The following is a 72089-nucleotide window of genomic DNA, read 5'->3' as shown; positions in this document are numbered from 1 at the left end:
ATTGCTAAATTTGTTGAGCCGTAAGTTGAACGAAGACAATGAGGATTCCTACAGAGACAACCACGACAGGTTAATCTTTCCTGGGTAGTCGAGTTCTACTCTAATTTCTACCTGCCAACCCTGCAGTCTGTCTATGTCCGTCAGAAACAAGTCCCCATTACAGAAGAGGCCATTCAGCGTGCTTTAGATCTTCCCCCTACTCCAGAAGGACTGGACGCATTTCAAGAGGCCGCACTCAAGTGCCAGATGTACCAATTTGACTGGGACGCTGTTCTCAGAGTTATCGCACTACCTGGCAGCAGTTGGATCTACGGATACCATCGATCCCGTCCAAAGGGAATATCGGCTTCCGCACTTACCCTAGAGGCTCGCGTGTGGGCATAGATTATGTCCCATTACGTCTTTCCGAGCACCCATGAGTCCTCCTTCACTGCAGACATGGCCGTTCTACTATGGTGCATCCTTACTGGCCAGCCTCTGAACCTACCAAGACACATCCGAAATGCTATGGGACACGTACAAATTGCGGGCAACTTACCTTTTCCCGCCTTGGTCTCAGATCTCGTCTTAGCAGCTGGAGTCTCCTACAGAGCTGGTGACACCAAAGCCATGCTCCCACGGGATGATCAGTACGTCCCCAATGGAAAATATATCAGACCTCCAGCAACCACTACAAGCCAGCCTACTGAACCGGCTGAACACATTCCACCTTCAACACCACAAGCACCTACAACAACTCAACTACTCCATCAGATACTTGAAAGGTTGGATCAGCAGGAACACAAAGCAAAGCTAAGAGAGTGTCGTAACAAGCGCCGATTCACATACCTCAAGGAGCTACTTAAGGGAAAATACCAAGACTCAGACACCCCAGACTCCACTTCCTTTACCAGCACAGGGATCCATGACGGTCCCGACTATGGAGATACTGCTACCAGCCCACCTTTGTTCCTGACAGATGGCACTGAGGACGGTGCAAAGCCTTAAGTGTGGGGAGGTCGGTCAGTACCTGACTTCCGGAGGTAATTTCTCTTCCTTAACACCAATAAAATAGGATATTTAGTTAGTTTTTCTTTGTAGAATAGGATAAATTGCATAGTAATAGGTTAGTTGCATGCATGTTCTACTTGATTGAAAAGATAATAAGTTTCTTCTAAGACTCTATTTTTAGAAAAAAATTTCACTAATTTTAATCAAAAACTTTTATGTTAAATTTGCCTGAAGTTTTATTTGGAACATGGTTTTTGAGCCGAAAAACACACAACCTGTGAGATTTTGAGCCTAGATACATGGTTACATTATTTAACCATAATTATTTTATTCTTGTGTGTTTACTTCTCTATGATTGTAATCTATATTTTGTTTCATCCAATATGTCCAATGTTTAATATATTTATATGCTTGCATATGATTGAGGCCATTATTTGTTTAGCTCACTTATCCAAATTAAGCCCACCCTTTCAATTACCTTTGTTAGCCACTTTGAGCCTTTAAATCCCATTTATTCTGTATTTTACTACATCACTAGCCTTAAGCAGATAAACAATTGTATATCCCAATTGAATCTTTAGTTAGCTTAAGATAGAATTGTGTGTTAATTGAGTATGGGAAGATTGTGGGAACAAAAGATAATAAGAGAATGTGTCATAATAATATAATGGGAATTTGGGTACCTACTCATGTGAAACTATAAAAGAAAAAATTAAAATTCTATATGCATTGATAAGCTATGTTTATTTTCATTTAAAAAAATCCAAAAATATTCAATAAATAAATAAGGGGACAAAATTACCCCAATGCTAAGTTAAAATTCAAGGATCAATGCATATACGATTGAATAAAATTAAAATAAAAGTTGATACATGAGTGTGGAATGTGAAAAGGAAAATTTGGGTAGCTAGGTGTGAAATTTAAGTTATAAAGAATATATATGTGTGTTAGGTGAAAGCTTGGGTTAATTAAAGATTCAATTTATAAGCTTACTTAACCATATATATATACCCTTACCCTTACCTTGACCCCATTACAACCTTGAAAAGACCTCATGATGTTTGCATTGGTACATCAAATGTTGTTGATTGGTTAGGTGAAGAACAAAAATTAGAAAGCATGATTAGAGAAGGATAGAGTGATTACCCTATACACTAGAGAGACTAGAGCATACATACATCATCAGTGAGGGTTCAGTGCTTAAATTCTATGTTCCCTGCTTTCATGAGCTACCTTCTTGTACTTTTATCTGTTGTTACTGTATAAGAATTGAATTAGTGGAATTTGATTTGTGATTGTCTTGAAGAGCTTATTTACTTTTAACCAAGCGGACAAGAATCATATAGTTGCATTCACATATATAGGATGCATTGCATTGCATGAGTTTTACATGTTCCCACTCATTTATTTTATCTCCTTCAACTAAGCATGAGGACATGCTAATATTTAAGTGTGGGGAGGTTGATAAACCATTATTTTATGGTCTATATTGTGTTTAATTGTGTGGTTTTATCAGATCTTTACCCACTTATTCATTAAATTAGCATGTATTTACGATTCCTTCCCAAAATTACTCCATGGTTGAAAACTTGCTTCCTAGAGATTTTTAACTATGTATTTTAAATTCTCCTATATTCCATTCGATGCCATGATCTGTGTGTCAAGCGTTTCAGGCTTTATAGGGCATGAATGACTTAGAGATTGGAAAGGAGGCTTGCAAAAATGGAAGGAACACAAGAAATTGAGGAGATGATCAGCGAGAAGCGACGCGGACGCATGGCTTACGTGACCGCACGAGACAGAGGAAATTGCAGTGATGCACTCGCGTGCCTGACGCAAACGCATGGATTGGAAACTGCATAAGTGACGCGAATGCGTGGACGACGCGCACGCGTGGCAAGGCAAAATGCTGGTTGACACGAACGCATGGATGACGCGATTGCGTGACGTGCACGATCTGCAGAATCTGCAAAATTTGCTGTGGGCAATTTTAGGCTCTGTTTTGACCCAATTTTCGGCCCAGAAAAGTAGATTAGAGCCAGGGAACATGCAGAGACCAAAAACAACATTCATTCTGCATAATTTTAGTTTTAGATCTGATTTTACTCCTCCTCTAGGTTTTCTCTCTACACATTCATAGTTCTTAGGATTTTAATTTTATTGCTTTTTGGATTGGGATATTGAGAAGAGTTGTTACCTCCGTCAAGACTTCATCATTCTAGTTTGTTTCCTTACTAGTCACTTACTCTTCCATATCCTTAATTTATTCAAAGTTACTATTGGATTATTTTTAGAATTTATTACTATAAGAACTATTTTTATTTTTAATTGATCCTTTTGATTATTATTCATCATGTCTTTCTTCATTCCCTTTTCTTATTTTGCGAAGTTTACATTCATAATGAGCGGGTAGTTCCATAACTTGATTGGGAGTTGATTGAAAGGAGGACCTTGAGTTGGAATGCTCAAGAGTAAAATTATAGTTGGGTTTAGCATTGGGTCGCCCTCTAATCACTGACACTAGTCCTTCCCAAGGGAGAGGATTAGAACTTGTGAATAGAAACTGACTTCCAACTTGCTTAACTTTCCTTTATCTGGTAAAGGATAACTGAGCAGGCAACCTTCAATTATCACTTTGATCTTGGAAAAACTCCATCAAGGATAGGGCTTCCAACTAATCTACTCCCGGTCAAGGTTTTTATTTAAATTACATAAATTCTCTGAATTAATTCCCTGTTTACCAACTCAAAACCATTTTTGAAAACATCTGATTAATAAAATAGCACACCTTTCTGCAACTTGTTGGGAGACGACCTGGGATTCATACTCCCGGTATTTTAATTCTAATTTTGTGACAACCCTTCTAAATTGATAAGCAAATTTTTGTTGGTTAAGAACTATACTTGCAATGTATCTCTTATATTTCTTAACCTGCCAATTTCTGCCACGTCACCCACCATCTTAGAAGTTATCAAGAAAGAAGTGACCAGGCTGCTTGAAGCTAATATTATCTACCCCATCTCAAATAGTGAATGGGTCAGCCCAGTACAAGTGGTGCCCAAGAAGTCGAGAGTCACAACAATGAAGAATGAGCATGGAGAGCTCATAGCAACTAGAGTGCAGAATTCATGGAGAGTTTACATTGATTACAGGCACCTCAACCAAGCTACTCGCAAGGATCATTACCCCTTGCCATTTATTGATCAGATGCTTGATCGCCTGTCAGGTAAATTACATTACTGCTTTTTAGATGGTTATACAGGCTATTTTCAAATTCATATAGTTCCTGAAGATCAGGAGAAGACTACTTTTACATGTCCCTTTGGAACGTATGCATACAAGAGGATGCCTTTTGGCTTGTGTAATGCACCAGTTACTTTCCAAAGGGGCATGATGAGTATTTTCTCAGATCTTATTGAGAGCTATATGGAAGTTTTCATGGATGATTTTAGCGTTTATGGTGATTCATTTAGCCTTTGCCTGGATAGTTTAGCTAGAGTATTAGACAGGTGTGTTAGTTCAAACCTTGTGTTAAATTTTGAAAAATGTCATTTTATGGTAAAACAAGGTATTGTTCTAGGACACGTTATTTCTAATACTAGTATTTTTGTAGATCCAGCAAAGGTAGATGTGATTTCTAGTTTGCCTTACCCCTCCTCCGTGAGGGTAGTCCGTTCGTTCCTTGGTCATGCAGGTTTCTACCGGAGATTTATCAAGGACTTCAGTAAGGTAGCATTGCCTTTATCCAGACTGCTGTAGAAAGATGTTGAGTTCGAGCTGAGGGAGGATTGCATGAATGCGTTTGATAAGCTGAAGATCGCCTTGACTCAAGCTCCGATTGTGAGAGGACCAGACTGGAGCCAGCCTTTTGAGATTATGTGTGATGCCTCCAACCATGCAGTAGGAGCGGCACTGGCTCAGCGCGAAGGTAAGGATCCTTTTGTAATTGCTTATGCTTCTAAGACCTTAGACGCTGCTCAGTCTAATTACACTACCACTGAAAAAGAGCTTCTGGCTATTGTTTTTGCTCTGGATAAATTCCGAGCCTATTTACTTGGTACTAAGGTGGTAGTGTACTCAAAACTCTAGTGGTTTCTTATATATATTGTTAGCTGTAGATTATGTTTCTAAATGGGTGGAAGCAATTCCTACCCGTGCTGATGATGCTAACACTATTGTCTCCTTTGTTAGAAACCATATTATTTGTCGCATTGGATCACCACGAGCAATCGTGAGTGATCAAGGCACTCACTTTTGTAACAGGAGATTAGCAGGACTACTGAAGAAGCATGGAATTGTTCACAAAGTAGCAACAGCTTACCATCCCCAGACCGATGGACAAGCGGAGGTGTCTAACAAAGAGATAAAGCGCATTCTGGAGAAGATAGTAAAGCCTCATAGGAAGGACTGGAGCACCAGACTTATTGATGTGCTCTGGGCTTATCGGACAGCATACAAGACACCTATAGGAATGAGCCCCTTCTGCTTAGTGTACGGAAAATCTTGTCACCTCCCAGTGGAGGTGGAACACAAGGCTTTCTGGGCGGTAAGGGAATGCAACATGGGATTCGAGAAGGCTGGTGCTGAAAGGAAGCTGCAACTAGCAGAACTGGAGACCCTTCGACTCGAAGTAAATGATAACTCCAGACTATACAAGGAGAAGGTGAAGGCTGTGCATGACAAGCACATCAAGAGAAGAGAGTTCAGACCTAGAGAGCTGGTTCTCCTTTACAACTCAAGGCTGAGGCTCATGCCAGGCAAGCTGAGATCAAGGTGGGAAGGCCCCTACAGGGTAGAAAACGCAGAACCATACGGAGTCTTCCACCTGAGTCATCCTTCAAGTTCTAAATTCATCAAGGTCAATGGACATCGCTTAAAGGTGTATCATGGTGAGAAGATGAAGGAAAATAAAGAGCTAGAGGTCTTCTTCTTGGAGGACCCACCAAGAGCAGCAGATTAAGCTTATGGACCGTCCAACTTAAGGACGTAAAAGCAAAGTGCTAGGTGGGAGATAACCCACCATGGTATGATCGTTTCTTCTCATTCTTAGTCTATTTTATTTTAATTTTTGCAGTAGTCATTCATAATTTCTGTATATTCATCTGCATGATGCATTTTGCATTCTGCATAAAAAAGAAAAAGAAAAGCACACGACGCGCAAGTGTTGCTGACGCGCAAGTGTCGCTGACGCGTACGCGTCATTATGTGTGTGTGTGTGAAAAATAACAATTGAACAGAGAGTTGGGCTGGAGTGGTGCTGGTGGCGTGCCTTGCGCACAAGCAAGTCCACGCGTATGCGTCTCTCACGCGTACGCGTCGCATGCGTTTTCACCAGTCCACGCGTACGCGTCCCCCACGCGTACACTGACCCTGCAAATCGGCGTAAATGCATGTATGGCCAGAGAGTTATGATGGCATGGGGCTGGAACTGTGCTGGGAGCACAAGCCCCATCACGCATTCACGTCCCTGACGCGTGAGCGTCGTTTTCCCAAAATGGCCATCCACGCGTGCGCGTCCCTGACGCGCATGCGTCATATGAATTTTTTTCTCTCGTGCGTATCAAACATAGAGTTGTGCGTGCGCGGGGTTGCCTTCACACCAATTGCACAACCCATATCACGCGTACGCGTCCCTGACGCTTACGCGTCGCTTGGAAATTGCACGACCCACGCGTATGCGTCGCATGCGGCGCACAATTAAACCACCTCAGCGCCTGATTTCAAATCACCTCTCCCCTAATCCTAATTCTTTTCAAATCCTAATTATTTCTTCTTCTTTCTTCCTTATTCCTTATCCTTTCTTCATATCTATTACTTTCTTCTTTCCTTCTTCATCCACTTCATTAGGTTTCTTTTCTTCCTACTATCTACTCTTTCATTATTGCATTTATTTATGCTTCTTTCTTCTCTATTTTTCTTTTAGTTTCAATATCCATGGTTTCTTTTTCTTTTCTTTCATTCTTATGTTGGTATTGGAAGTTTTATTTGGGGTATTACCTTACTATATTAAAGCTTGTGGATATTCTATGGAGTGATTTGACAATTGATATTTTAAATTGGCTCTCATATATATTTGGATTATATTATCTTCATTCCTATTCCAACTTGCACACCAAGTGTTTGTGATAAAGCACTTATGGCATCTTGAACTCTATTTTGTTTTACTCTTTTACCTGAATGCCTCTTTTTCACCACACTTGCTCTCCACATGTATTTGGAATTATCATTCACAATTGTCATCATACAAATACTCTCTATATTGGCACATTTATTAATTGATGCTTGAGTTATGCTTATCATGCCTATTCCTTGCATGCCTTTACTCTTGCATCTATTTAATTATGAATTACCTTCTTGATCTTAATTGATGTCTTACCTACATGTTGTAGCTACTATGTATTTGAGCTATCATCTTTCCTTTGGCATTCATTATCACTTGGACTTTTCTCCCTTTCGGTTTTAGTTATCTATATTTCACACTCTTCCTTTTTCTTCTTCCTTAGGCATGGGTACCAAGAAAGGAAAAGAGAAGGCCATTGACAAGACACCAGCAAGGAGAGAAACCAAGAGAATACTGGAAAAAGCACTTCCATCTACCAGTGTCAAGCTGCCAACAAAGCGGGTGAAGATGATCATTAAAGTTGATGAATCACAGAGAGCTTTTTTCGCCTGAGACTCCACACGGTTTGCTAACCGTTATTGCGAACAGATGTTCCCCATCCTAGCCGAGAGGAACTATAACAATGAGCATCTGCTCATTGTCCCAACACATTTTGTTGATTTTGTGGAGCCCCGAATTGAGAGGAGACAGTGGGAATTTTTGAAGAGGCAGCCGCGAGAGGCTAACTTATCATGGGTAGTTGAATTCTACTCCAACTTTCACTCGCCTACTCTGCCGACTGTCTACGTTCGTCAGCATCAGGTCTCTGTCTCCAAAAGTGCCATACAGAGAGCACTGGACCCTCTACCTAGTCCAGAAGGATGGGATGCATATCAAGAAGCATCTCATAAGTGCCAGATGTATCAGTTCAACTGGGATAGCGTACTTAGAGTTATAGCGCAACCTGGCAGCAAGTGGATCTACGGGTAGCATCGTTCAAAACCCAAGAGCATCTCAGCCCAGTCACTCACCCTGGAGGCTCGCGTGTGGGCACAAATTATGTCCCACTATATCTTTCTGAGCACTCACGAGTCGACCTTCACAGCAGACATGGCTGTCCTCATCTGGTGCATCCTGACAAAGCAACCCCTCAACCTGCCTCGACACATCCGGCAAGCCATGAGACACGTATAGATAGCAGGTAATCTGCCTTTCCCCGCCTTGGTCTCAGATTTAGTCTCAGCGGCAGGTGTGTCCTCTTGGGCAGGCGACACGAAGGTCATGATCCCTAGGGCCGAACAGTATGTCCTGAATGAGAAGTACATCAGGCTGCCAGTTCCCTCTGCGAGCCAGCCTACTGGTCCATCTTTGATACTCTTCCTTCTTCTACTCCACCACCATCCACACCACAAGCACCATCCATCCATCAGATGTTCCTTCAGATCCTTGAGAGGTTCGACCGGCAAGACCGGTGAATGGAGCAAATGGAGCGCCGTAACAAGCGCAGATATAACTATCTGAAGGACTTCATAGCCAGAACCAAAGGACACCCCAGACTCCCCTTCATCTAGTAGCACAGGTAAGGCAAACCAGACACTGGAGGCGACGCTTTCAGCCCCCTTGCTCCTTACTGATGGCACGGAGGACCGTGCCAAGCCTTAAGTATGGGGAGGTCAGTCCTTGATTTCCGGAGATAACTTTTCTCTCCTAACACAACATTTGACTTTTTCTTTTGATTAGATAGGATAGATTGCATGATAATAATTGTTTGCATGTATGTTTTGCTAGGATAGATTGCATGATAATAATTGTTTGCATGTATGTTTTGCTTGGTTAAAGTAATGAGTTTCTTTTCAAGACTCTTTTTATAACATTTCACTAATTTAAATTGAAAATTTGTGTTAAGCTTGTTTGAAGACTGTAATCTGGAACATGAATTATAGCTAAGAACACACAACTTGTGAGATTTGAGCTTAAGTACATGGTTACATTATTTAACCATAATATTTTATTCTTGTGTGTTCCCTTCTCTATGATTGTAATCTATATTTTGTTCCATTCTATATGTCCATTGTTTAGTGTATTTACATGCTTGCATATGATTGAGGCCATCATTTGCTATTAGCTCACTTATCCCAAATAGCCTACCCTTTCAATTACCTTTGTTTGCCACTTTGAGCCTTTTAATCCCCTTTTGTTCTATATTTTACCACATCACTAGCCTTAAGCAGAAAAACAATTAATTACCCCAAATGAATCTTTGGTTAGCTTAAGATAGAGATTGTGTGTTAATTAAGTGTGGGGAACTATGGAAACTTGGGTTGATGAAAGTGTGCTATGTTTTATAGACAAAAGTATTGGAAATTTGGGTACTTACTCATGTGAGACCAGAAAAATTAAAAATCCATGTGCATTGATATGTTATGTTTACTTTTATATTTTTAATAAAAAATTCAAATAATTAAGTAAATAGATAAATAAGGGGACAAAATTACCCCAATTCTAAGTTTAATGAAAGATCAACGCACATGTGGTAAAACTAAAGAAATATTTGTTACATGAGTATGTGATACAAAAGTGGGAATTGTGGGTAGCTAGGCATGAATTTAGAATTACATAGAGTGTATGTGTGTTTAGGTAAGAATTTAGGTTAGTCAAAGATTCATATTATAGCTCACTTGGTCATACATATATCCTTACCCTCACCTGAGCCCCATTACAACCTTGAAAAGACCTTATGATGTTTGCATTGGTATACTAAATTTTTGTTGATTGGTTAGATAAAGAACAAAATCTAGAAAGCATGACTAGAGAAGAGTAGAGTGATTAACCCTAGACACTTGAGCGACTAGAGTGATATACACTACCAGTAAGGGTTCAATTCTTGATTCTATGTTCCCTGCTTTCATGAGCTATCTTCTTACAAGTTTACTTGTCTTTTGATGAGCGGATAATTTATACCCTTTTTGGCATTGTTTTTAGGTAGTTTTTAGTATATTTTAGTTACTTTTTATTATATTTTTATTAGTTTTTATTCAAAAATCATATTTCTAGGCTTTGCTATAATTTTGTGTATTTTTCTATAATTTCAGGTATTTTCTGGCTGAAATTGAGGGACCTGAGCAAAAATCTAATTCAGAGGCTGAGAAAGGACTACAGATGCTGTTGGATTCTGACCCTTCTGCACTCTAAATGGATTTTCTAGAACTACAGATACCCAATCGGAGCTCTCTTAATTGCGTTCGAAAGTAGACATCTTGCGCTTTCCAGCAATATATAATAGTCCATACTTTGCCCGAGATTTGATGGCCCAAACTGGCGTTAAAAGCCAGCCAAAAACTTTCTGGCGTAAAACGCCAGAACTGGCATACTTTTCGACGTTAAACGCCCATTTTGGCACCCAGGGTGGCGTTTAACTCCAATATGAGGCATATGCACGTGGAAGCTTGAAAGCTCAGCCCAAACACTCACCAAGTGGGCCCCGGAAGTGGAATTCTGCACTATCCGCACCTAGTTACTCATTTTCTGTAACCCTAAGTTACTAGTTTAGTATAAAAACTACTTTTAGAGATTCATTTAGAACTCATGACATTTTACACTTCATATTGTATCTTCTACGACATGAGTCTCTAAACCCCATAGGTGGGGGTGAGGAGCTCTGCTGTGTTTCAATAGATTAATGCAATTACTACTGTTTTCTATTCAATCACGCTTGATTCTATTCTAAGATACTCACTTGTACTTTAATATAGAGAATCTGATGATCCGTGACACTCATCATTATTCTCAACTCTATGAATGCGTGCCTGACAACCACTCCCATTCTATCTGAGCTCAACGTAGTCATTGGGCGACAGCTTGAGTGCGTATCTCTTGGGTCTCTTATTCACTGACCGAGTCCGTGAGATCAGAACCTTCGTGGTAGAGGCTAGAACCAATTGGCAGCATTCTTGGGATCCAGAAAGTGTAAACCTTCTCTGTGGTATTCCGAGTAGGATCTGGGAGGGGATGACTGTGATGAGCTTCAAACTTGCGAATGTTGCGTGCAGTGACAGTGTGCAAAAGGACAAGGGTCCTATTCCGACGCTAGCGGGAACCGACAGATGATTGGCCGTGTGATAACTGTACTTGGTATTTGTCATCCGAGACGAGAAATCCAACAGTTGATTAGCCGTGCAGACATCGTACCTGGTATTTTTCATCCGAGAGGATCATACAGCTTGCCATTGAAGGAAGCCATGCGTGTTTGGAGAAGAAGACAGTAGGAAAGCAGAGATTTAGATGACAGAGCATCTCCGGAACCTCAACCTGTTCCTCATTACTGAATCACAAGTACCATCTATTTTATGTTATTTACTTTTCATAAACAAAATCATTTTATTATTAATCTCCTAACTAAGATTTACAAGATAACCATAGCTTGCTCCAAGCCGACAATCTCCATGGGATCGACCCTTACTCACGTAAGGTATTACTTGGACGACCCAGTGCACTTGCTGGTTAGTTGTGCGGAGTTGTGAAAAGTGTGATCACAATTTCGTGAACCATCTTTTATTGTGTGATTTAAATTAGTCGAATTTGATTTGTTTTTGTCTTGGGAACTTATTTACTTTTTAACCAAGTAGACATAATCATCTAAGCATATAGTTGCATTCATAGGTTGCATCTCATGAGTCTTACTTTCCCCCATTCATTCTCTATATCTCTTTGAGCTTAGCATGAGGACATGCTAATGTTTAAGTGTGGGGAGATTGATAAAACCACTATTTTATGGTTTATCTTGTGCTTAATTGAGTGGTTTTTATCAAGTCTCTGCACACCTATTCATACAATTGCATGATTTTACAATTCCTTCCCAATTTTACTCTATGGTTGAAAACTTGCTTTCTAAGCCTTTAAATTGTATGCTTTTAATTCCCCTTTATACCATTCGACGCCGTGATCTGTGCGTTAAGTGTTTTCAGGCTTTATAGGGCAAGAATGGCTTAGAGGATGGAAAGGAAGCTTGCATAAATGGAAGGAGCACAAGAAATAAAGGAGACAACCAGCAAGGAGCGACACGCATGCATGGCTCACGCGTGCGCGTGAATTGGAGTTCGCACAGCGACGCGTACGCGTGACAAGGAAAATGACCAACGACGCGTGCGCCTGACTGACGCATGCGCATGACATGCGCTACCTGCAGAAATCACAGAAAACACTGGGGGCGATTTTGGGCCGAATTTGGACCCAGTTTTTGGCCCAAAAACATAGACTAGAGCCAGGAGACAAGCAGAGACTCAACACACATTCTCATTCGCATAGTTTTAGTTTTAGATTGGAATCTTAGAGAGAATTCCACTTCTTCCTCTAGTTTTTTCTTCACATTCATAGTTTTAGAGTTTTATGCTTTTGCTTTGGATATTGAGAAGAGATACTACCTCCATTGAAGTCGCTATTATTCTAGTTTGTTTTCTATTCCTTTACTCTTTTGATTACCTATTAACCCTGTTCAGACAAGTATGTTTATGATTTTGGGATTTATTAATGCAAAGAACTACTTTTACCTTTAATTAATTTCCAGTTATTCTTTTAGTTAATTCATCATGTCTTCTTCTTATTTCTTTATGAAAATTACATTCATGTCAATGGAGTAGACTCCTAACTTGACTTGGGGGTTAATTAAAAGGAGACCCTTGAGTTGGAATACTCAAGTGATTAGTTAAATTGGAAGTTGTTGGCTAACTCTCTATTTACTAACGCTAATCCTTCCCAAGGGAGAGGGTTAGGACTTGCGAATAAGAGTTAGCTCAATCACTTGACTTTCCTTTATTTTGTAAGGGTTAACTAAGTGAAAATAACAACCTCTTGATACTACACTTGGAAAAATCCAACAAGGATAGAACTTCCAATTAATCATTCCCCCGGTCAAGATTTTTTAATTGATTATATAAATTCTCTTTTAATTTCTATTGCTTTAATTTACAATCATTTAATTTTCTGTTCTCCAACTCTTAAAATTTCTCGGAAAACCCATGACTAGTAAAATAGCACTCTTTTGTCAACTCGTTGGGAGACGACCTGGGATTCCTACTCCCAGTATTTTTATTCTAATTTTATGATAACCCTTCTAAATTGATAAGCAGATTTTTGTCGGTTAAGAACTGTACTTGCAACGCCGTTCTTACTATAATTTCTTAATTAGCTAATTTCCGCCCGCATCAATTCTCAATCTGTCCAGCAAAAAAGCATTTTTCCATCCATTATTACTGCTTCATCTACTTCTGCTACAATGGCTGCGGTTACTACTGTTGCTTCTAACACTGTCCCAGCAACAATGATGTCTGTGTCCTCGTCTATTACTCTACTTATTTCCACCAGTGTTGCTACTTCTACTACCATTTCTGCCCCAAGCACGGTGGTTTCTACTCCAAACTTACCCCATTCTCATACGGGAGCATGTATCGACATGCAAGTTATAGCTCCTTCTACCTTGGTGGTTGATGTTACCCAATTTTATAATGAGGATGGCACGCTGAGGGATCCAAACCCAGATGTTAAAACCATAAAATTTTGGCACAACCAAGAATTCCTACCTTTTAGAGTTAATGATATCTTATACTCATTTTTTGTGCTAGTTTCTACTCAGGAACAAGTTGAATATATTTCACCCTTCTTTTCTTCTCCTCTTGAGCATTTATCCTTAATTTTCTGTAAAAATGTCAAAACTTCATACTTTTCCAGTCGAGTCTTTATGAACAACTCCACCCAAGGAATCGAGCTCTCTCTTTTCGACCTAGATGTCTAGGTTAGCTCCTGTTTACAAATTTGTATGGAAGTCAATAGAGATTACTTCTACTCTTAGGCTAGCCACTTTCGACCCCCCATATACTGCACCCCTCTTGGGAGCCAGTCTATATTTTTGGTATCCTACTACAAATAACTTCCACGTCTTATATGGGATGATGGGTCCTTTAGCCATCATGCTCCATAATAAGAAATACATTGACCTGCCTTCTTTAATTTTAGGCCAACTTTATGAAACTTTATCTTTGGTAGTTGGCGAGATCCGTCAAGGTGAAAACTCCATCAACCCCTTTGGTCCATTTTGGGTCGTGAATTTGTGGCTAAAAGCCATTCTCGAACCTCAGCTCACAACTATTTCATCTAATATTCCAAAAGTTTCTATCGATGGAATTCAACTTTCCTTACTTTCTTGGTCGAAACCCAAAAATATGTCTCCCATTGATGCCTTTTGTCATTTTGTCGCTCTTCTTTCTAACATCACGATTGATGATAATACTTCATATTACCCAAATCCTTTTACTTACCATCAAAGTTCTGTCCAATATTTCCATTCTTTCATTAGCTCCAAGCTGGAGAATTAATCCATAGTCGATGACTTGTGGTCTCGAATATTAACTCCTCAAATTCTCCCAATAGGCTTGCCACACGAATCGACCATGGCTTTAAAGAAGAAATTGGTCACCTATTGCCCTCAATTTGTCTCGCCAATTTGGCCTTGCACAAACACTTCCTTCCCCACTTTCACTAGACCCTGCGGTAGAAATGATACATTATGAAGTGTCAAACCTAGAAAAATTTAACCAAGTCTTAGATATGAACCATCAGAGGATGAATGAACAATATCACTGCCTCGACATCACACGTTATTTCTTGTCGACATCCTCTTTCCGCACTTGGTGGTCATTTTACTATTCATCTCATTGTGCTTCAGTCAATCAAGATCTCTCTAACTTGGACCTTCCTACTGTGCAGACTATAGTAACGTCGAAGAAAACTAAAGGTGAGCATGCTAAAGATATAAAAAAGTTCGAGAAATATTACAAAGTTAAGTGGCATTTTAGAAAGGTACGGTATGTCTTTAACGAAGCCTTAGAGGTATGGGAAAAGAAGAAAGAAGCACACCTTTAACTAAGTAGATAACAGAAGAATGTACAAGCTTTTACTCGAGATCCCTTGGTACAGTAAAAACCTTTTATCCGACCTTCAAATTTTCTTCTTTTCCTAATGCCCTATTTGGCCTTACTGATCGACTACCCGACACTCCTAAAGGAGACAGATGGAGGATATTTAGTTAAGAAAAGTGTCGATGGCTCTCTGCTCTAATGCATATTTCTGCAAGATGCCTATTTGGCTAAAGCAGAGGTACATGAACGTATTTGTGGAGCTCATCAATCAGGTCAAAAAATGCATTGGAATTTACATCGGGAAGAACTTTATTGGCCTTCAATGATGAAAGATTGTATTGAGTTTGTTCGACACCATGATCAATGCCAAAGACATGCGCCCGTTTAAAGAGTTCCTATCTTTGATTTGCATGCTATAATCAAGCCTTGGCTATTTAGAGCATGGGCACTTGACTTAAAAGGAATGATACATCCTCCGTTGATTAAGGGCACAAATTTATCTTGGTGGCAATGGACAATTTCACGAAGTGGGTGGAAGTTGTGCTAATGAAAGAAGTTACCTAAGCCAAAATAATTGACTTTATTGAGGAATCAATCATTCATAGATTTGGTATTTCCCAAACCTTGACCACTGATCAAGGGACTATGTTTACAAGTCAACAAATAAAGGAGTTTGCTGAATCACAAGGTATGAAAATAATACACTCGACTCCCTACTATGCACAAGCTAATGGTCAGTCGAGGCTGTTAATAAAATTCTAATAGGTTTGATTAAAAAGCATATAGGGAGACAGCCTCGAAACTAGCATAATACTCTGAGTTAGGTGTTATGGGCATATAGGTGCTCGCCTAAAAAAGCTACAAGATCGATAGCTTATGAACTTGTATATGGCCATAAAGTTGTTTTACCACTTGAAACAAATTTGCAAACTATTAGAGTGGCAAAATAGAATGATTTTCTTGTCAAACAATATTAGTCGAGTATGATGGATGAGTTAAATGAATTAGAACAATCTCGATTAATGGCATTAGCTAGATAGAATATTTCGATAAAAAGAATCCATAGCTAAGTTATATAATAAGAAAGTAAAGAATAAAAAATTTGTAGTTAGTGACTTAATCCTTAAATTAATTCTTCCCATTCAACAAGTAAAAGAAAAATGGTCTCCTCTATAGGAAGGACCATTAAGGGTTGAAAAAGTATTTGATGGCAATACATATAAGTTAAAAGATATGGAGAATAATCGACCAATAGGGCGCATAAATGAAAAATATCTTAAGTTATATCATTGGGCACATAAATGAAAAATATCTAAGTTATATCATTGTCATTAAATCTCCAAAAAAAAAAGCTAAAGTTTAAATAAAAAGATACAAATTAAAAAAAAGTCCTGAACACAAGTTTCAAGTCTTCTTGCTATTGAGTCAGGGTGTTTGATGCTTGAGATACCTTAGCCTTGACATTGTTGGCATGAGTGACCGCTTCGACTAGAGTAGGCAGGCTTGATGATCTGGAAGCATACACCTTATCTACCTTTTGGAGTCGAACAATAAGTGTTGCATTTGCTGCTGCAACGTTTTCCTTACCATACTTTAGCTCAGCCAACTCCTTGAGAACTTCGATTCTCGACGCCATGGTCCTTTCCTTAGTCTGGCCTTCTGCCAAAACTTCTTCAATTTAAGATTTTGCTGTTTCACATTTCTTTCGTTCGGTATCATGAGCAGTCAAAGCCTCAATCGACTTATTGAAGCATTCCTTAGCAACTTGAAGTTTAGAAAGATGATTGTAGATATCTTCAATAAAAGCGCCAAGAGCTGTATGGACTTCAGTTAGAATGTTTTGATTTAGAAAGGCGAGAGCATCGATGAGTCGAGTTTTCAGATTGGCATTGTTATTAATCTCCTCTAAATGTTGATTCAGGAAGTCGAGAATTATGTTCACTCTTTCAATCATTAAGGGGTCTTGCCCTGGTAGAGCTTCTTCCTTGGTCGAAGTATTAGGTGTTGGAACTTTTGTGATAACTGGAGGTGTGGTGCTGAGGTTTGGGCCTGAAGATAGGACTTTAGTTCCTTCTGAAGAATACACTTTTCGAGCTTCAGATAAGATATTATCCAGATTGAAGTCAAACTCTTCAAAGTCTAGATCCCTAGCTTCAGGGGCAGGAATATCGAAAGGATGCCCAAGATCTTGTTCAGTAGCCTCATTGGATTTTGACATAACAGTTGAAATAGCTACAAACAGTAGTTGATGCAGGACCTGACGCATGATGTGTCTCAGCACCACTAGGAAGAGGCATGTAACTTACCTACAGAAAGGAAAGTGATAAGTGATAATAATATATAAAGCTGTTACAACAAAAAATGATAATGGTTTAAAATGCTTCACTAATGGGGGGAGTTAGTGGAAGCTTGGGAAGCAGCAGTTGAAGGAACATTGTGAATATGAGTTAGGGTCGGAATTGGCAAGACAGTCACTTGAGAAGTAACAGGAGGAACAAGTTGTGTCACTTCAACTTCTCAATTAGACTGGCTAACTACCTCAATTCATCTTTGAGACCCTTGTTTGGATGCTTTCAACTGTGATAAATAATAAATAAATACTAAGTGCACATGGAAAATGTCAAACAATTACAAACTGAATCATGTAAATGTGTACCTTAGAAGAAATAGTAGTCTTTTTTAGCTTTTTTTTTGGACTAGATCCCATGAAAATATCGACAGGATCTCGTTTCTTAGGGGAGAAGGTAGCATCACTCAAATTACCCCTACCCCAACCACCGCCACACTTTGATTTTGCTTTCTTAGGGGAAACATAATCTAAATCCCAGGTTTCTTTGACTAGTTGAGGATCGGTTACAACTCCTGTGATCTTGGTTGCTCGAACAACTGGAAATATGAAAAATATGAGAGGAGCAAAAGACAATCAGAAAGACCCAAAGAAGCATGAGATACCTGGAGAATATCCAGCAATCCTTGTTTTACCATCGGCTTTCTCACTAGACCATCGATGATAAATAGCACCAGTTGTTGTTATGCCGAGTGTTCTTAGGTCGATGATCTTAAATCTCAAATCATTTGGATCAAGTGGATTTGCACAACAAACCCACTTAATTCCAAAGGAGTTAAGTTTGTTTCGATTTTACTAAACTCTTTCATCAAATTGGGAGACACTCTATAGCCAGAAGCCATTTGACTAACTTGTTAGCTTCCTTATTTGACTCTCCAAATATGTGCTTTATTGAAATGGAGTCAAGCCCAGCTAGTTGAACTGCTATCACAAAATATTTAGCTATATTTTGACTTATAACTAGATAGTTTCTAGCAAATTGTTGAATTACTAGTTGTGAATCTCCTAAGATTTCAACTGTTCAAGCCCCTTTTTGATTAATAATTCTAGACCAATAATTAAGGCCTCATATTCTGCTTCATTATTTGACAATCCTGCCTCTAGTTGAAACATTAATTTAGTTAGCATATCTTCAACAGTGATTATTACTATCCCAAAGCCCACTCCATGCTGATATTTAGACCTATCAAAAAATAATTTCCATGGGTTAAGTTCTAAGTATACATATATATTTTTGATGGCCTTTTCATTAATATCAATACAAGGGTGATCTGCTAGAAAATCAACAATTACTTGTCCTTTGACAGCCTTAGGAGGGACATAAAACAAAGAATATTTGATTAAACATGGTATCCATTTGCCAACTCGACCTCTTAAAATTGGATAAGAAAGCATGTATTTAATAATGTCGAATTTTGAAACAACATAAACATTCTTTCCAATTAAATAACTTTTAAATTTAGTACAAGAGAAATAGAGGGCTAAGCAAAGCTTCTCGACTGCACTATATCTAATTTCTACATCAATTAACATTCAAATTAGATAGTAAACTAGTCTCTTGTTACTTTCTTTATCTTCTTGGTCCAGCATGCTCCCTAAGGTTGTTTCTGATGCAACTATATATAGTTTCAATGGTCGATCTTGCTTGATTGGTTCTAGGATTGGCGGTGAAGTCAAATATCGCTTTATTTGGTCGAATGCCTTTTGGTGCTCATCCTCTCATTTGAATTCTTCTCTCTATTTCAATTTCAACAAAGGAGTAAATATCTTTGTTTTACCTGAAAGGTTTGACATGAAACGTCGAAGAAAATTTACTTTACCTAAGAAAGATTGAAATTCTTTCATACTCTTGGGAAGTGTTGAATCGAAAATAGCCTTGCACTTGTTAGTGTCGATGGCTACTCCTTTTTCTTGTACAATGAATCCCAAGAAGTTTCCTACAGATATACCAAAAGCAAATTTTAATGGATTCATCTTAAGTCACTGATGTCTCATTCGTTTAAAAGTAGTTTCTAAGTTCCTTAAATGAGACTGTTTCAACTTCAAAAACACAACCACATCATCAATGTAAATTTCCATAAACTTACCAATGAAATCATGAAAAATAGAGTTCATCGCTCTTTGGTAAGTAGCATCTGCATTCTTTAATCCAAATGGCATGACTAGCCATTCATAGGTGCCGATAGCTCCTGAACATCAAAACACTATTTTCAAATAATCTTCTTAGGATATGAATATCTGATTATATCCTGAGTATCCATCCATGAAGCGTTTTTGGTGTCTCTTTATTCAAATCTCTAAAATCAATACACACTCTTAGTTTTTCATCTTTCTTAATTACAGGTACAATATTAAAATCCATTCGACATACCTGGCAGTTCGAATAAATCCTATTTTCAGCAAATGCTCGACCTCTTCCATGATCTTGACCATGATCTTAGGTACAAAGAATCTAAAGCTTGTTTAATGGGTCGAGCATTAGGGATGATAGGGAGCTTGTGCTCGACCAACGATCTATCTAACCCAGGCATTTCTTCATACTGCCAGGAAAAACAATCTTGATATTCCTTCAGCACCTCTATCAATTTACCTTTGAAAGGAGGATCTATATAGCTACTTATATATGTAACTCGACCCTCACCATCAATGTCAACCTCCTTGAGTGGATCTTGTATACTTATATATAGATATTTATATATGTGGCCAATTTTTCCTTGGCCTTTGGGACTAGCTTCATGCCATGGGCCCCAATATGGGAACCTTTGATAAAATTTAGGTCAAAGGTGCTGATATCGAAGTCTAGTAGTTGAACACTAGCATGATATTCTTTGAAGCTGGCATTCATCTATTCGACATAGTAGAGGCTGTTGTCAGCTTCGATATCTTCAATCTTGCCATCCTCATCCCAAAGCACCAACTTCTTATGCCACGTACAGGGGGTTGCCCCTACTTCATGGATTCAATCTCTTCCTAACAACATATTAAAAGTTTTCTTGGTAGGCACTACTATAAATACTGTTGGTCTTTCGACACTTCCTACTTTAATTCTGAGTAGGATCATATGCAGGGCAGTTGTCAAGTTACCATTGAATTCAATAACAGCCAAGTTTGTTTTGATCAAATCTTCGACCCTCTTTTGGAACAATGGTAACATACTTTCAAGAAGCAAATTAACTGCTGCTCTACCATCCACCAGGATGCGATTAATCACCAATCTTTCCAACTTAGCCTTAATGTGTAAAGATCAAAAGTGACCCTTTGTTATCTCGTCAAGCCTTTCAAATAGTCCTTTAATCAGACCATTCTCAACAAATCTGCATTCATCCCCAGGGATGACATTATCACAATCTCCTTCGAGACAGTTCCAAGGGTCTTTAGTGTTACCCTGGAAGTCAAACAAGAGTATGGACATCGTGGCTCCATACCAAAATCAGTTTTGCCAAATATGACATCTAAGTCATCTTCAAATCCAGAGTCAAAGGTCTCTGTTAATGTGTCCTCCTTTTCTTTACCTTTTGATGGTGGTTTAATTATCGATGTTTCCTTATTTAGTTCTTGGCCCTTTATCAAGGATACGTTGTTCTCCTTGTGTTCCTGCTTATTCGGTGACTTTCTATTCTTATTCAATTTTAGATACGGACCCTCTGTGTCCACATAAGCTCCTTGCGCTTGGGCTATAGCTCTGGGAATAAAGGGGGCTTTGTCCTGAAAATTGCATTGAGACCTGGTTCGACCGCCACCTCTTCTACCTGCCCCTCGTCGAGAAGCACCTCTCTTTTGGTTGCCAGCCCAATTTCCAACTCTTCCTCTAGGAACATGGAAATTATAATTCCTTCAGTAGATTGGAACATTATTCTGCACCCACTTGTTGTTCAATACATTAGCAGGAGGTACTCTAGTCTAGTTTGTCACCCCTTGAGGTTTCTAATCGACTATGACGACCATGTGCATTTGTTGCTTAACAAGAGCACTAGCAGAATCTTGACACTTACTACCCTACTTTAGTTGAGCTTACCTCAATTCTTCCCAATGAACATGCTCTCTACTCTTTCTATAAGAGTCAAAAGCCTTAGCAGCTGAGGCATCGAATAAACTGCTGCATCAAGGACACGTAGCAACGTTGCCCTCTCCTTCTCTTTGCCTTAGAAGAAATTCCAACAAGTCTTATCATGCCTTTGGATAAATAGGCCTTTTTGCTTCGAACATATCTAGCTGGAACTGTTCATCTTTCTTAATTGGCTCGACAGAAGCAATGTGGATCGAGAAAAAAATGTCTTCTGTTTTAGCGATATTTGAGGTGACTTGGAAAGAGTCAGTATCCAATTTCATCTCAAGTTTGTCTACAAACCATAACTGACTGTCTTCAATGGCTTTCTGTACCAAATCACTAAAACAGACACAATTATTAGTATAGTGGGTAAGAGCTTGATGAAATTTACAAAATTTCTTATTTCTAATTTTAGAAACAGATAGAATTCTCTCCCCTTCAGGGAGTATGGGTTGTTTATCTTTTAAAAGCATGTAGAATATTTGTTCTGCTTTGATTAAGTCAAAAGAATAACTTCTCTCTTTTGATAACAGAGTTTTGTCTTTCGCTGGGTTAAGGGATCAATACACATAGAGAGGTTCATCTTTTAATTCTGCAACGAAAGTAGACTCATTATTCGACTATTCTTCACTCATACAATCAACGTAGTTTTCTTTTTTATTACAAAAAATTTTCCTTTTTCTCAACTTGTGTTATTCTTTTTCTTTGTTCAACTTCTCAATTTGTTGAACCTTATTGGCTAATTGAGCTAAGTCTAGGAATTGTTGGCTTAATAATTTCTTTCAAATATTGAAATTGAGACCATTGATCGCCATCTTGACTATCTCAGGTTCAGGAATAGGAATGAAATATTTGTTTCTTATATTCTTTGATCATATTAAATAGTCATCAATTGGCTCAAGCTTTTTTCCTTTTTACTGTGAATAAATCAGACAAAGTTACTTTCATTTCGCCTCTAAAAAATTAATCATGAAAACTCCTTTCTAATTGAACCTAACTATGTATTGAGTTAGATTGCAAATTTGAAAACTAGGTAAAAGCATTTTTTGTAAAAAAAAAAAAAAAGAGGAAAAATATCTCATTTTCAAATATTCATTACCAGATAGTTCACTAATTTTGACTGTATAGCGAGCCACACGCTCGACAGTCGATTCCCCACTCTCAGCTGTAAATTTAGTGAGAAATTTGGGATTTTAACTCTCCTGGAGAGTTCAGCTTACAAAACATAATTTGGAAAGGGAGAGATAAACTAGGGTTGATCTGTAACTCCTATATTAAATACTGCCTTATTCAAGATTTGTTCAACAGTTTGGGTTATGTTTTGACCATAGGCTTAAACAGCATTATTTGCTCTGGCCTCGTTTAAAATTTTATTTGGATCATCACCCCTATTTAAAATTACTAGAGGATTATGTGCATGCATTCCACCTATGAGTGGTGCAAACAGTCGATTAATTGTCCCTGCAATATCATCGACACATCAAGCTATTTGTTTTATTCTTGTATTATTATTTTCTATTATTAGATTTAAAACTATAGCCATCAGCTGAGTAAGCACATATATTAGATCATGATGGCTATCCTCAATTTGTTGCCTAAACACAGTCAGGAATTTGATTGTATTCCGAGACGTTGTCCCGACAGAAACCTGTCTCCACATCTATGGAAATATAAAACCTTGTCCGACTCCTGCCGATGACCTAATAGTGGGCGTCCCAGTGCCTTGTGTCGGAAGGACATTAGGCACCATTATGGTCGGTTGTAAGTACATAGGCACTGATCTTAAATTTGGAGGGTTATTTATCAAATATTGATAAGCATTATAGTTTGTGATATTAGGGTTATAATTAGTTGGTATACCCATTGGAGGGTAATTCAGAGGAGGTCTACGGTTATACAAAGGGTTATTCTTTATAATGGTTGTACCTTTTATTTATCTTATGTTAGAATTTTTCAATGTTAGAGAATAATTTGGAAACAATACATATAGAGGCCATGTAGTGGCCCAGTCGAAGGATACCTTCTGTGATTACAGGATTCATCTTTCAACTTGAATATTAGCTGGACAGCCTTTGTTTTTGGGCCTCTCGTATGTTCTTCAGTATGATTATTTGACGTATCAGTCGAAGTAAAGGTTCTATTAGACATTATTAATTTTTCACTACAAAATTGTAATGTGACTTAAATTTTGTAGAAATTTATGTAATTATGAAGTGTTCAGATTAAAGTTTTTATCCCTTCTAAATTTCTTTTATTTAAAAATCACAATGATGGATCATAGAATGCTTCTCTCCTTCCACAATCTAATTTTTTTTTTTCGGACTCTCACACCCACAAACTAATTTCTTTCTTAATTGTGAAAGACTCTGTTCTCCAAATTAGACACGGTATCTTACATCTTTTCTTTTATCTTGGTCACTAAACATTTATCCACATTCTTTATTTTACTACGTGTCAATAATTTGATTTACGTGTTGATAAAGTTCTAATTTAAAACCATTCCTCAACTCATATCACATATGATGTAATCGACAGTCTACTCCAACATGATCAAAGTCTATTATTTGTCGGAATTTTGTATCACCAGATTGGATCTTACATTGTTATTAATAAGGTTCATATCTAAAAGGTTAAAAAAAAAAAAAAAAAAAAGCCATATTGGAAGTAGCGGGCACAAATCCGAAGCTAAATTAATCGAATTCTCGTAATAGCAAATTAAATTAATTCCTAATTTGTTTTCGTAATTTTTCACTATGTCAAGAATTTTGAAAAGTGGCGGTTGACAAGTACCCTTTACAAGTATGCCACCTTTTACTTGCATGGAAAGTTTTTTTTTTTTTATTTCGTTCATGATTTCCCTCTAATTAATTTTTCCCGTGATTGTTGATTTGTTCTCATGGTGCAAGACATATTATATTCCAACATTGACTTATCGTAGATTCGGTAAGTACCGTACACTCAAGAGTCAAAAGTAAACTAAAAAGGGAAAGGCATAACCCCATTTTGAAGCCAAAAGCTTGACAACACCAATAAAATAATACAAATGGGTTAATATAAAAATAAAGAATAATCTCCTTGAGGATGAAAGTGTTATCGCGATTGAGTTTAATTACAATTGCTAGAGATTAGAGCACAGTTCAATAAATGTACATACAATTGATTGAACTCATTTTTGAATAATACTACTGTATTATCCCGTGACAGTACGGAAAAATACATAAAATTATATAAAAAATTTTATTAAAAAATTAAATAAAATATATATAATAATTATTATTATAAATATTTTATAAAATTATATTTAAAATTAAAATTTTAAGATTTTAATATTAAAATATTAAAAATAATTAGTATTTATCTTAATTAATTTAAATTTGTTGAGTGATTATCTCACTCATTCGCTTAAACAACTATTAGAAGTAAGAATTTTATTTTGTATGCGTAGCAATTCATTAGCTAGCGTTAAACTCTTAATAAATGGAGCATTAATATGTTGTTAGACTTGGCAAGAGTACCCGAATACGCGGGTACCTGACCCATCCATATCCGGTTGGGGAGGGTAATAACTTGACACGAGTCGGGACAGATTTTGCTCAGAACAGGGCATGGTCGAATTTAGGGTGAACCCACCCCGAATTTAAGGCTCACAGCTTCAGTCCATACTCTATAGCCATGCAAGAGAAACCCAATCATCCTTACTTAGAGTCTTCTTCTCGGCTTCTTCACAAAAAATCTCATAGCTCCCGTCATCGTCGTTGCTGAACCCATCACCGCCTACCCCTTCACAGCTCCCATCTTCCTTCATAGCTCATGTCGCCATCACTGCTTATTCAGTTACCGTCGCTGTTGAGCCCGTCGCCACCTTTCTCCTACTGAGTCCCTTTTTCTAGGTAAATTCCTCTCTCTCTCTCTCTCTCTCTCTCTCTCTCTCTCTCTCTCATTGTGAGTCTGTTAAGTTTTTTCTTCTTCTTCCATAGATTCATCACTTAGTCGCTGGTACACGGAATCGTGATTCACACTTTTCACAACTCCGTATAACTAACCAGCAAGTGCACTGGGTCATCCAAGTAATAAACCTTACGTGAGTAAGGGTCGATCCCACGGAGATTGTCGGCTTGAAGCAAGCTATGGTCATCCTTGTAAATCTCAGTTTGGCGGATTCAAATGGTTATGAGTTTTGGTAATAAAAATATAAATAAAACAGAAAATAAGATAGAGATACTTATGTAATTCATTGGTGGTATTTTTAGATAAGCGTCTGGAGATGCTATGTTGCTTCTGAACTTCTGCTTTCCTACTACCTTCTTCCAACCATGCGTTACCTCATTCCATGCCAAGCTGTATGATCCTCTCAGATGAAAACAAATCCATATGCGCTGTCACCGCACGGCTAATCATCTGTTGCTTCCTGCTAGCGTCGGAATAGGACCATTGTCCTTTTGCACACTGTCACTGCGCCCAACATTCGCGAGTTTGAAGCTCGTCACAGTCATCCCCTTCCAGATCCTACTCATAATACCACAGACAAGGTTTAGACTTTCCGGATCCCAGGAATGCTGCCAATGATTCTAGCCTATACCACAAAGGTTCTAACCTCCGGACTCGGTCCGTGGATTAGAAACCCAAGAGAGTATACTCCAGCTGTCGTCCAATGACTACGTTGAACATCATGTAGATCGCTTTGTGGTTGTCAGGTACGCGATCTTGGCTTAGCGAGTAATGAAGATTGGGTGATTGTCACGGGTCATCTCTTTATTCTGACTTAACTGAATTAAGAACAAGAGTATATCTTGGAGAAGAAGTAGGCGTGAATTGAAGGAAAAATAGTAGTAATTGCATTAATTCATGAAAAACAGCAGAGCTCCACACCTTAATCTATGGGGTTTAGAAACTCCACCGTAAAAAATACATAAGTTAAAAAGGTCTAGGCATGGCCGTGAGGCCAGCCTCCCAAATGATAGTCTATGATTACATATATTCCAAAAGATGGTCAAAAGACACTCTTAAATAAATCACTAAAAGTAGTTTTTTTTATACTAAACTAGTAATCTAGGTTTACAGAAAATGAGTAACTAAGTGCAGATAGTGCAGAAATCTACTTCCGGGGCCCACTTAGTGTGTGCTTGGGCTGAGCATTGAAGCTTTTTCGTGCTTAGGCTTTTCTTGGAGTTAAACGCCAGCTTTGGTGCCAGTTTGGGCGTTTTACGCTAAAATGTTTTAGGCTGACTTTGAACGCCAGTTTGGGCCATCAAATCTCGGAAAAAGTATAGACTATTATATATTGCTGAAAAGCCGAGGATGTCTAATTTCCAACGCAATTGAGAAAGCACCAATTGGGCTTCTGTAGCTCCAGAAAATCCATTTCGAATGCAGCAGGGTCAGAATCCAACAGCATCTGCAATCCTTTTTCAGCCTCTGAATCAGTTTTTGCTCAGGTCCCTCAATTTCAGTCAGAAAATACCTAAAATCACAGAAAAACACAAAAACTCATAGTAAAGTCCAGAAATGTGATTATTGAATAAAAACTAATAAAAATATAATAAAAAGTAACTAAAACATACTAAAAACTATGTAAAAATAATGCCAAAAATGGTATAAATTATCCGCTCATCACAACACCAAACTTAAATTGTTGCTTGTCCCCAAGCAACTAAAAACAAAATAGGATAAAAAGAAAAGAATATACAATGAATTCCAAATATCAATGAAGCTCATTTCCAATTAGATGAGCGGGGCCAGTGGCTTTCTGCTTCTGAACAGTTTTGGCATCTCACTTTATCCTTTGTAGTTCAGAATGATTGGCATCTATAGGAACTCGGAATTCAGATAGTATTATTGATTCTCATAGTTCAGTATGTTGATTCTTGAACATAGCTACTTTATGAGTCTTGGCCGTGACCCTAAGCATTTTGTTTTTCAGTATTACCACCGGATACATCAATGCCACAGACACATAACTGGGTGAACCTTTTCAAATTGTGACTTAGCTTTGCTAGAGTCCCCAGTTAGAGGTGCCCAGAGCTCTTAAGCACACTCTTTTTGCTTTGGACCACGACTTTAACCGCTCAGTCTCAAATTTTTCACTTGACACCTTCGCGCCACAAGCACATGGTTAGGGACAGTTTGATTTAGCCGCTTAGGCCAGGATTTTATTCCTGTGGGCCCTCCTATCCATTAATGCTCAAAGCCTTGGATCCTTTTTACTCTTGCCTTTTGGTTTAAAGGGCTATTGGCTTTTTCTGCTTGCTTTTTCTTTTTCTTTTTTTTTTGCATATTTTTTTTTGCAAGCTTTATATTCACTGCTTTTTCTTGCTTCAAGAATCAATTTTATGATTTTTTAGATTATCAATAACATTTCTCCTTTTTCATTATTCTTTCAAGAGCCAAAAATTTTAACATTCATCAATTACAAATTCAAAAATATGCACTATTCAAGCATTCATTCAGAGAACAAAAAGTATTGCCACCACATCAAAATAATTAGATTATTTTCAAGATGTAATTCGAAATTCATGTACTTCTTTTTCTTTTTCAGAAAACATTTTTTTCATTTAAGAAATGTGAAAGATTCATAGGACATTCATAGTTTTAAGACATAGACACTAGACACTAATGATCATGTAATAAAGACACAAACATAGACAAGACATAAAGCATAATTTTCAAAAAACAGAAAAATAAGAACAAGGAAATTAAAGAACGGGTCCACCTTAGTGATGGCGGCTAGTTTTTCCTCTTGAAGATCTTATGGAGTGCTTGAGCTCCTCTATTTCTCTTCCTTGCCTTTGTTGCTCCTCTCTCATGGCTCTTTGGTCTTCTCTAATTTCATGGAGGAAGATGGAATGTTCTTGGTGCTCCATCCTTAGTTGTCCCATGTTGGAACTCAATTCTCCTAGGGAGGTGTTGATTTGCTCCTAATAGTTTTGTGGAGGAAAATGCATCCCTTGAGGCATCTCAGGGATTTCATGATGAGGAATTTCCTCATGCTCTTGTTGAGGTCCACGAATGGGCTCTCTTGTTTGCTCCATCCTTTTCTTAGTGATGGGCTTGTCCTCTTCAATGAGGTTATCTCCCTCTATGGCAATTCCGGCTGAACTGCATAGGTAATAAATGAGATGAGGAAAGGCTAACCTTGCCAAAGTGGAAGACTTGTCTGCCACCTTGTAGAGTTCTAGGGATATGATCTCATGAACTTCTACTTCCTCTCCATTCATGATACTATGGATCATGATAGCCCGGTCTACAGTAAGATCAGACTGGTTGCTAGTAGGAATGATAGAGCATTGGATGAACTCTAACCATCCCCTAGCCACGGGCTTGAGGTCAAGCCTTCTTAGTTGAATTGGCTTGCCTCTTGAATCTCTCTTCCATTGAGCTCCTTCCACACAAATATCCATAAGGACTTGGTCCAACCTTTGATCAAAGTTGACCCTTCTAGTGAAAGGGTGAGGATCTCCTTGCATCATTGGCAAGTTGAATGCTAACCTCTCATTTTTCGGACTAAAATCCAGGTATTTTCCCTGAACCATTGTGAGCCAATTTTTTGGGTTCGGGTTCACACTTTGGTTATGGTTCTTAGAGATCCATGCATTAGCATAGAACTCTTGAACCATTAAGATCCTGACTTGTTGAATGAGGTTGGTGAGGATTTCCCAACCTCTTCTTCGAATCTCATGTCGGATCTCCGGATATTCACTCTTTTTGAGCTTGAAGGGGACCTCGGGGATCACCTTTTTCTTGGCCACAACTTCATAGAAGTGGTCTTGATGGACCTTTGAGATGAATCTCTCCATCTCCCATGACTCGGAGGTGGAAGCAATTGTCTTCCCTTTCCTCTTTCTAGAGGTTTCTCCGGCCTTAGGTGCCATTAGTGGTTATGGAAAACAAAAAGCTTTAGCTTTTCCCACACCAAACTTAGAATGGTTGCTTGTCCTCGAGAAAAAGAAGAAAGAGAGGATTAGAAGAAGAAGAAATGGAGGAGATGGAGTAGTGGTTTGGGTTCGGCCAAAGGGGTAGTAGTGTGTATGTTGTGTGAAGATGAAGGTGGTAAGGAGGGGTATTTACAGGGTAAGGGAGAGAGGGTAGCCATATGTGAGGGGTTAGGTTTGGAAGGGAAATGGTTTGAATTTGAATGGTGAGGTAGTTGGGGTTTAATAATGGATGGATGTGAGTGGTGAAGAGGTTCTGGGAAAGAGGGTAGGATTTGATAGGTGAGGGGTGTTTGGGAAAGAGGATTTGATGGGATTGGTCAAGGGTGTTTGGGGAAGAGTGTTATAGAAAGGTGTGAAGAGAAGAGAAGAAGAGGTGGGGTAGGTGGGGATCCTGCGGGGTCCACAGATCCTGAGGTGTCAAGGAATTTGAGTCCCTGCACCATTCTGGCGTTCAAACGCCCATTCTGTGCCAATTCTAGCGTTTAACGCCAGCTCTGCTACCTTTTCTGGCGTTAAACGCCACTCTGCTGCCCATTTCTGGCATTAAAGGCCAGCCAGATGCCCATTTCTGGCGTTAAATGCCAGCCAGATGCCCATTTATGGCGTTTAACGCCAGCCAGATGCCAGACAGCCCTTTCTGGCATTAAACGCCTAGAGTGCTGCCTATTCTGGCATTTAACGCCCAGAATGCTGCCAGGCTAGGCGTTAAACGCCCATTCTGCTATCCTTACTAGCGTTTAAACGCCAGAAAGCCTGTCCTCCAAGGTGTGCTATTTTTCATGCTATTTTTCATTTTGCTTTAATTTTGCAGTTGTTTTTATGACTTCACATGATCATCAACCTAAAGAAAATATAAAATAACAATGGAAAATAAATAAATATAATTAAAAAACATTGGGTTGCCTCCCAACAAGCGCTTCTTTAATGTCAATAGCTTGACAGTGAGCTCTTAGAGAGCTTCACAGAGACTCAGAGCTTAATGATGTCCTCCCAACATCAAACTTAGAATTTGAGTGTGGGGGCTCTGTTTGACTATGTATTAAGAGAAGCTTTCCATGCTTCCTCTCCATGGTTACAGAAGAAGATCATTGGGCCTTAAACACAAGGTAGTCCTCATTCAATTGAAGGACTAGCTCTCCTCTGTCCACATCAATCACAGCTCTTGCTGTGGCTAGGAAGGATCTTCCAAGGATGATAGATTCATCCTCTTCCTTCCCAGTATCTAGGATTATCAAAATCAGCAGGGATGTACAGGCTTTCAACCTTCACCAAGACATCCTCTACAAGTCCATAAGCCTGTTTCCTTGAATTGTCTACCATCTCTAGTGAGATTCTTGCAGCTTGCACCTCAAAAATCCCTAGTTTCTCCATTACAGAGAGGGGCATGAGGTTTATCCCTGATCCCAGGTCACACAGAGCCTTCTCAAAGGTCATGGTGCCTATGGTACAAGGTATTAAGAACTTTTCAGGATCCTGTTTCTTCTGAGGTAATTTTAGTTGAACCAGATCATTTAGTTCATTCATGAGCAATGGGGGTTCATCCTCCCAAGTCTCATTACCAAATAACTTAGCATTCAGCTTCATGATTGCTCCTAGGTATTGAGCAACTTACTCTTCAATAATATCTTCATCCTCTTCAGATGAAGAATACTTATCAGAGCTCATGAATGGCAACAGTAAGTTCAGTGGAATCTCTATAGTGTCTATATGAGCCTCAGATTCTTTTGGTTCCTCATTAGGGAACTCCTTGGAGGCCAGTGGACGTCTATTGAGGTCTTCCTCACTGGAAATCACTGTCTTTTCTTCCTCACTAGGTTCGGCCATGTTGGTTATATTTATGGCCTTGCACTCTCTTTTTGGATTCTCTTCTGTATTGCTTGGGAGAGTACTAGGAGGGATTTCAGTAACTCTTTTACTCAGTTGACCCACTTGTGCCTCCAAATTTCTAATAGAGGACCTTGCTTCAGTCATGAAACTGAGAGTGGTCTTAGACAGATCAGAGACTACAGTTGCTAAGTCAGAGTGGCTCTGCTTAGAATTCTCTGTCTGTTGCTGAGAAGATAATGAAAAAGGTTTACTATTGCTAAACCTATTTCTCCCACTATTATTATTACTGAAGCCTTGATCAGGCTTCTGTTGATCCTTCCATGAGAAATTTGGATGATTCCTCCATGAAGGATTATAGGTGTTTTCATAGGATTCTTCCATTTAATTCACCTCTTCATTGCAGGATTCTCAGGGTCATAGGCTTCTTCTTCAGAGGAAGCTTCCTTAGTACTGCCTGTTGCAGCTTGCATTCCAGACAGACTCTGAGAAATCATATTGACTTGCTGAGTCAATATTTTGTTCTCAGCCAATATTGCATTCAGAGTATCAATCTCAAGAACTCCTTTCTTTTGAGTTGTCCCATTATTCACAGGATTCCTTTCAGAAGTGTACATGAACTGGTTATTTGCAACCATTTCAATGAGTTCTTGGGCTTCTGCAGGCTTCTTCTTCAGATGAAGAGATCCTCCTGCAGAGTGGTCCAATGACATCTTGGACAATTCAGACAGACCATCATAGAATATACATATGATGCTCCATTCTGAAAACATGTCAGAAGGACACCTTCTGATCAATTACTTGTATCTTTCCCAAGCTTCATAGAGGGATTCACCTTCCTTCTGTCTGAAGGTTTGGACTTCCACTCTAAGCTTGCTCAACTTCTGAGGTGGAAAGAATTTGGCCAAGAAAGCATTGACTAACTTTTCCCAAGAGTTCAGGCTATCTTTAGGTTATGAGTCCAACCATGTCCTAGCTCTGTCTCTTACAGCAAAGGGGAAAAGCATAAGTTTGTAGACCTCAGGATTAACCCCATTGGTCTTAACAGTGTCACAGATTTGCAAGAATTTAGCTAAGAACTGATGAGGATCTTCCAATGGAGTCCATAAAACTTGGTATTCTGCTGCATCAGAGAAACTAATTGAGGCTTAAGCTCAAAGTTTGCTCCAATTGCAGGAATTGAGATGCTCCTTCCACAGAAGTCAAAAAAGGGTGCAATAAAGTCACCAAGCATCTTCCTTGCATCTCCACCATTGTTGTTGGGTTCGTCCATCTCTTTTTCTTTTTCAAAAAATTCTGTCAGGTCCTCTCCAGAGTTTTGTGCCTTAGCTTCTCTTAGCTTCTTCTTTAGAGTCCTTTCAAGTTCCGGATCAGCTTCAACAAGAATGTTCTTATCCTTGCTCCTGCTCATATGAAAAAAAAGACAACAGAAAAGAATAGGAATCCTCTATGTCATAGTATAGAGATTCCTTTATGTGAATAGAAGAATAGAAGAGTAGAATGAAGAAGAGAGAAGATGAAGAATTCGAACACAGAGAGGGAGAAAGGGTTCGAATTATAAGAAGAAGAGAAGTGTTAGTAAATAAATAAATGAATAGAAAGAGATGAGAGAGAGAGAATTCGAATTTTAAATTAAAATAAAAGGAAAATATTTTTGTTTTTATTTTAATTATTAGTTATAATTCGAAAATTATAAAAAGGAATAAAATTAAATTAAAATTTAAAACAATTAGTTAATTAAAAAGAATTTTGAAAAAGTGGTTAGTGATTTTCGAAAATTGGAGAGAGAAAAGTAGTTAGGTAGTTTTGAAAAAGATATGATTGAAATAGTAAACTTTTAAAATCAAACAAAAAGTCAAGTAGTTAATTGAAAAAGATTTGAAAATCAATTTTGAAAAGATAAGAAGTTAGAAAAGATTTTGAAATTGATTTTGAAAAATATATGATTGAAATTTATTTTGAAAAAGATTTGAAAATGAAATTAAAAAGATTTGATTTTTGAAATTAAAGTTGATTACTTGACTAATAAGAAACTAAGAGATATGATTCTAGAATTTAAAGATTGAACCTCTCTTAATAGGCAAGTAACAACTTGAAAATTTTTTACTCTAGACATTAATTGTTAGCATTAATTATAAAATAAGAAAAAGATTTTGAAAATCAAATTTTTTTTAAATTTTCGAAAATATTAAAAAAAATGAAAAAGATTTTATTTTTAAAAAAGATTTGAAAAAGATAGATTTTTTTTTAATTTGAAATTTTGACTTGACTAATAAGAAACAACCAAATTTTAAAACTTTTGACTAAATTAATTCAAAATTTCGAAATTTATGAGCAAAATAAGGGAAAGATATTTTTTTATTTTTGAAATTTTAATGATGAGAGAGAAAAACACAAAAATAAAACAAAACATAAAAATTCAAGATCAAAACAAAAAATGCATGCAAGAACACTTTGAATGTCAAGATGAACACCAAGAACACTTTGAATGTCAAGATGAACACCAAGAACTTATTTTTTTGAAAAATTTTTAAGAAAAGAAACACATGCAAGATACCAAACTTAAAAATTTTTAAACTTTAGACAATAAAAATTCAAAAATGCATATAAAAAATAAGAAAAGACACAAAATAAGAAAAACACAAGATCAAACAAAGACAGTTATCAAGAACAACTTAAAGATCATGAAGAACACATGCATGAATTTTTCGAAAATTTAAAGAAAGATTAAAAAGATGCAATTGACACTAAACTTAAAATTTGACACAAGACTCAAACATGAAATTTTTTTAGTTTTTATGATTTTATTAAATTTTTTTTTGGATTTTTTTCGAAAATTAATCAGGAAAAGAAAATAAAGAGATTCAAAATTTTTAATAAGAATTCCAGGAATCATGCAATGTTAGTCTAAAGATTCGGTCCAAAAATTTAGACATGGCTTATTAGCCAGCCAAGCTTTACATGAAAGCTTTACATACAACAGCGAAATTGATGGGAATCAAAAAGCTCCTGCAATGATAAGTGGAAGCCTCGATCCAAAAGAATTTAGACATGGCTTGACAGGCAGCCAGACTTCAACAGATCATGATGAAACTCTAGAATTCATTCTTAAAAATTCTGAAGAACATAAAATCTTTTTTTTGAAATTTTTCAAAAATTAAAATAAAAAGCTTAAACATAAAATAAAATTACCTAATCTGAGCAACAAGATAAACCGTCAGTTGTCCAAACTCGAACAATCCCCGGCAACAGCGCCAAAAACTTGGTACACGGAATCATGATTCACACTTTTCATAACTCCGCGTAACTAACCAGCAAGTGCACTAGGTCGTCCAAGTAATAAACCTTATGTGAGTAAGGGTCAATCCCATGGAGATTGTCGGCTTGAAGTAAGCTATGGTCATCCTTGTAAATCTCAGTCAGGCGGATTCAAATGGTTATGAGTTTTGGTAATAAAAATATAAATAAAATAGAAAATAAGATAGATATACTTATGTAATTCATTGGTGGGAATTTCAGATAAGCGTCTGGAGATGCTTTGTTGCTTCTGAACTTCTGCTTTCCTACTGCCTTCTTCCAACCATGCGTTACCTCCTTCCATGGCAAGCTGTATGATCCTCTCAGATGAAAACAAATCCATATGCGCTGTCACCGCACGGCTAATCATCTGTCGGTTCCCGCTAGCGTCGGAATAGGACCATTGTCCTTTTGCACACTGTCACTGCGCCCAACATTCGTGAGTTTGAAGCTCGTCACAGTCATCCCCTTCCAGATCCTACTCGGAATACCACAGACAAGGTTTAGACTTTCCAGATCCCAGGAATGATGCCAATGATTCTAGCCTATACCACGAAGTTCTAACCTCCGGACTTGGTCCGTGGATTAGAAACCCAAGAGAGTATACTCCAGCTGTCGTCCAATGACTACGTTGAACATCATGTAGATCGCTTTGTGGTTGTCAGGCACGTGATCTTGGCTAAGCGAGTAATGAAGATTGGGTGATTGTCACGGGTCACCCCTTCATTCTGACATAACTGAATTAAGAACAAGAGTATATCTTGGAGAAGAAGTAGCCGTGAATTGAAAGAAAAACAGTAGTAATTGCATTAATTCATGAAGAATAGCAGAGCTCCACACCTTAATCTATGGGGTGTAGAAACTCCACCGTAAAAAATACATAAGTGAAAAAGGTCTAGGCATGGCCGTGAGGCCAGCCTCTCAAATGATAGTCTATGATTACATATATTCCAAAAGATGGTCAAAAGACTCTCTTAAATAAATCACTAAAAGTAGTTTTTTTTATACTAAACTAGTAATCTAGGTTTACAGAAAATGAGTAACTAAGTGCAGATAGTGTAGAAATCTACTTCCGGGACCCACTTGGTGTGTGCTTGGGCTGAGCATTGAAGCTTTTTCGTGCTTAGGCTTTTCCTGGAGTTAAACGCCAGCTTTGGTGCCAGTTTGGGCGTTTTACGCCAAGATGTTTTAGGCTGACTTTGAACGCCAATTTGGGCCATCAAATCTCGGGCAAAGATATTTATATATTGCTGAAAACCCGAGGATGTCTACTTTCCAACGCAATTGGGAGCGCGCTAATTGGGCTTCTGTAGCTCCAGAAAATCCATTTCGAATGCAGCAGGGTCAGAATCCAATAGCATCTGCAGTCCTTTTTCAGCCTCTGAATCAGATTTTTGCTCAGGTCCCTCAATTTCAGTAAAAAAATACCTGAAATCACAGAAAAACATACAAACTCATTGTAAAGTCCAGAAATGTGATTTTTGAATAAAAACTAATAAAAATATAATAAAAAGTACTAAAACATACTAAAAACTATGTAAAAACAATGCCAAAAAGGGTATAAATTATCCACTCATCAGTCTCCGGACGTTGCCATTGCAGTTTCATCTGAGTTTATCACGAATAAAATAGAATTTGATATATGTGGTTGAGATCATTTTCGCATGTAATTTATGAATTTTCTCATTCAAATTTGATATATGTGGTTGAGTATTTTAGTATGGCGATTATTGTGATTTTGTTGCAACACTAATGCGATAAAAGTTACAATAATTTCATAAATAATATATGAGACAGACCAGATTATTAAAGTAATAAGGAAAATAACATTCAAATGTACGTATAAAATTTATAAGATATGATTATCTCAGAAAAATATATATGTATAGCCCAAGTGGAAGATTGTTAGAAAATTATTATTTCTTAATATATTTATGGGCAATACATATATTATTTATAATCGTAAATTAAGTAATTTTTCATTAAGTGAATTATATAACGGTGATCTCATTTATTGTCATAAATATTGAATTAAATAAGTCATTATTACTTTTGATTTGGATAAATGAGATTAAAACCGTAAATACTATTTTATTTGACTTTTAGGGTTTAATGGGTGTCACACTCAAATATAAATAATGACTTCAGGATTTTGGTTTCCAACACATCAAACACGCTTCCATAACTCTTTTTCCACAGTGGGGTTGTGATTCAACCCTATTAGGGATATAAAAGATTTTGGTTGACGAAGATCAAAGAACCACAAGAGCCAAGCTCTCTTATCTCAATCATGCTCTTAAATGAAGGGACGCTTTCGCGCTCTGGTGCACGAATTGCGAATCACACTTTTCACAACTCTTACCACTAACCAGCAAGTGCACTGGGTCGTCCAAGTAATACCTTACGTGAGTAGGGGTCGAATCCCACGGAGATTGTTGGTTTGAAGCAATCTATGGTTATCTTGCAATTCTTAGTCAGGAAGTTAATTGTATTTATCAGTTGAATTGCGAATGAATAAGAGAGCATAGGTTAAAGGTTACTTGTTATGCAGTAATGGAGAATATGTTGGAGTTTTGGAGATGCTTTGTCTTCTGAATCTCTACTTTCCTTTGTCCTCTGATTCACGCACACACGTCCTTCTATGGCAAGCTGTGTGTTGGGGCATCACCGTTGTCAATGGTTACATCCCTTCCTCTTGTGAAAATGGTCCAAATGCTCTGTCACAGCACGGCTAATCATCTGAGGTTCCCGATCATGCTGGAATAGGATTCACCCTCCTTTTGCGTCTGTCACTACGCCCAGCACTCGCGAGTTTGAAGCTCTTCACAGTCATTCAATCCCTGAATCCTACTCGGAATACCACAGACAAGGTTTAGACTTTCCGGATTCTCATGAATGCCGCCATCAATCTAGCTTATACCACGGAGATTCTGATTAAGGAATCTAAGAGATATTCATTTAATCTGATGTAGAACGGAGGTGATTGTCAGACACACGTTCGTGGATTGAGAAAGGTGATGAGTGTCACTGATCATCACCTTCTCCATAGTTAGGCGCGAATGGATATCTTAGATAGGAACACGCATGTTTGAATAGAAAACAGAAGTACTTGCATTAATTCATTGAGATACAGCAGAGCTCCTCACCCCTAACAATGGAGTTTAGAGACTCATGCTATCAAAGAGTACAAAGTTCCGATCTAAAATGTCATGAGATACAAAATAAGTCTCTCTAAGTTGTTTAAATACTAAACTAGTAGCCTAGGTTTACAAAAAATGAGTAAACTATGATGGGTGGTGCAGAGATCCACTTCTGGGGCCCACTTGGTGTGTGCTGGGCTGAGACTTAAATAATTCACATGCATAAGGCTGTTTTGGGCGTTCAACGCCAGGTTTGGATCCATTTCTGGCATTGAACTCCAACTTTTAATCCTTTTCTGGCGTTGGACGCCATAATTGGGCAGAGAACTGGCGTTGAACGCCAGTTTACGTCGTCTATCCTTGAGCAAAGTATGGACTATTATATATTGCTGGAAAGCCCTGGATGTCTACTTTCCAAAGCAATTGGAAGCGCGCCATTTTGAGTTCTGTAGCTCCAAAAAATCCACTTTGAGTACAGGGAGGTCAGAATCCAATAGCATCAGCAGTCATTTTTCAGCCTGAATCAGATTTTTGCTCAGCTCCCTCAATTTCAGCCAGAAAAATACCTAAAATTACAGAAAAACACACAACTCATAGTAAGTCCAGAAATATGAATTTTTTCTAAAAACTAATGGAATTAAACTAAAAACTAACTAGAATATACTAAAAACTATATGAAATTAATCCCAAAAAGCGTATAAAATATTCGCTCATCACGCTCTCAGATATATTTCTTAATGATTTAACATGGATGATCTTGAGGTTGAGAAATCCTAAAATTTTCAGATAAAATAGAATTTTTATTTAATCAAACAATGATAAAGAATGCTAGAAAAATAAATAAATAATATTTTAAGAATATAGAAATATTAAATTGTCATTTCAATTTACTTTTCTAATCAATGACAATAAATATCTTGAATTAATTAAATTTTTACAAAAAATTTTATACCTAAAATTATTTTTTTTTTCAAAAATATTTTGAACATACAATGGTTCAATGAGAGGTTGACTATTGATAATTGAATATAATATTTTTAAATTTGTATTTTCAATAAAAAAAAATCAACTTATCCTCCTCAAGGAGAATACCATGGTACTGATACCATGTTAAAAAGGAAAGAGGAAGCAATAGGAAAAAGGTTTGTAAGTATTCAATTTGTGTAGAATGATACATATAGAGGGGTATTTATAGGTGATAAGAGAATCGAAATAATAAAGACGTAATATCCTATGAGAAATATTTGGATATGTTGAATAATGCTAATTGATCTAATTGATCCTAATTATACTCTAACAATTATATTCAATTAATTGATATACATAATATTAAATTGTGTGATACTTAAATATCCAATCAAATTAATTAGTTAATATAATTAATGCATCGTAATGAATTATATTTAATGAGTTAAAAGAAATAAATTAAAAAAATATTCTCAAAAGCATGCTATATCAACTTTATCATTAAGTGTAAAAATTTGATTTTTATATAATAGAATAGATTTTGGAGTCAGTTTAAGAGTAATTGAGAACTATATTTTTTTTTGCTTTTTTTAATATATTTATTTTCTTATTTTATTTACATCAATTATTACTATATAAAATTATAAATATTAAGTAAAATAAAACAACTTTGTATTATTGTCTTCCTACTATTATTTTATTTTTTTTCTTCTTCTAAGATTTGTTAAATACGTCAAAATTAGGGAGACATTCAGAAGTGTATATATAAATATGTTCCAACTCAAATTTAAATATTTATTTAGAAGTGTATATATAAAAGTATATTTACTATATTTTATCTTTTTTTATCATATTATATTTGTGTCATATTAATATAAAAATTATGCCATTTCTTTTTAATTATTAGGTCCACATAATAAGATAAAATTAAAATATGAGACATTTTATATAAAATTTAAAGAATAAATTACACGTATAAAATATAAATACGTAATATAATTTGATTCATGAAAACATTTGATCTAATAGAAATTTTGAGTAATGATTAACTTATTCAAAATTGTAATTATTAAAAAGTTTTAAAAGTAAATCAAAATTTTACCTACCTTACATATTACTACTTTGATTCTATTGCCAAAACTTTTTAATCACATACTGTAGAGTTACTATAAAACGGACTATCTCTTTCAAAGAATTAGATCTTGTTTTTGTTACCTTTATTAAACGACCAATATTTGGTTCAAAATTCAATTAACTTAAATCCACTTAATTAAAGTTAAATGAAGGAACATAATTCCCTAGTAAAGATTTTATTTATTTTTTAAATTTGATTTTAAAACCTTTATGTAAAACTTAATATAATTTTACTGTACGTTATAAAATTATCATTCACAGGAAGATCTTGAAATTTATGATTATCACAAATAGAAATGAGAAGAGTTACTAACCTTGATCCATGATAATAATAGTATTAGGAAGAATTCACTTTGTCTATTCCTTTGCCTTCTTAATTCTTTCTTCAATTTTATTATTGATGGTGAGTGAAGAAGAAAGACTTCATAGGTAAGAAGAGAGGACTGAATTCTAATTTGTTTTCATAAAAATCCACTTCCATCAAGTTAGTTACGTTTCAAAATAATCATGTAACTTCCTTTCATGTAACTTCCTTTATTTTATTATTTTAATTAAATATTTATTAAACCAATAAAATAAGACACATCACACACATGAGACATCATATAATAATATAATCTCTTACATTCTCCCACTTAGCTCATGTGTCATTATTCCTATTGATGGTTTAAGAAATATTTATCATAATGCGCATTTCTAAGCAATTACTTGCATAGCTTAATTTATCATGATAAGAATAAAACTAGCATGAGTCATAGCGGTTGTACGTCACCTAATCGACATAGTCCCTTCTATGTACTACAAGTTAGCCACATTCTTAACATGAGCCATAATTAGGAAGTATATAACATAATTAGTCCAACAATAATGTCTTCATTGTAAGACAATACCTGATTATTTTAATTCTATTATGTATACAACAAATTAAAAATCAGGTAATACAGAAACATTAATTCATTTGAGCTCAAAATGTCAATATCCATGCAACACAAACTTCATTAAACATATATTGATCCTATAAATTCATAATACCCATCCTTTCAACATGACTAGTAAATATTTTGGGCGGTAACCCTTTAGTCAAAGGATCAGCAACCATAATATTGGTGCTAATGTGCTCTATTGACACTCTTTGTTTCTGAACTTCTTCTTTAACGGCAAAGTATTTCAATTCCATATGTTTAGCACGTTTGGAATACTTGTCGTTTTTAGAAAAAAAAATTGCTGCAGAGTTATCACAATAAATTTTCAGTGGCCTAGCAATACTGTCAACAATTTTAAGCCCTGAAAAAAAGTTCCGCAACCACTTAGCCTGAACCATGGCCTCAAAGCATGCCACAAATTCAGCTTCCATTGTAGAAGTAGCAATTACTGACTGCTTCGCACTCTTCCATGATATTGCTCCTCCAGCTAAGAGATACAAATAACCAAAAGTGGATTTTCTTGTATCTATGCAACCGGAAAAATTTGAATATGAATATCCAATCACTTCAAGGTGATTAGATCTCCTATAAGTAAGCATATGTTCTTTTGTCCCTTGCAGATACCTTAAAACTTTCTTTGCAGCTTTCCAATGATCCAATCCTGGGTTACTTTGGTATCTACCAAGCATACCAACTGCAAAGCTGATATCTGGCCTTGTGCAAGTCTGAGCATACATCAAAATCCCAACAACAGATGCATATGGAATTCCTTCCATCTGTTTTCGTTCCAAATTATTCTTTGGACATTGCATGAGACTAAACTTGTCTCCTTTTTGAATTGGAACGGGTGATGCTGAGCATTGTGCCATTCTGAATCTCTCCAATACTTTATTAATGTATGATTTCTGAGACAATCCTAATAGTCCTTGTGATCTATCTCAGAATATTTCTATTCCAATCACATAACTTGCCTCACCCATATCTTTCATTTCAAAGTTATTAGAGAGATATTTCTTAGTCTCGCTTAATAGACCAAGATCATTAGATGCAAGCAAAATATCATCAACATATAGAACTAAAATAATGAATTTACTCCCACTGACCTTCAAGTATATACACCGATCAACGGTACTTTCCTTAAATCCAAAGGACAGAATGGTATCATTAAATTTGATAAACCATTGGCGGGATGCTTGTTTAAGTCCATATAGTGATTTCTTAAGTTTACACACCATTTGTTCTTTCCCTTCAACCAAAACTCCTGTTGGTTGATCCATGTAAACATCTTCCTCTAAATCCCCATTAAGAAAGGCGGTTTTAACATCCATTTGATGTAACTCTAAGTCATAATGAGCCACCAAAGCCAAGATAATCCTTAAAGAGTCTTTTCTAGAAACTGGTGAGAAAGTCTCTTTGTAATCAACGCCATCTTTTTGAGTAAAACCTTTGGCAACAAGACGAGCCTTGTAACGTTCAAGGTTGCCATGAGAATCACGCTTAGTCTTAAAGACCCATTTACATCCAATTCTCTTGCATCCTTTAGGTAATTCCACAAGGTCCCATACTTTATTTTGTTCCATTGATTTAAGCTCATCTTTCATCGCCTCTAACCATTTATCAGCATTATGATAGCACGGAAACTTGTCTCTCAACAATTTTTCTTCGGCAAGTATACCGAATTGTCGTCAAGTAATAACTCACAAAAGAGTGAGGTCGAATCCCACAGAGATTAACAGATTAAGCAATCAATGGTTAATTAATTATCCTAGTTAGACGAATCATATTGGAGTGATAAGTAACAAGGAAATGTAAATGGAATAAAAGTAAAGAAAAACAATAAAGTGCAGAAAAGTAAAATGGCAAGAAAAGTAAATGTAAGAACTAAAAATAAAATGAACATTGGGATCAAGAGATATTGCAATCCTCTGGATCAAGTTCATTCTCATCTCTTCCTCAATCAATGCATTCATTGATCTCCTTGGCAATCTTAAGTGATCGAATTACAATTCCTTGTAATTCAATCTCTCAAATCTTGATCAATAGCCAATTTCTTGGTCAATTGCTCATGAGAAGAGATGAAGTATGGTCACTGATTATACCACATGCATTCCCAAATCAAGTGTTGGTAGAATTATAGTCACCATATCCTTCCAACCCCAATTTGGTCCAACATGAGAAAGCATTTCTAGCTTGATCTCTTCATTCCTCTTCCAAGGTTCCGAAGAGATCCAAGTATGAATAGCTTCTTTTCCAAGATAACTACCCAATTAAATGAAGATTGAAAGCTTTCTAGTAAAATCAAGAGAAAAGATAGAAGAAGAAGAATAAGAACTACGATTGATCCATTGAATCACAATAGAGCTCTCTAACCCAATGAAAAGAGTTAGTTGATCATTGCTCTACCAAAATAGAAAAGAAAGAAATGCAGAAAAATAAAGATGAAGATTAAAACTGAAATTGAAACTTCAAAATTCATAAATGAAAAGTACAAAGAAAAGAAAGAAAAGGAAAAGTGTGTGAGGGGAGGGAGTCCGAAGACCCCTCTCTAATCCCCCCTTCCAGAATGTCAGTCCCACCCCTGAATGTAAAAGCTAAGGCCCTTATATAGGCTCTCCTAAATTACAAAATGAAATTAAAAGCAAATTACAATTAAATGAAAATTCCTATTCTAGATGCTTCTTGTGGCCTTGATTGGTTGACACTTGTGGGCTTGCTTCCTTGAGGTTGGGTGGTCCTTGAAAGAGAACCAAGTTGAGGTCCAGGTACTAATATCAGTGCTAACATTAGCCACACTAATGCTACAAGTGTGGCATTAGTGCTGAAGTTAGTGTGGCTAATGTCACACTTGCTACCCAGTTGGTGTTTTTGGGGCTTAAAAGATGCCTCTGGTTTGTGCTACAATGTCATGCCCACTATAGAGTATTATATATCGTTGGAAGCTCTGAATGTCAGCTTTCTAACGCAACTAGAATCACCTCAATTGGACCTCTGTAACTCAAGTTATGCTCCTTTGAAGGGGACAGGGTTGCTGGCATAGTGGCTGGTGTTATTGGCAAACGTGAGTGCCAATAACGTCCGCAATCAGGGCCGAAAATTGCCAGGTTTTGGAGCTCAAACTTAATGCCCACCCCATACTATTATATATTGTTGGAAAGCCCTGAATGTATACTTTCCAATGCCTTTGGAAGTGCATCATTTGGAGCTCTACAGCTCGAGTTACACTTCTTGGAAGGTGAAGAGGTCAGCTGGCCTTACTACAGGTTGATACCATGTTCATCTTTTCACTTTCAAGGAAGGTTTTCTCCCTCAAATTTAGTGTCCACCATGTAGTGTCATATATGCTTGGAAAGCTCTGGAATCCTACTTTCCAATGCCACTGGAATCACCTCATTTGGAGCTTTGTGGCTCAAGTTATTCTTGTTTGAAGAAGGCATGGTCAGGCTACTGGGTGAGACTTTTACCCACGTTAACTACCACGTTAATGTAGTTAACGTGGAAGCTAACGTGGGTCTTTTTGCTTCGCAAACGTTAGTGGAGATCACCTTTTCCACTAACTTTGGTATCTCCCTTTCCTTCCACGTTAATGTAGTTAATGTGGAAGCTAACGTGGGTCTTTTTGCTTCGCAAACGTTAGTGGAGATCACCTTTTCGACTAACGTTGGCATCTCCCTTTCCTTCCACGTTAGTTCCCACATTAATATAACTAACGTGGAGACTAACGTGGGTCTTCTTGCACCTTCGCTAGCGTTATTGGCACTCACTTTGCCACTAACGCTGCTCCTTCTTCAAAGTTGATGCCATTAACGTTCCCACTAACGTTCCAACTTTCCTTCCTTCCACGTTAGTGGCCAAGTTAGTGGCACTAACGTAGCCACTAACATGGCTCTTCTCTGCTTCTTGTTACCTGAAATCAATCAAACAAAGTGCATCAAAGTCTTGCTCTTAATCATGGGATCATGCATCATCTATTTTATCATTCAATTCATGCATAATTCTCATGAAATCATTCAAAATTCACAATGTTTGCTGGAATCATGGTGTGAATGCATTTTCATCCAAATACTTGCTCATTTCCTAGAAAAATGCATGAAACCACCCTAAAGCATACAAAAAAAATGGCTAGTAAAACTAGCCAAGATGCCCTGGCATCACATTATCACCATTCATGGCTTGTGAGAAAGAAACTGGATCATTAGCAACACTCAAGTCATTTTCTGACTCTTGTAAATACACTACACAATCATCAGAAATAGCAGATCTTCTTTCTCTTTGAGACCTTCTTAATGGCATTTCTTGTGGTTGTTCTATTATCGGCTCCTCATTAACCATGGGATTAATAAGTTCTTGTTCCTCTTGATTGTTATTTAGTCCAACAACAACAGGATCAATAATTTGTTGTTCCTGTTGATTGTGATTAGGCTCAATAACATTTGGAATAACAACTCTAGAAGTAGAAGTACAAGTTGAAGGAACTTGAATTCTTACTTCTTGAATCTCCACATTTTGTGAAGCTGTACTCCCACTGGTCTCACCATTCTCAATGAATCGTGCATTGCCAGTTTCAATTATTCTTGTACTATGAGTAGGACAATAAAATCTATACCCCTTTGATTTTTCTGGATAACCAATGAAATATCCACTGATTGTTCTTGCATCCAGCTTCTTTTCTTGCGGATTATAAGCTCTTATTTCTGCTTGACATCCCCAAACATGTAGATGTCTTAAACTAGGTTTCCTCCCAGTCCATAACTCAAAAGGAGTTTTAGGAAATGCCTTACTAGGAACCCTATTTAACAAATACATAGCAGTTTTTAAAGCATACATCCACAATGATATAGGTAAAGATGCATTACTCATCATTGTCCTAACCATTTCTATTAAAGTACGGTTTTGCCTTTCTGATACACTATTTTGTTGAGGTGTACCTGGCATAGTGTATTGAGCACATATACCACGTTTTTCAAGGAATTTAGCAAATAGATCCAGATTTTGTCCTCTTTCGTCGTATCTTCCATAATATTCACCACCTCTATCAGATCTAACGATTTTCACCTTTTTATCCAACTGTCTTTCTACTTCATTTATATAAATTTCTAAAGCATTAACTGCTTGAGATTTATCATAAAGTAGATAGACATAACAATAACGTGAATAATCATCAATAAAGGTGATAAAATATTTTTCTTTATTGAAAGAGTTTACATTAAAGGGTCCACATATGTCAGTGTGTATAATTTCAAGAAGTTTGGTACTTCTTGTGGCTCCTTTCTTTGTGTGTTTTGTTTGCTTTCCTTTAATACAATCTACACAAATATTGAGATCAGTGAAATCCAAATTTGGAAGGATATCATTCTTTATCAACCTATCCATTCTTTCTTTGGAAATGTGACCTAAACGTTTATGCCACAAGTAAGCAGAACGTTCATTCACTAAACAACGTTTAGTGCCAACTTTATGATGCAAAGTCATAAGTGATTCAGCATATAAATTATCAAGATTAAATTTATATAAACTATCAAAAAGTATGCCAGATCCAATCATATAGTTGTGCTTAAACAAACTGAAACAACTATTACCGAAATTAAAAGAGTATCCAGCAACATCAAGTTTAGATAAAGAAACTAAATTCCTAGAAATACTTGGTACATAAAAAGTATCTAGCAAATCTAAATGATGTCCAATGTTGAGAATCAACCGATAAGTCCCAACAGCTTCTACTGGAGCTTTATCTTTATTTCCCATGTAGACAAACTTTTCATTTGGCTTTATGGTTTGGGTTGTAAGGAATCCCTGCATCGATTTAGAAACATGAGTCGTACCTCCAGAATCAATCCACCATGTATTACGAGGAACTTCAACTAAGTTTGATTCAATACATACATAAGCATAATTAAGCTTATTACCTTTCTTTTCAAACCAAGCCTTCCTCTTTGGACAATCATTCTGGAAGTGTCTAGGTTTCTTACAAAAATGACACTTATCTTTCTTCTGGATTTTAGAAGAGGACTCAGCGGTCTTTAATGGTCCCTTTCCTTTTCCCTTTCCATGCTTCTTTCCAGTTTTCTTTCCAACTCCTTGATGATTCAGGTAATGGATGGAATGATTTCCTTGATTCTTAAGTCTTGTTTCCTCTTGAACTAACATACTATGCAAATCATGCACATTTCATTTATCTTTCATGGTATTATAGTTCATTTGGAAAGGACCATACTCAGACGGTAATGAGTTTAAAATAAACTGCACAAGAAAATTTTCATCCACTTCCATTCCCAATGACTTAAGTCTTGCTGCAATATTTGTCATTTTAATGACATGCTCATGCATAGTACGAGAACCATCAAATTTCATGGTGGTCAAAGTACCCATTAACGTCCCAGCAAGAGACTTATCAACAGTTTGGGAGCGCTGTTCCACAAGTTTCATAAATTCTTTAGCATTATCAGACTTGGGAAGAGCTGACTTAATGCTGTTTGCTATGCTCATCCGCATAAACATAAGACTAAGTCTGTTTGACTTTTCCCAAGCTTTATAATGAGCTTTTTCTTCATTGCTACTAAGAACAGTAATAGCAGCAGGTTTCTAAACTTGAAGTGCCAAATCAAGATCCAAGACACCAAGGTGAAATTGGACTTATTCAGACCAATTAGAAAAATTCAGGCCATTAAACATTGGAACAGACGTAGTGTGCGAATGCAATGTGACAGGAAGAATTGTTGCAATTATCACATACTTAATATTAACACTTTGAGTCATAAGATAACACATTATTCAGATTCAAAGAGCATTCATAGAAACATTCAAAGTATATTAATATTCTCCTTTGGGTGATATATCAATATACAATAACACAATGATGCTAATAAATTTAACTTTATTTAGTAAAGATATATGCACCAATTAAAAATATTTAATATCTTTGGATATTTAGATACTAATAACAGTACATATATATATGCTAACAATCATGTTCATTAATTATAAGATCAACTAATCAACCTTTGGGTGATCCTTAAATGTCTCATAATAATGAACTTCAATTAACATATAAATAATTATCATTTAGCATCTTTTTTATACGTAATTGATACAAAATAATAAACATGATATTAACTAAAATTTTTAGATTAGACCACTTTGGTGATTAAAATATCTTAAAATTTCAGTACAAAATTTTCTATTATTGTTACAAAAATAAAAGATACTGTTCATTTTTCGGCTAAAATTTGAGTACTTTGCTACACAAATAGGTAGAAAAATTAAAGAAATTGAAAGAGTTTCCTCATTACTTTCGATTTAAAAAAAAATTGATGTTCATAGATATGCAAACATAATAACGCAGTGCGTAACTATGGAAACCAATTTCATAATAAGGTCCCGTAACTCAGTTGGTTAGAGCGTTGGTCTTATTAATAGGAGGAAACCAATTTCAATATATACACAGCATAATATCACAGCATAATAGCAATGCCTTGATCACTTATACATACAAGCATTATCCATTATAATCATATATATATTCATATATTAAACAATCATGCACGAAACTTCATGAACTGAAAATATAATTACAAGTTCTTATAACTGCAGATTTCATGCTATATCAATTTTGCAGTAAAATTACATTTTCATGAACAATCACAAATTTCACAACCTAAAGCTCTGATACCACATGTAAAATTGAATATAATTTTACTGTACGTTATAAAATTATTATTCAAAGGAAGATCTTGAAATTTATGATTATCACAAATAGAAATGAGAAGAGTTACTAACCTTGATCCATGATAATAATAGTATTAGGAAGAATTCACTTTGTCTATTCTTTTGCCTTCTTAATTCTTTCTTCAATTTTATTATTGATGGTGAATGAAGAAGAAAGACTTCATAGGTAGGAAGAGAGGACTGAATTCTGATTTGTTTTCATAAAAATCCACTTCCATCAAGTTGGTTACGTTTCAAAATAATCATGTAACTTCCTTTCATGTAACTTCCTTTATTTTATTATTTTAATTAAATATTTATTAAACCAATAAAATAAGACACATCACACATATGAAACATCATATAATAATATAATTTCTTACACTTTAATTTTTCATTTCCTCAAGAGTTGATTATGATTGTCGTTGTTTACCAGTGTATTTATTTGTACAATGTACGAAAAGTATTATTTTTTATATTTATGTTTAAAATATGTTTTTAAAAAAATTATGAAAATATTTAACTTATTTAATATATTTTTTATTTATGTAATTATATATATTTGATGAATTATTTTGCAAAATTCTCATTGGATGTGAATTTCAACATAGATCCACTTCTATTTGTTATATCAAATTTAAAAATATTTTCACAACTATTTTAATTTATGATAACTCATCAAGTTCTAGTACAATAAAAATATCACACGATTAAATTTATTATAGACTTTTAAATTTTCTTTCCCAGTTAGAAGTCTTATTATATCTATAAATTAAAAACACAATTTTATTTCTAAAAAATCATCAAAATATATTTAAACTAACTAATTTAAATACGAATTATATAACCCTCACTATCAATTATGAGTCATCTCTTTTCTTTTGGAGTATTTTTTTTTATTTGATTCAAAGCAAAAATAGAAAAATTGTAGGAATTGGAGAGTCTTCAACTAAGTACAAAATTGTATCCTTCTTGAAGGAAATTTTATATTCATTACTAGTTGTTTGAAACTAATCTTATTTTAACTCTTTCTTAAGATATATTTTTTCTCAAAAAGAGATATATTTAGATTTTTAATTGTGCACTATATAGGGTACCCTTATAAAATAATATTAAAAAAAAATTAATTAAAAATTGTACAAAATAAATAATTAGTTTATTATTGATACACAAATTATAATTACTTCTTCATCAATTAGAATAATTTTGATTGGAGCTTTTTGTGTCTACGTTTCAAATTGTTTTACACTCTACAATCAAGATATTTTAACTTTAAGTTTTCAAACTTTATGCTTTAACATTTCCTTGATATTCCTAATAAAATCATATCTACAAAGAAATATGTTTGTGTGTATGTTTCAAATTGTTTTACACTTCACAATCAAAGTATTCTAACTTTAAGTTTTTAAACTTTATGTTTGAATGTTGCCTTGATATTCTTAATAAAATTATATCTACAAAAAAATGGAGTGTGTGTGTTAAAACCTACCTAATAGTCATCGCAATTATTATATACACTACAAGAAAAATGTTGAGTACTGTCGGATTTACCGAAAAATTTTCTATCAGAATTAATCCGAAGGTATAACCCTCGACAATAACCAATTACCGTTGAGTTTTTCAATCCGCTAGTCAGTACCGTCGGATTCAGCGATGGAATCTTTGTATAATCCACCAGTAATTACCGTTAGAAAAGTCTCACTAGTGATCTTGGAGCTCCACTATTTTCTTTCCCGCCTAATTACCGTTGGATTTTGTCCTCGGTAAATCCAATTTTTTTTTTTACATAATAGGTGGTCAAATTCTGATTTTTTATTTAAATTTATTTTTTTTAAAAATTCGTAGTCAAATTCTAAATAATAGAAATCAAATATGATAAGTTAAATATCAAGTGTAAAAAAATTAAAAGTAAAAAAAAATATAATATAATATGAAACAGTCTACAAACAAAACTCTAATAACTAAAGATCCTGATAGTCGTCGTTGTCGTCATCCCCCTGGTCCGGGTGAGGCGGCATTCTATGCGGTGATGTTGGTACCCCTGTAGCAGCGCCACTACCACTAGCAGTACTGCTGCTATTGGCCTGCATCTGATCTTGATACACCGCCATTTGTTGCTCCATCCGCTGAAGCCGCTCCAGTTCCCGCCTCCACTCTAGCCTGAGAAAATTTGTGTCTGAGACAAGTCTGAGGATCTTCTGACACTTCTCCTCAAACTGCTACACCTGCTGAGCCTGTTGGTGAAGGCTCAAGGTGAGCTCTAGCACCTGCTCCCTCAAATTGACGCTGTCCTCGGGATCGACGTGCCGACTGGTGGCAGAGGCAAAAGAGTGTCTCAATGTGGAGGTATGGAGGTCATCGGCAAAAAATGATCCCAACCCGTGGATGCAATTCTTGTATGGCTCTGATGGGTCTCGTGCCAAACCGTGTCAGGATTGACTTTACTTGCAGTGGAGTTGTCGCCATTGTCTCCAATCTGCTGAGTTTTGCTGGGTAGTGTCCTCCACCAATCTCTGCGTGTAGGACTCTTGTGTAACACATTACGATTAGAAATACAGTTAATTGAAAACTTTATACCCATGATGTTTACTCATATAATGATCTGCAACCCGCTGATCAGCAAATCTCTTTGTTCTCCTTCAAGGTGTGAGTGTATTTGAAGGTCTCCGCCATTATTGCATCACGACTCAACGACTTAGACTACGCAGGGTGAAACAACATATTAAATCAAGTAATAATGACATTATATTTCAAAAACAAAACAAACTTAATAACAAATTGAAACAAGTTACATACCAGCTTGGTCTTTGTCTTCATAAAAGTCGCTGACCCACCAATATACTTCGCCGACCTGGCTGCCTGTTAGCTCTGTTCGTGAGACGGCGACACTTATACAAACTAAGTCAAGTTTGAATATGTAGAGTTTTTACTGCCCACTTCTGAAAGCATCATTTTCTGGTCTCAGTAGGAATCTTTTTGTAGCTTGACATTAGTACACTCCTGTGTACTTGCATTTTTATTTGGCGTAAACCTACCAATGAAAAACTTAAAATCAACAATTTATGAAAAAATTATTTGAAGTAATCAATAAACATCAATTATATTTAAATTTTTTTAGAAATTTCAGTAGAGTTTTATCTATAACTAGAATGCGCCACAAACTCTATCCATCAACAATTCACTTAAACAATTCACAAAAAAATCAACATGGAATTATATGACTTAAGCAGCAACATCCATCAACAATAAAGAATTCTCAAATAGTTTCAGCAGTTCAAACCTATTAACCTAGATCAAACATATCTTAACAACCTAATTCCACTAAAACTAGAAAATTGAGTATAACTAAATTAAAATAACTAACTAAAATAATATGCATATAAAAGACTTAAAATAGTAGTCATGTGTCAAACTATCAAAGCCAAATCCTCATCCATACGATGGGAGGTGGAGGAGAGGCATCTGGCTGGGATCCATGAGAGGATTCCTACACCGCGGTATCTGTCGCTGGAGACGTCGTTGTCGAAATAGTGGGCTGCTGAGTGGACGAAGTGGTAGAGGAGTCCACTCTAGTGAAGCAGCTGGATGACTTCCTGGTTACGGAGGTAGCACAGCAGAAGGAGTTACGTAGTTGGGGTTAGGGACCATGATGAACGACTGATTTTGTGCATCCATTACCTGTGACGTTCCAGGGATAGTCGGAATAGAGGGTGAGGACCAAAAAGTCCCAGGAGTACCAGTAGACACCCTCCTTCTACCACGACCACGAGGCTGATATGTGACACCTCTATCTGTCATCATGTTTGCAAAGAGCATACCAATATTCAAATTTGCATACATTAAATTTAACTAAAACTTTCTTAAACATATTTTTTTACTTAGAATTAATCAAATTAAAATTTTATATAAAATTCAAATTTGCAAAAACAATTTGCATCATTCTTATTTTTCTGTTTCATTCAAAACCTTATAAAAATTTGGACAGAACCTCTCCTAAAATTTGGATTTCTCCACCTTTCAAGGGTTCCATCCAAACCAAATATCTCTTATCCCTACTCAACTTTTCAAATATCAAACAATCTATTCAACATGAATTTTCTTAGTTTGTTATCTTTAATTGTCTTTAGGTTATTAATTTTTTCAATCATTAAGGCAAAAAACAAGGGTTCAAATCCTAATCCACTCACCAAGAGGCTTCAAGTTTTGTTACTAATAAATTTTATTGTTAGAGCTATTAATCCATTTTTAATCTTTATTCAACTTCGACTTAATCATTTAACCAAACTTCAATATTCAAAATTAGATTAATAAAATCTTTAATAAAGATAATCAAGCTATAAAATGCTAATCAACTAAAACACCTAAATCATAATACTAATTAACAAAAAAAATCTAAATTAATCCTAAATTTAACTAAAACAAAAAGGAAAATTAATCAAAAAATAATGATGTTACCAGAGAAGGGAGACTGGTGGCCGGAGGTGGTTGCCGGTGGTCACCAGAATGTTAACAATTATTGTTTGAGACAGAAAGAGCAATGACGACAGCAGCAATAACAGCGCGATAAAGTGCTGGTGGTGGTTGGCGCTACGGGAGTGGCTGGTAAAGGTGGTTGGTGCCGGGGAGAGAGAGAGGGGCGAACTGGCAGATGATGAGAAGGGGCTACTAGAGAGAATGGAGAGATGAGAGGGTTAGAGAGAATGAGAGGAGGAGAGAGAGAGAGAGAGAGAGAGAGAGAGAGAGAGAGAGAGAGAGAGAGAGAGAGAGAATTCAAAATAAGGGAGAAGAGGATTCACGGTTTGAATTTAGGCTATGATTACCGTCGAACTTATCGGCAAATTTAATTTGCCGGTAAAGCTTTATGGGTGCTAAAAAACGCAACATTTTACTAATCAAGATTACCGTCGAATTTTTTCACTTAGAAATCCGACAATAATGCTCGCACCAATTAATCTTTTCTTTCTTTCAAATATTACGGGTGAATTTACCGTCAAGAACCAGAATCTGTTAGTAAATTCGTCGATAAATCCGACGCTAACATTCGTCGCAAAATCCGACAGTATTCAGCATTTTTTTAGTGACAATAATTTAGTTATTAATTTAATTATTAATTATATAAAAATTTAATTCTCTAATTTTAAAAAATTATGTATGATTATAATACAGTTTATATAAATCACGTTTAATATATGTAATTAATAATAAAATAGAATATTATCTTTCCTCTACTAATGTACTAATTAATTTAAAATGTTAATACACGCATCATAACTTTAATAATATATAAATCTTACCATTCAAATACTAATATATTAATGTACATATTCTTTTTATTTATTATACAATAAATTTATAAATTATTTATGCTTAGTATTATTTAAAATATTATTTCATTCTCAAAATTTAAATAAAAAATTATTTTTATTAAGGGATTATAATTTCAGCTAATAGATTCCAATTATGTTTAGTATCACACATGTACATACAAATTTATTAGGTTGCATTTATTGTTATTTAAGAGCTTTACTTATCTATTCTATTATATAAAAATAAGATTTTTACACTTAATGATAAAATTAACGTGGCATGCTTCTGAGAATGTTTTTGATTTATTTCTTTTAACTCATTAAACACAATTCATAACGATGAATTAATTATATCAACTAATTGATTTGATTAGATATTTAAGTATCACACAATTTAATATTATGTATATCAATTAATTGAATATAATTGTTAGAGTATAATTAGGATCAATTAGGATCAATTAGATCAAGCCGAATGTAATTTAATCTGGCTGACTCAATCATAGAGAGTCCATCTACCAAGAATTGCTGAAATAACCTTCTTGAATAAAGCAATGGAGATGCATCAGCTAGCCTTTCTTGGATCCTGAATGCAAAAAACTCCTTCATTGAGACCTCTTGCCTACCCTTATCTTCTTTACCACTTTTTTTTTATTTAGAGAAATGTCTTCCTTGTAACCATCCTCTCCATATGTAAACAATAAAGGGTACTGCAATGCCAAATAGGCTGGATTTAGCTGATTTATTCGTTGTAGCCTCCCACTATGTGTTTCAACCACAATGTCTCTATCAGTTTTGGCGAAATCAAAGTCGCCTACTATCAGCGCAGCAACCTCATTAGTGGAAGGTAGGTTATACCGCCTACCATCTTTGCCCCGTTTTCCAAACAACCTCAACTACACCGTGGATGTGTAGTCAGATCCTATAGACTCCCGAACCATTCGAAATGCTTTCACCAACACATTGTTATCGTCCAACATTTTCTTCAAATCTCTGACAATACCTTCATGTATCTTGTTGTTGTCTTTTCCTCTGTATCATATCAAATTATTTTCAAAATCTATGTTAGTTAAATGAATAGTTCCTTACTGATTTACTCAACACATAATAACCATGGCCATATGTTAATTCCGTTACGCACCTTATCACTGCTATACGATTTTGAATTTCATTTTGTGTATCGTACACATATAATTGTGCAAATCTTGCCATGCACCCCTCTTCGGGTATAAGGCTACCCATAGATGATAATTCTCTTCGTATAGAATAAACATGCGTGGCCCTTTGCTGTTTGTTATAGTTCGATCAATCTTTGCACCCATCGAAGTGAATTGGAACATAGAGTTATAAGTCCTAATGTTCTCACAGAAATGCTTGCTTTTGATGTCATTACCATATAACAACTCATACAAAACCTTGGGTGCTTCTTGGAGCTGAGGAATTTCAACTTGTCCTCCTCTGCAATAGAGAGTATATGTAAGGGTAGATGTGTTGTATTGTTTTTGTGACCTTTCATCGTACCAAAACAAATCATGGCAATATTGACATTCATGAATTGCATCTCCCATGTGCTAGTACTCTACATGATAATAGACAACTTAGCCAAATTGTCCGAAAACTAAAATTCAATAAATACTTGTGGCACATTAAGGTAGGTTATTTTCTGCCTTATACCTTCGTTAGGATTATTTGGAGGCGTGCTTGTGCATGCGTCATTAATAGCTACTCGATTTGCTGCTTAATAGATGAACTCAAGATATAGTTTGTGAAAAATTTTATCTTATGTCACTTGGTTAGATTATTCCTCCAAAAAGTCTGTTATGTTTATGCATATATAGTGTTTGGCATTCTGTAAAACTAATTGATGAAACATAAATGTTGTTGCTTATGCTCATTAAATTAAAAAGGTATTTTTACTTTGACTTAACAAAAATAAACTTCAACAAATTCAAAAAACTATCTTACAAATTTAATTTTGATAACCTACCCTTGAAAAAATACTGTTACCAAACCAAATCTGTGTGTGTTTGAATTATTTTCAGTATGTTTATATTTTGGTCTATCAAGTAAACAGTATACTCGACATTTTAGTGTTACTTAATTATTTAAGTAACCTTAGTTTAAAGGAATGTAAACTAAATCTAATGCATAACCACTTAAAAGTTGAAGCTGGAACATTTTTTCATTCTTTTCAAATTTGGAAAGATACTCTTGGATGCGGAATAATTTTTTATATTTGGTTTGACAAAATATCTGTTATCAGTTAAAGCTAACCTTTTTTAACTAGTTATCTTATTTTGGAAGAACTTTCTGGGAACTAAATATTCTTTTTCATTTTGTTCAACAAAAAAATGTGTTACAACATTATTAGAAAATTATATTTTAAAAGGTAAATTTGATAAGTTAGTTACTTCGAATAAAAGGTTGCAGAATCCAAGCTTTTGTGTCTATGAGAATCACTTTTAGGTGATGCTTTGGATTTTTTAAAATAACAGCTAGTTTTGCTAAATAATTTTAGTTTATTATTTATGTAGAGTTAGTTTAAAGGAATATGAAGTAAATCCAATACATAACCACTTTAAAGATGAAGCTAAGACATTTTTTCTCAATTTTTTATTAAACACAAAATTAATAACAAATCCTTCTCTAATTTCTGCCACTATATATTGTGTATAAATTTTCTTACCCATTGCTACGTTGCTCTTGTCCATGGAGCTAACCTCATCATGACCTAAGCCATTTGAAATTGAATTAAAAATTTGTGGCAATCTAGTTTTTTCCGTGGTTCTAATTGAGGTTGGAGTTCGCTTATTCACCCTGGAATATGTTTCTGCAATAAAATTTTTCAATTGTAAAAATGGTAGTAAGATTTGAGTGTATGTATTTAGTTTATAGTTGAGGAACTAAATAGTCTCGAAGAAACAACCCCTAAATAAAAGAAGATTATCATCTGTGTGTGTACATTGTGTGAGAAGATTTGATGCCCCACGACTATACGCGTTTGCATAGTATACTTAAAATTATCTATCTTTTGAACCATATCCACTTGGATCAAACCATTTGCATCAGTCTCGTTAAAAATGATTGTACTCAACATAAATAGCTTGGAACTAACCTGATCGAGTATTCACATTTCTTTTTTCAGCTAGCTTAAGAGCCATTTCCCTCCTACAAATTTTCGTCGTCTCTGCACATATGTTATCTACAGGGTTAACACAATACATGTCGTTTCCAAGCTTTACATCCCACAAAATTTTTTATCTACTAACTTTATAAAAACCCTATAGCTGAGAATAGTTGTGTCTGGAATTGCTATTTATCTAATAATCAAGTTGTGACTTATTATTACAAAAAACAGTTCAACCTGTTGGAAAGTTTACATGTCCAGGTCTAATAATCAAGTCACTTATTATTACGAAAAATAGTTCAACCTGTTGGAAAAATCTATACAAAATGAGTCGACCATATCAAAATAGCTAACCTCTCGAATGAGCACCATGACCACTGTCACCCACACACTCATGATAAATTGCTGTAGTGATTGATGGGGACCTTTTGGATGTACCTAAGCTGCCGGAGTCTATGTAGTGGTGTCTGGCAGTATCATAATTTTCCTTATCCTTATAATAAGTTCCATAATGAGTTTCTCTTCCTGTTTCTAAAATTTCTGCATAGAAATTGAGTATAAAGTGAACCCATGCTTGTAAGATAGTTTGCTAATCTAAAGAACTTCAAATGTTATGTCACTCGCTGCTTCATTATGCCCTTGTTCTTTCTCTTCTACTGTAACACTTGAGATAGAAAACCTTGAGCTTCTTCCAGTCAGCCTTTGTTCAAGTTTATCTGAAAAAAAATCCATCTTTCTTATGTTTTTGAGGCATGTTGATATCCCATACACTGTTACATAGCATATTCTATACACTTCAGAATATCATGAACCTTATAAAGAATACTATCAAATTTTTATCTTTAGGATATTATCTGAGTGGACATTATATAGTGATGAACATTGCATAGATTTCACTATTTTTTCTTCCAAATTTACACACCTGATTCTTGTGAAGATGAGCTAAGGAAGATTTATTGCAGAGGTACTCGAGTGTACAATGTCCTCTGAGAGTCCGATTGTGATGTCTTCAACTTCTTTCTCTTGTCATCAATGATAATCTTCCTTTTACACCTAGATATAAATGAGGAGTTTTGGTCCATTTTAACAGTAGTCCTACATATAACTTCTAGTTTAAAGTTTCTTTAACCACACATGGTCAGCCATAGTATTCTGTTAGCTACACATGTATTGCTGAAATCTCTACTGGTTTGGATATTTTGGTAGACATCTTCACTCACTAAAGAAACCTAAACTACTATCTCAATGCTGATGTTTTCTTTGTTTCTTATATGTCCCACTGTATCTGTTTTTTTCACTTGCCTTTTGATCTAGTTTTTACGATGATTAATTTTTTGATTGACCACTATATCGTGCTAATATCTGTATTTATGGTTTAATCCAATTGGCATTAATATTCTGGTTTTAACTGTATTTTTTTTATGAATTGTTGATGTATAGATTCCTTCTTTGGGGACTACAAAACACAATATATTAATAACTAAAAAGATCCTGTTTCTTTTAGGGGATTTGTTTATCTTTTAATTACTTATTTATTTTTTTACTTCTATTTTGACCCTTTTGATACTATAAACTTAACCATTAAAAATGTTCAAAAAATTCCTAATATTATCCAAGCTTACTCATTTTTGTATTATGTTTTGATAGTCTTTTTATAACCTGATGATACCTTTAATATCTAAGTAATCAACTTTCTTAGTAACATAGCCTCCATTACAGTGTTTTTATCCTACCATATTTGTGGTGGCCAAGCTTATTGTGACTATCTGCAAAACCGTTTCCAAATGGTTTATATTCCTTTGTGTTTAACTTAGTTATTATCAACTGTAGGAGCTCAAATTAAAAATTCGTATGTGTGTTCAGATATATGACTGATTGTGTGGACATAAACACTCGCAATACTGGTATTACAACCAAATCTTATAACTATTTATATTAATGAGTAGATACTAAGCCAAGACACTCTAGGAAATCACACTAAGCACTGACCTAATACACTATAATATAATACCCTACACATTATATTCTGCTTTCCTGTAAAATATTGAAAACTCAGTGAGTTTCTTTGACAATACCATACACTCAGAACCAAGACAAATAAGAAACTAACTATCATTATGCATCCATTATAGGAACTGAGGATGCTCTGACCTAAAACAAAATACAGTAACATAGACAGACACAAAACAAATTTTTTGGAAACATAAGCTTGAGACCTAGTACCTAAAGTTGTGAAACATTGGATGAGTTTTCACATAGGTGTGGGGTAACTGGTTACACAATATAGAGACTTTCAGAGTGCATGGTCATGGACTTGACGTATACATTTTGTTGCCAAGTACGGTGCATCAGGTGCTCCCTCCTAGCTCCGTTCCACTTAAGTCTTGAAAGCAAAAGATCTGTCCTATCAGCATCATTGGATCCTCTAAAATGGCTCCTACACTCCATGATGGAAATAATATCCTTTCCAATGAATATAGATGGGTTGTAAGGGATGCCAAGTCCTGTAACTCGGATCCTCTTATCCCAACAAAGCTTGTCCTGTCCATCATGCTTAATATCCCAAACTATAACTTCCCTTGAGAAGCCTATATTACGGTAGGATATAAAACCAACCCCATCATGCAGATTTGTAAGAGAGTGATAGGTTGATCTTACATCAATTGGAATAATGCTTTCAAAAAACTGCCTTTGTATCATGGAGAAAGATATTATCAGTGATGGTTCAGTGAAGTTGGTTACTTCCCAGCCAATCCAGCAAACAATTCCATCAACTAGGATAGACTTTGGTCCCAACTTTTGCATGTCGCTGGTGAATGATCCGAAATCACACCAATCATTCTCAAATGAACAGTATAGACTCCAGCCCATGGTCCTATGTATGTAATGGCGCTTAAAGACATGCACAATTCGATACTCCATGGAATCATACAAATACCCAAATGCATAAACTGAAACAGCATGACGGTAGTATTTTTTGGACTCATCAAATATATATTTCATCTTTCCAGTCAGTGGATTCCATATGAGTAGCCTTGAGTTAAGTCCTCCTTGAGATAATTTTATACAAAGAACTCCATGGTCTGAGCCAATAATTGAGTAAAAACCAAGTTGATTGATCACAATTGGGAGGTTGAGTTGCAAGTGCACTCCATCATTTACATCAGCACGAATGAACCATTGAGAATTTTCGTTTGCTGGAGGGTTCCCAACACCAACAATGACCTTGGTGTTTTGACCCCTTTGTTCAGTCCAGTTCTGCTTCACAAAGTATGGTGTGTTAAGCCTGAAATTCCAAGACTTGTTGAGTGTCCTACATCTACCAACAGTCTTAGGATCAGCCTTAGTTAAGATCTTCCACACTAAGTCATCACCAAGATATAGTAAGAATATTTTTTTCGAGAAATGTCACTCATTTGTGAAATGCAGCTTGTAAATTTCTTAGTGAAGTTTCTAAGTAGAGAGGAGTGTTTATGTTTTATGCTTGTGTCCATTGGATTGGATGTCGTTTATATACAGAATGATAGGAGGTGTATTTCATGCAATCCTAAATATATTTTGAAGGGTTTAGACTACTTCATAATACATATATTCCTTTTTTTATTTACATTGTAGTTGATTAGTCTATAAAAACTATCTACTACATGCATCGATACTTGCATCATATCTATACGGTGATTTTCAAATACCCATGGCTTTGCTTTTGTTATAAGCTGTCGATGCTTTGTTTATATGTTTGTTAACCTAAAATATGAAACATGTTAGGTGATGTGATATAACATCTGGTTTGCACATTTAACCTAAAATATGAAACATGTTAAGTGATGTGATATAACATCTGGTTTGCACATTTAACCAAGACGATATACACATTGCTATTTGCTGATTCTCCCTATATAGCTGTGACTTTTTTACTTAATTATTAATTGTCACTTTTAACCTATAAAGCTATAAAAATAATTGTTTAATAGACCGAATGTGTAGTCTCCAAAAAACTACATATAGTGGTTGGTAACTATGCTCATCTTTGCACACTTTTGTGCAATGTGCTTTAAGTTGACTAAAGACACGAAAGACTGATTATATGTATAAACAAAACCAGCAAAATCAATTTTCATTTTCTTATATTTGAATGCTTAGAAAAGTTAAAAAAAAACTTTTTGGCTAACGTATACATACTTTTATATATATGATTACTTAATATGTATAAGTTGTGCAATGAGCTTTGAGTTGACTAAAGAAAAAAGACTAATTATATGTATAAAGAATACCAACAAAATCAGCTTTCATTTTATTATATTTGAATGCTTTGAGAAGTAAAAATAACTTTTTGGCTAATGTATATATACTTTTATATATATATGATTACTTAATATGTTTATCTCATAATGATTTTACTCCTATCTCTATATATCCTCTCTTCTAAAAAAACAAAATTTGATGAGAATGGACTACAAACTCTTGGTAAAAATAAATGAGTTTGAATATATATTAAAATATTTATGTGAATTCGTGCTTGGATCACTGGAAATAGATGATAGTGATTATGATTTGATTGCCAGTCTTATGTGTTTTATGACTATTTTATATTATTTATCCTACTCCATAAAACTTAGTAAGATCATTCTTTTTGCAGCTTGTAAATTTCTTAGTGAAGTTTCAAAGTAGAGAGGAGTGTTTATGTTTTGTGCTTGTATCCATTGGATTGGATGTCGTTTATATACAGAATGATACGAAGTGTATTTCATGCAATTTTGTATCTATTTTGAAGGGTTTAGACTACTTCATAGTACATATTTTTCTTTTTTTATTTACGTTGTAGTTGCTTAGTCTATAATAATGGGCATTTACATGCATCGATACTTGCATCGCATATATACGGTGATTTTCAAATGCCCATGGCTTTGCTTTTGTTATAATATGTCGATGCTTTGTTTATATGTTTGTTAACCTAAAACATGAAATATGTTAAGTGATGTGATATAACATCTAGTTTGCACATTTAACCAAGACGATATACACATTGCCATATGCTGATTCTCCCTATATAGCTGTGACTTTTTTTTACTTAATTATTAATTGTCACTTTTAACCTATAAAGCTATAAAAATAATTGTTTAATATATCGAACGTGTAGTCTCGAAAAAACTACATATAGTGGTTGGTAACTATGATCATCCTTGCATACTTTTCTGCAATGTTCTTTGAGTTGACTAAAGACATGAAAGACTGATTATATGTATAAACAAAACCTACAAAATCAGCTTTTATTTTCTTATATTTGAATGCTTAGAAAAGGTAAAAAACTTTTTGGCTAATGTACACATACTTTTAAGGCTTAGAAAAGTAAAAAAGCTTTTTGGCTAATATACACATACTTTTATATATATGATTACTTAATATATATCTATTGTGCAATCTGCTTTGAGTTGACTAAAGACACAAAAGACTGAGTATATGTATAACCCAAACTAGCAAAATCAGCTTTCATTTTCTTATATTTGAATGCTTAGAAAAGTAAAAAAAAACTTTTTGGCTAATACATACATACTTTTATGTATATATGATTACTTAATATGTATATGTCATAATGATTTTACTTCTATCTCTGTATATTCTCTTCGAAAAAAACAAAATTTGATGAGAATGGACTACAAACTCTTGGTAAAAGTAAATGAGTTTGAATATATATTCTTTAATAATATTTATATGAATTTGTGCTTGGATCACTGGAAATAGATGATAGTGATTATCTCTTTGGTTGCCAGTCTTATGTTTTTTATGACTATTTAATATTATTTTATCCTGCTCCATAAAATTTAGTAAGATCCTTCTTTATGCAGGTATAATCCTTGTATTGTATAGGTGGAGAAATTCCTATTAAGTCATATTATGGAAATTAAATTTGTTTGTTGTCCACATCTTCTTTTAGTGTTTTGGAATATAGCCATAAAAAAATATAACTAAAATCTAATTTGATATTTCTTGAAAAATAACCCTATCTTTCCAAGCGCTCTAAGTGTAGATGGGTTGACTGTTGAAACCACCCTAATTTTATATTAAGCACTTTACGGTGTCTCGCCCAATAAACTGTCTTCTTTGACCACACTTTCACTTTAGCATTAACGATACTTATTTGCATTAGAAAGACATATCGTATCAGAGTGGAGAAATGTTTTAATGAATCATCTTTTCATTGATAATGGCCATAAACAGTAAGAAACCCGATGAATTTAATTCCAAATGCGTGTGAACAACATAAACATAAAATTGGATTTATAGGTGGTAGTGTATGTAAAAGCCAATGCTGCAACATCCTTGGCTATGCAATATAATGTATTGTCTTTGTTAGCTAACCCTTTTTATTGTCTCAACTTAATCGGTTATGTTATTTGAAACTTTCAAAGATTATGCCATTAAAATGACTATCCTTATTGCAGGTACTTTACCCCTGGTTTGACCCTCCTTCTGAAACATTTTTACCTTCATTATAAAGCTTTTAGGGTTTATGCGTACAACCTACGAAAGCTGTAGCCATATTCTATCTAAAAAATTCCTTTATATTTCTTGTCACTTAGTCGAGCATTTAGTAGATATATTATTGTATTCAACTTATCCAATTTCTTTATGCTTTTAGATCCCTTGTTTTTTCGTTTCTAGTTATTCGTGAAACCTATTGAACCATCTCTAAAAATCATATATGGGCTCTTTTATTATTGTAATTGTCGAGGAGAAATTTTTTACTTAATCCATATAAGGATCCATCAACTTTATCTTACTCAATGAGGATCATATTTTGTTAGAAAGGCATCCCTTTATGGACCTTCTTTATTGGGACTGCTACCATAATTAGTCAGCAACATAATAGCCTATACTCTTGAACCTTGTTTAAATTTCTTTATAATAATACATTTGCCCATTACGTGCAGAGAAATGCAAAGTCACCAACAAATTGCTTTATATTCATAAGAAATCTATGCCAATTCAAAAATATCATCACTACATGATTTTTTTTAATCTTGAATTCACTTTCTTTTTTTTTAAAACCAATACAATCTTCTATTTCATTTACCTAGCAATTTTTATTATTAAAATTTCTTTCAGCACAATAATTGAACATGAATAAAGAATGAAGTTTAATTAATAGTTTCTATTTGTTTTTCATAAATTGAATTTCCACTCAAAAACCAATCTACTTTTCTATTTCATTTACCTTGCAATTTGAGAAACACACTTTTAGATATGGCTTTTAGATATAGCTTCTCTAAGGTTAAATTTTATTTTCCACCATAATTATCCATGGTTAAAGAATGAAGTTTAATTAATAGTTTTTGTCCTTTGTACACCATTCTATAACCTGCGTTAACTATTTTGAGTAGTCTTCCCAAGTATCTCACAGATGAGAAATCAACTCTAAAGTAAAATATTCTGAATAATTTGGCTATATCAATAGTCGTTATCCATCACGTGAAAAATAAGTTCTAAAATCAATTTCTCTATTTTTTTTCATCATGGATTATGTTTAAGGCATATATTCTCATACACCATAACATAATATAAATCATACTCATATAATATAAGTCTCATTCAAAATATATTCACGATGATACATCGCTTTTTGGATATCATTGCACATAAGCAAGTCTTCTGATCCCCAAACATAGAACATCTTCCAAAACATATAGTCTATGGTTAAACATATACAACCAAAATTAAATAACTTTGTCAACTTTAGTTAAAACTTAATTATCCGCATCAAATGTCTAAGACTTTTGTTTTTTCCCTCCCTTTCGGGTGAATCTATTGGTTGAAAACTGGCATTCTTCATCAACAACCGAACCACACTTCAAACTGCCAGCAATTCTTTTAGCTGGTGTTTTGTATTTGAGGCTTTCAACACAGTCTTCCACAGAATCCTACACAAAGACATGCATGACAGTTCACTTAGAATATTTTTAGAACCTAAATCACATATTTTTTTATACATTCAAAACACTTGCATATACTGACCACAGAAAGCTGAGGATTATTATCACTCTTAAGATTAACAACATGTTCGGACATCTCCAGCGTGTTGCTACCTCTATTCTCCTATTTAAAGTGAAACCCTAATCATAATTAGATATTAATGTATATTTTGATAAAAAAATTGTATGGTCTGAAAAATATATCTTCTTATTAAAGTGGAATAGGTATATACGTACAGTGATATTTATAGATGTGCTAACGTCCATTTGCTTAGGCTTGTTCTTCACAACTGTTTCTTCATCATCACACACTTTCATGACTGTGTAAATCTGATCATAGTGTTTTATGTTGCCACTTTTCACATTGATTTTGAAAAGTACCATTTTATCCATCATTTTGTCCAGACTTTTAAGGTATTCGTCCTCTTTAGCACCCTGAAACCCTAACCAATAATTAGTTGTATTTTTGTGTATATAATTTATACTATTTTGAAAAACAATTGAAACTTTAATCCCTAATAGTATAAGAATTTGGTGTGCTATATATATCCTCCTCTACAATTTTTTCAGCTGCCTTTCCATACAACTGGTTGGTTTCTCTGTCCCACAACAACAATGTAATGCTTCCGATACCATCAAAGACCATGACCTCAACCTTGTATCTGTTGTTTCACGTGATAATAGTGACAATAGTTTTAGTACAGGGATCACAAATATCAAGTAAAATGAAGATGCTAATCATTAATAATCACTCAAATTAAGAACACACACCTGAGTGCTGCACATCCATGGGTGTGGCCACACTTCGCATATTCATACCTATTTCCAATAGGAGTTTTCACCTTTTTTGGACATCGCCTGTATGCTTTATAAAACCAATCATCCTTTCCAGCATTGATTGAGACAATAGTGCCTGCAATCCAGGTTGGCCCCTCCTGGGAAGCATTACACACATTAAGACCTTTTGCCTAATAGCTCATTTAATTTTTGAAACAGTGATGACAAAAATTCACTCCCCATATAAAATTAATGAATCCATTCTTTTGGCAAGCACACAAAAAATATCGTCAAGTAATAACCCACAAGGAGTGGGATCGTATCCACAGAGATTGGTAGATTTGAGCAATTTTAATCAATGGGTGAACTAGTCAAGCGGAGCAAAATAGATGGTAATTGCAGAATTATAAATGGGCAGAAATATAAATGACTCAAAAGTAAAGATAAGCAATAAAGTGCAAGAAAGGAAATGGCAATAATGTAAAGTGCAGAAACATAAATGACTTAATTGTAAATGGGAATGGGGAATAACAGAATGTAAAAAAAGTTATAAAGAATGTGGAAGATAAAAATAAGGGGAATTCATTGAGATCAGGAGATATTGTTCTCTTTGGATTAAATCTAACTCATCTCATCTTCAATTATGCAACTCATTGACCTTTTGGCAATCATGATTGATTGCCCAATCCCTTGGTGATTCAATCTCTCAGATCTTTATCAATAGCCAATTTCTTGGTCTAATTGCTCATGAAGAGAGATATGCTTGATCCCTGATTATACCACACATCCTCATAGATCCAAGTAGAGGGTGGATTATATGTCACCATATTCAATCACCAAAACCCAAATTCTACTCAAGTGTGAGAAGAGATTTCTAGCATGGTTTCATGTTTCCTTTTCCAAGGTTCCCATGAAACCCATTTTGCATTCAACCTCCTTCCCAAGATGATTGAACACTAACATTAAAACGAAATTCCTTCTAGCAAATCAAAGAGAAGATGAAGAGAAGAAGAAATTCACTATCATTAATCCATCAAGTACAACAAAGCTCCCTCTCTCAATGAGAGGGAATTTAGTTACTCATAGCTCAAGAGAAAAGTACAAGAGATGAAAGAAGATGATGTGAAAAGTAAATCTAACTATATGTTAACAAAACTATTACTCAACAACCCCTTCTCAGTACTTTCAGGGGTTATTTATACTACTCCTAGCACTAGAATAAAGAAAATACAAAAGAGAAAAGAAAAATACAATTTGGAGGAAAAAGAAAACTCAATAAATGTGACCTTCCAGCATGGCGTGTGACTGGCGTTTAAGTGGCGTGCCACGCCCAGCCTTTCAATTTGGCTTGGCACACCACGCCCAGCTCTTCAAGTGGCACGCCTCATGTTTTGGTGCCCCTGGCGTGCCACGCCTTCGAACCCAAGTGGCACGCCCAGGGTCTTTTTAAGCCTTGGTTAGCCTGGCGTGCAACGCCTTCGAGCCCAAGTGGCACGCCCAAGCCTCTTCCTTCTTCTTCTCTTCCCTGAAAAGTTGAACTAGTGTGGCACGTCCACAGTCTGGCGTGCCACGTCCATTATGTGTGCTTGGTTCTTCTTTTTGGACAATTGAACTAGCGTGGCATGCCCAGGGTCTGACATGCCATGCCCCTTGTATGTGCTTGGTTTCTTCTTTCTGGATAATTGAACTAGCGTGGCACGCCCAGGGTCTGGCATGCCACGCCCCTTATATGTGCTTAGTTTCTTTGATGGCGTGCCACACCCAGAACTCAAGTGGCACGCCCATGGCCTCCTAGTATTGGCGTGCCATGCCTTGGAGATCAAGTGGCACGCCCAAGTCTTCTTCTTGTTGTTTGATGATGCTGGCATGCCACGCCTTCGACACTAAGTGGCACGCCCATATATTTGGTCCTCTATCTTCTCCTCTGGAAAGTTGTACTGGCGTGCCACGCCCAGGTGTTCAAGTGGCACGCCCATATTGGTGTGTCCCTTCAAGCATGGCGTGCCACGCTTTCGACACCAAGTGGCATGCCCAAGTGCTTGGACCTTCAACTTCTTCTCTGAAAATTTGTACTGGCGTGCCATTCCTTGATGCTCAAGTGGCACGCCCACCTTAAGGTGGCTTCTTTAAGCTTGGCGTGCCATGCCTGGGTCTTCAAGTGGCATGCCCAATTGATGGTTTGGAGCTGGCGTGCCACGCCTTCGATGCCAAGTGGCACGCCCAAGTGATTGTCCCTTCTGGATTGATGAACTGGCATGCCACGCCCAATGGTTCAAGTGGCACGCCCATAGTATGTGATGGACTTGGCGTGCCACGCCCCGCTTGGCGTGCCATGCCCCTCTTGTGGCCTTCAGCATTGCTCTCTGGAAAACTATACTGGCATGCCGCGCCCAGCTTCTGGCGTGCCACGCCCATGTAAAAGTTTTAAGGATCCTTTCTGGAAAACATAACTGGCGTGCCACGCCCATATACTTTCATGGCGTTTGTTCCAAGTGGCACGCCAGTTTCACATGCCCCGCTGTATTTTGTTGTTTTCTTCCCTTTTTGTTGCTCTTTTCACCTGAAATTCAGCACAAACCCATTTCAAAGCAATGTACCATAATATTCATCAATTAGTTCATGAATTACAATGATTGAATGAGATTATGCTCTTGTATGGTCCTTTTTGGATAAGAAAAAAGGGTAAATGATGCATGTCATCACAACACCAAACTTAAGCTTTACTTGTCCCAAGCAAATCAATGTGAATTGTTCTTAGATGGATTGAGACTTGACCTTGAATGAATGCAATCATTACCAAGGATATGGCTAAGTGTTCAACACATGCATGAATATTATTGTTTCAATGTCACAATGAACTCCTAGATCCTTGAGGGTTCTTCCAAGTATATGCCCCAGGAGCCTTTTTTATTGATTGTCACCTTGAAGTATCAAGAGTTATTCCATTTTCTTTTGGTTGTTCTTTCTTTTTCAATTCTCCTTTTTCATTGACCACTACTCTAAATGTTTTGTCTCAGGACGACCCTTTAGTTAGGCTTTCAATTAGCACTCCCAAACCAGTTGGCATTAGGGTACTAGGTGTTGAAACACCCCTAAGAATTTACTTGTCTAGGTCTCTTTTCTTGACACATCTTTACCACAAGCATCTACTAGGATTTCTAACTCTTTTGAGCTTTTTAGTGTTTCCTTCCATCCTAGTAGTTGATGCTCAGAGCCTTGGGTCTTTGTTGCTTACTACTTCTTGGTTCTATGGATATTCAAGGGACACCCTTAGCCTCTACTTGTCATCCCTTCTAAGCCTAGTTGCTTATCATGACTCATTTTCTTTTCAGTTCATTCAAGGTCCTACACTTAGTTTCTTTATCTCTTGGCTTTGAACAATCCCACTTGGTCTTAGTCTCTTTTACTCTTGTTTTTTGCAACTCACCATGGACTCTTATGGGAACAAACTATTCTTTTATTGATGTTGATAAAACACTACATTGCATTTTCTTTCTTTTAATCATAAAGGACTCATAAAAGATTTTAAAGCATGAGGAAATTAAATAGAAACATAAACTAGCCTAATTATTGAAACTATCATCAAATAGAAATTAAACATAAGGAAATCAAACAGAAATTCAGAATTTTTCAAAAGTGTCAACCATGGAACTCAACAACCTTGAGCAGCTTCAGTTTATTGGCTCTTTTTCCTTGTCTTTCTTCTTAGAGGGGGAGGAGTCATCATCATCCTTCTTGGAAGATCCCTCTTGTGCCTTTGTGTCCTTGGGCTTAGGCTTCTAAAATCCCAGCCTTCTCATGTAGGATTTTACATTTTCTTTGTGTTGATATGCAATTTCCTCCTGCCTTGCACTGAGTTCCTCCATCTTTTGCATGTAGGTTGGATAATTGGGGTTCATGTTGGCTACTGCATTACACAAGTAGCTCAATTTTGTTTGGCATAGCAGTTATATTCCCTTCTGGCTTCATAAAGATGTCTAAACTCAGCAAGGCTCCCTAGTTAGAGTTGTTGTTGTTCTATAATTATTCTAAGGCTGCCTTGCATCTCTTCCCAGTTGAACTGGTCTTGCTACTCCTTCATGTATTCCATACTTCCTTGGAGTTGTTGTATGTTCTCATTCATTTAGTCCCATTGTTGTTGTTCCTTGAGTTGGTTGACATCCTCTCTCATGTGGTGTATATCTCCTCTCATTTGGTGTATGTCTCATTGCAATTATTCTCAGTTGAAACCTTTAGAAAATTGTGGGAATTATGGGTATGGTGGTGGTGGAAGTGCTAGGTGTAGTGGTTGATCTTCAGCCCCTTCTTCTTGTTGTGGTTGCCCTTGTGGTACATGAGCATGAGCTATGTGCTCCCTCCTCCTCTCAAGTGGGTTGACAGCCACTACTTTGGCCATTTTCTTGGAGATTATGGGCTTGTCTTGATCCACTAGCACCTCGTCAATGATTTTCTCAACCCCTGCTTCATCACACAGCCTTTGAATGATGCTGAGAAATGCCAATCTTGTGTTATCCTTGGTGCTTTTCAGCACCCTATTGATGTTGTTGGCAATCATTTCCCCCACATTCACATTCTCTCCCTTCATGATGCTGTATATGAGCACAGCCCTTTCTAGAGTCACCTCTGAAGTGTTGGATGTAGGATTGAGAGACCTTCTCACAAAGTCTAGCCACCCTCTAGCTTGGGGGCTCAAATCTCTTCTCCTCAGCTGGTTGGGTCTTCAATCTTTGTCATTAATACATTGCACATTCAGCACGTATATTTCATTGAGGATTTCATCAAATCCTGAGTCTTGTTGCTTTATCCTCTCTTCATAGCTCCGGGTGGAGCTTGTTTTCTTCATCATTAACATCCTATCTATGTTGGAGGGGCTATAGTCAATGGCCTTCCCCTTAGCATAGATAAGATAACCATAAGGTTGCCCAAGTTGGGGTACTGCATTGGCATAAAATTCTCTAACCAAGCTTTCCACCACTTTCCTTGGTGGGTTACACAAGAGTGCCCATCCTCTGTTGTTGATTTCCCTGTTGATCTCAGGGTGCTCATTCCTCCCAAGTTGGAAGCCAACCTCTAGAATGATTTTCCTCTCACTCACCCAACCATAAAATTGGTTTTGGTTGAATGATGAGAGGAACTTGTGTTCGTTGAAGCTTGAAGATCCGGAGGTTGGTTCCTTGGTCTTCCTCTTCTTTGATGATGAGGCTCTTGGTGGTGCCATTGGGTTGAGAAAAGGGAGTTAAAAGGTTGAAGAATATTGCAAGAGACAGTTTTGCTTCAACACCAAACTTAGGACTTGATTGTCCCAATCAAGAAAAGGAAAAGAAAGGTAAAAAAAAGAGAAGGGAGAGTGTGGAGGTTCTTTTTCATGTATGAGGTTGGGGTTCAAAGTGTGAAGAGAGGTGGGAAAGTAAGTGGCTTTTATAGAGGTGGGAAGTGTAGTCTGGAGGGTGGGAAGTGAAAGCAATTTAATGTTTTCCCACTTGGGGAGTGGCGCCTAATGTGGGAAGAAGCGCCAATCCTTATCCCTCTTTGCTCCCTGCATGTGTTGAGTTCCAAAGTGCAAGTACACTTTGACTCCTTGCTTAATGAGCTATCAATCATGTGGGCCCCATTCTCTCTCCTGAAAATAAAGTCCGAAAACCCCATCGGTAATGACAAAAGAAATCCTTCACATTCTCTATATTATGAATCCTTTAAATTGCAATTGATGAGTGTCCCTTGGGACACCAAACTTAATCTCATTGTATCTAATAAATTGGTTCATCATTAGATTTTAATATGTTCATAAGGGTTAAATAGTTTCAATCCTTTCACATTCCTTCCCTTCTAATTCCTTCCGAATACATTAAAACCAACTTTTATGCACCCACCAATTTATTAAATACTTTCAAACTTGAATCATGTTAGGCTTGCTATGTGATTTTCATATGGTGGTAGCCACACCAAACTTAATCTCTGGACTTACTCTCAAAATTAATTCTTTCAATTGGTTGTAAGCCTAAGTTAAGTGGGTCAATGGCCACACCAAACTTAGCTCTTTGGCTAGTCATTTGGCCTAATCACTCATCATTAGTAAGTGTATCTAGCAAATTGCACTTTCAGAGAAAAAGAAAACAACTTGGAGATTCACTAACTATCAAACAATTAAAAATTGATATTTAAACTACCTAATCTACCACTTACAACTACTTCTAGAGAGCAAAAAACTCAAAAGGATTAAACTGGAACTTTAAACTACCTAATCAACAATCTTAAGCTACTTCTAGAAAGCAAGAAATCAAAAGGATATGGGTGTTGGGGTGCCTCCCAACCAGCACTTCTTTAGCGTCACTAGCTTGATGTTCCTTCCTTCTTAGTTAAGGTTGTAGCTCACTCTCTGCTCCTCTAAAGAGTCTCCCAAGTAATGCTTGAGTCTATGGCCATTTACAGTGAAAGTTCTCTATGTTTTGTCCTCCACGAGCTCTACATGTCCATAGGGAGACACCTTGATGATGGTGAAGGGTCCAGACCATCCAGACTTAAGCTTCCCTGGGAAGAACTTGAGCCTTGAATTGTATAGCAGCACTTTCTGACCTTCTGTGAACTCTCTCCTTGCTATCTT

General features: G+C 36.0%; 1 protein-coding gene and 1 non-coding gene across 2 annotated transcripts; one reads left to right on the top strand and one right to left on the bottom strand.

Moving 5' to 3' along the window:
- Positions 1 to 31921: 31921 nt before the first annotated feature.
- LOC112781304 (small nucleolar RNA R71) lies at positions 31922 to 32025 on the top strand. The gene has a single exon (XR_003192088.1). It is a non-coding gene; the product is annotated as a small nucleolar RNA R71 (small nucleolar RNA).
- An 8677-nt stretch (positions 32026 to 40702) lies between these two features.
- LOC140182271 (secreted RxLR effector protein 161-like) lies at positions 40703 to 41479 on the bottom strand. Its single transcript, XM_072228421.1, has one exon. It carries the CDS (start codon positions 41477 to 41479, stop codon positions 40703 to 40705), a length of 777 nt encoding a protein of 258 aa, XP_072084522.1.
- Between the last annotated feature and the right edge of the window lie 30610 nt (positions 41480 to 72089).

This window comes from Arachis hypogaea, chromosome 19 (genome assembly GCF_003086295.3).
Source record: "Arachis hypogaea cultivar Tifrunner chromosome 19, arahy.Tifrunner.gnm2.J5K5, whole genome shotgun sequence".
Classification (NCBI taxonomy): domain Eukaryota; kingdom Viridiplantae; phylum Streptophyta; class Magnoliopsida; order Fabales; family Fabaceae; genus Arachis; species Arachis hypogaea.
This window is presented reverse-complemented; position numbering and strand designations above follow the sequence as displayed.

Bases quoted from the DNA above. Each gene is read 5' to 3' on its own strand.
- LOC140182271 (XM_072228421.1), bottom strand. From the start codon at position 41,479: ATGGCACAATGCTCAGCATCACCCGTTCCAATTCAAAAAGGAGACAAG.